The following is a 72,089-nucleotide window of genomic DNA, read 5'->3' as shown; positions in this document are numbered from 1 at the left end:
TGGCATAGAAATCGCTGACTATTTCATAACTTTGCTAAGATTTGGGACCAGTCAATGACTCGGCAATGAGGAATGATGAATGAGTGAGAGCCACCAGGCCCTAGAAGCCTAGGCTCACATCCCACAGAGGGATAGAGAATATAGATCCAGAAACTTGGATCACTCCTGCAGGCAGTGGCAGGCTGCTAGGTGTCCCAATGGGACACCTCAGCTAGAACATAATGCATCCATTGCACACACCAGCCCAGGCAAAGCCTTCGGGGATTCAGTTATTAAATGACAGAGGGATGCTTTGTTCAAGCTGCTGGCTGATACTTAGTACTCTCTGAGGGCTTGTCCCAACCGGCCCAGGTTGGGGCGGCTGGGCATGGGCAACCTGCTGAATGCCCATCATCCATACATCATCCATCCATACACAGAGACATGGAGTTACTGTTCCCTTTTGTTGAGGGGGGTTACAGTTGTGGGGTTTAACTATGAGCCTAGCTCCTTTTGCTCAGGGGAAGCACTCTGCAACTTGAGCTACAGCCCCACTCATGGAGTTATTTTTTTTCATGTGATCTCTTAGAAATAAGAGTGTTGCCAACTTTCCTGCCCTGGCTGAATTCAAATTGGCATTCACTACATCTCAGCTTCCTGAGGAGCTAGGATTACAGACAGAAGCCGCTGACACCTGGGTTTCTTTTCTTCTTGTTCTTTTTTTAATCATGACAATCTGAAATCTTCAAGGTGTCATTCCAATGGTTTGCATTCGAAGTAAACTACCTAGTCCTGGAGATCAAATGCTAGGACTGCTACCCACAAATGGAGGGAGATCCTGACAAACTCATTCCTATTTTTGTGAATGCTAATGGAATGTTATAAAAGAAATAATTAAATTTGCAGTTAATGCATGATTCTATTTTAGAATGCCACGCAAATATTATTGGATTTATGTCTTCCATTCTAGCACCATAATATGATTCCCGAAATGGAAGGATATTGACTAATTTTTAATTAATGTTTTTATAAGTATTCTACCATGATACTTCATTAAATAGTGGCATAATGTAATAACTAATTATTGGTAATAATATACATAATTGAATATCCTCACATTCCCTCTTTCTCTCTCTCTTTCTCTCTCTCTCTCTCTACACACACACACACACACACACACACACACATACATATTTATTCATGAAGAAGCCAATTTGACAAATTTTTGTCTTTGCTGTGAAAGTACGATGTATAATCCATATGCAAATATAATCTACATGAAATGATGTAATAAATGAAGTGTTATATGTATAATACATAAGGGTATTAATAATAAGGGTAATAATAAATAAGGGTAATAAACTTTATACACATTAAACCCATGTATGTAAATAGATCTCATATAAGAATATTATGCTGAGGCTTTAATTCAAACCCTGGGAACTGGTCTGAATTTCTTGTCTTTAAAGTCAGTGAGCTTCCCCTTTACCCACAATGCTACAGAGTTACCCAGACACTGAGTTCAATCCCAGGCCTGCCGGAACAATGATGCAAATTGCACGCCAGAGCCTTATTATTTATTTATTTACTTACTTACTTATTTGCCAAGCACGGGGCTTGAACTTAGGTCTTGGCACCTCTTCCACAGCCAACCCTGGGTTCCTAGGACCAGAGTTCAAATCTCAGAGCTGGCCAAAATAATAAGGAAAAGGATAAAATTGAGAAGTTCAAGAAGGTGGTTTTACTCTTTTTTCCTTTGAATTGTAACCATCCTGGGTCTAAATGACAAGGCCCAGAAAGTACACATGATCTTGGACTGGGGATTTGCATTAATGATGTGGAGAATGAAGGAAGGAGAATGGACTGGAAGAAGTAGAAGAAGGGCCTTCAAATCTGACAGAGAGTCAAAAACCTACTCCCTAAGACCAGAGAGTAGGGTTTTTCTACTCTGTTCCGCCCCTCTCCCCCATGAAACTGGCTCTCTATTCTTAACGTAAAGATACACTGAGTCTCCCTTCACCTGAGGGAAAAAGGTTAATTAGTCATCGTTTGAAGAGGCTGAGAAAAGCCTGACCCTGTTGTAACTCTAGCAAATGTTTGAGGTTTCCTTTTGCAGGCTATGCCTGGAATGAATAAAGTGGTTTTGCAGCTCACTTCACTGTTGAGTGTGTACATTCTGCCTCCTAATCCTGCAGGCCTAGGTCTCTTCACCTAGCCTGGCTTTTGAAATTGTTTTCTGTCCTTCAAATTCAGTGTTACACTGGAGTTCTTCCTGCTAACAGGGCTAAGGCTTGGATCCTGAGAACTTCATTTGAACCCAGGATGGGAAAATAATGTTTCTTTCCTGTTTCTATAGCTTGAGAACTCTAAGAACATTTAGAGTGCAAGTAACTTCTCATCACCAAGGGAAACACAGGAAGCTCTTGAACATCTGACCTTTCAGAAGTGGAAGTCAGAGTGTCGTAGACTTTCCTGCCCTGGCTGGCTTCACCCTGTGATCCTGAGACCTCAGTCTCCTGAGCTAGAGTGATTGGCCTGAGCTACTGGTGCTGTGCTAGCTTCAGAACTGTAATGACATTGACAATATAAGTCAAGTGCTTATCACAAAGGGCTTGGGGAGCATATTATGCCTTTCAACATTGGACCTTTCAGAACCCAGTAGGACACAAGGTTATAATGTTAGAGTCTGAGAGGCTGGGCATATGGATCTTCTATACTTGAACCTTGAGCCCTGACTCCAACTCTGGTGTATATCAATGTTCATTTTCCAGAAAATCTTCTCAGAGTTAGCAAATAGAAAAAGTACTTTGATTATCCCTCACTCTTTTTCCAGTTGTTTTTTTCATACTGAAGCCTGGGTGCTCTCCCTGCACCCTTCAGCTCAAGGCAAACACTCTACCACTTGAGCCACAGTGCCATGTGAGGTCTTTCGGTGATTCATTGGAGATAAGAATCTAACAGGCTTTCCTTGTGTAGGCTGTCTTGGAACTGTGGTCTGAGAAGCTAGGGTTTCAAGAATTCCCCACTAGCAACTGGCCTATTGTTTTTGCCAGTCCTGTGGCTTGATCTAAGGACCTGGGTACTGTCTCTGATCTTCTTTTTCTCAAGGCTAGCACTCTACCACTTGAGCCACTCCACAGCTTCTGGGTTTTTCTGAGTATGTGGCACTGAGGATTCAAACCCTGGCATTCATGCATGCTCAGCAAGCTCTATACCACTAAGCCACATCCACAGCCCCACCCTTACAATTTTATCCCACAACTTGCCTATCCTCAAGAAAAGGCTTCTGAGTATAAATCATCTAAAGGAATCCCTATAGTAAGTTGTCAAAAGATAATTAAGACAAAGCTCATACTTGGGAGAGACTCTAAACATGTGATGACAGTGACTAATGCCTCCATTTAATTATTTATCATGTTTCAACATTTAATAAAGTATTAATGAATAACAAATCAATGACCTGATTTATTGTGTATAATTTTATACTAGATGTACAAAACATAATAAATATTATGTGTATAATAATACTAAATACAATAAACTATACAATGAATAAAATACATACAAAATCAATAATTATAATAATCAATATATAATATGCATGCATATGTACATATATATCATATTTTACACGTGTATAGAAATATTTTTTAAATTGAAGGGCCTCAATGCAGGCCCTGGGTACTCTAGCTTGAATTTCTTTTCCTCAAGGACAGTGAGCTTCCCCTTCACCAATAGAGTAAAGAGTTACCCAGACGATGAGCTCAAATCCCTTCAATGCCAGAAATACTGGCTCCAAGTCCAAGACAGTAACTTAAAATTTTTAATGGAAGCACTTATGTTTATTCAGTTCCATACTGAACATTAAAAAAAAACCAATGTAGAATTTTGTACAGTTATTCAGATATCCTTCCCTTACCCCCAAAGTGCTTCTTTGAGCACTACATTATTTATGTATGTTTTTTATTGTAAAAATGTTGTACAGAGGGGTTACAGTTACATTAACAAAGTAATGAGTACATTTCCTATTGAGCATTGTTGCTTCCTCCTTTGTTCTCCTCCTACCTGTTTGATTTTCATCTGTCCCGCGGAAGATGGATGGGGTCCGTGGAAAGGTAAGTGTCCTGCTGGCCCATTCACCAGCCTCCTGTAGTCCCGGAGACAGTCAGATGCAGCAGGGAGTCAAGTCAAGCAGGAACTCGTTTATCACCATGTAGCAAGCAATTTTTAAAGCAAAAAACCGTGTGGCATGGAAGGGGAAGAAAAGGAACCAACCAATCACTGTAGAGGTCACCCTATCATGCACCTAAGCTTTCTATACTTTCCCTGCTGTCTTTCGAGCTATTTAAGTACAGACGTCACTTTGCCTGGTTGTGGTACACAGTCAGATTTTAACATAAACAATTCCGACTCTGCCCACTCAACTGCCTCTCAGCGCCACCTTTGCTCTCCATGTACCCTACAGATTCCTCCTTTTTGTTTTAATGGCAAACCCACCTCTTGCTGAGGTTCAGGTCAGGGCACCTCTTATGAGGTTCGCCCAATTGGCACCTCCTCTTTCCGTGGTTCACCTAAAGTATGGAGTAATCTTCAGCACTGAGCTTATCATGATAGACATGCAGAGCCATGCGTTGGATATCTTGGGCTCCATCCTTTTTGATATAACCGCAAGGCCCACATCCTGCTCATCTCCCAGTTAGTTAGTTAGTTATCCTTTTTCCCTCCTCAGTAAAGTTAATAAACGTCAGCCCCACCACAGTTAGAAATGTCTGAAGCAGTTCGATTACTTCTGGGACATATATAAAGTCACTATCTTATAAGGTTGACCTCTTTAAAGCATGGGAACAGCCTGGATATTGGGGGTACCACACATGAGGCACAGTTCATCCTCGTGGGCCCCCACACTCAGGCCATCCTTGGTAAAGGGGTCTCAATCTCCAACATCCCAGGATCCTCTAGCCAGGTCAAAGATGTCAAAATGAAGCTCAGGCCACCAGGTCGAAGGGACAGCTTCTCTTTTGGTGCTGTTGATTTCTCCATTTGATCACTGCCCAGGTCACGCATTGAGGTTGATGTGGATTCAGTAGGGCCATTGCCAGGACTAGGAGGGTCAGGACAGCCAACAGCTGGAGTATCACCATCTGTAATTGTTAAAGAACGCAAGAGCTTCTCAAGGGCTGATTGCCCTTGGGGATGGATAGTAATTATCTTTTTAGCTTTCCCTCTTTTAAACACAAGCCTCGACCAGCATAGCCGTTTTACTTTCCTTGTTGGTTAGTTTATCATTGGGCTTCTTCCTGTATAGAAGAAATGGGTAAAACTTAAAGTTCCTGGCTGGGATCCAAATGGGGGCTGTCTCCCCTATGGGAAAAACATATCTGAATCCCCTGCCCATGGTAACTAGGGGGTCCGGTCTGCTCCATTGTTGTGTCAGGGGGGTCCTTCCACCTGACTTTCACTTGGGGCTTAGGATTTAGTTGTCCCCAGTGCTTCTGAAACCTGGATTCAATTGCCCCTTTTGAAAAATTTAAAGTGTTAATGGTAAACAAAGCTATCTGTAACTATATATGGGGGTTAACTCCCATTTCTTTCTATAATTGCTTGGCCTTGGAGATTATAAGGATTTCCTGTATGAGTAACATGCCATCTGTCAAAGAACTCTGACATTGCTTTACTAACAAAACAATGTCCATTATAGCTTTAACTTGTGCTAGTAGACCCAAGGTGGCAAAGCATTGAAGAAAATGTGCTTCTGAATGTTTAGTTCTTTCTCCTGCATGTGCTGTAGCCCAACATGCTCCTGAATAGGTATCTATAGAAACAAATATATATTTAAGCTTACCAAAGGCTGGAAAATGAGTCACATCAGTTTTCCAGAGGACATTGGGTTTGAGGCCTCTGGAATTTACCCCTGGTGGTTGTAGCGGGGATACTTTTAAGAAGGGCTGGCATGTTTTACGGGTATGTACTATCCTTTTGAGGTCCTCTACAGGAATCTGAGGAAATCTATGTTGAAAACCACTCCAATTATTGTGGGTTAAATCATGTAAACGGGTGGCCTCTTGTAACATTAAAGCTTGTGGACCAGTAGCTAACTGGTCTGTCCAATTATTGCCCATGGATAAAAACCCAGGAAGTTTTGAATGCCCTCTCAAGTATTGAATATGAATAGGGGCTCCCCATCCATCTAATAGGCCCTTAAGGGTGTCCAAAATGGGAAAATAGGATTTCCATCCAGCTTAATATGTGCCTGGGGAATATGAGGGAGCAAGTTAATCATATAAACTATCAGAATACAAATTAAGGGGTTTTTGAATGTCCCAAAGGACCATAATTACGGCAAACATTTCTTTTTATTGTGCTGACCCTTGACAAGGTTGAAATCTTTGTTGGCTTGGGGTCTTTTTTTGCTCCTCAAAGGCTGCATACGCAGAGCCTGTTTTACCTCCATCAGTAAAAACAGAGAAAGCACCAGGCATAGGTGTAGGAGAAAATAGAGAAGGCATTATGAGGGAAAGTCACCATAACCTGACGGTCCATTTAGATGACCCATAATGGCAGTCAATTTGACCTAGAAACCCTTCCAGGGAGAGAGCAAGTTGAGCATTGGCTCAAGTGAGCACTCAAGGTCTGCCATCTGAAAAGGAAAAACAATGGAGTGAGGGTCAAGGCCATAAGGCCTTTGGAATTGGGTCCTTCCCTTGACAATAGCAATCGGCAAGTTGGTCTGCCTGAGAGTACACCTGAGATGTGCCCCCCAGGGGAGTGTGAATCCACTCTAATGGCTCCCCTCCTTTGACTTAAAACTGCAGAAATCAATGTAACACCTGCAAACAACGAGAGGGAAATGGGCTTAAGAATAGAATACCTTTTCAGGGAAAGTTCATCCAGGGATCTTTGGAACTGTAAAAATATTGCCTGATGGCTGCTTGTAATTATAATAACTTCTTGGGGTGTCCTGTCTTTTAGTCCGGTGAATAAGGGCACAAGACTATTTTAGGGATGGTAACCCATGGAAATAGCCAATTGATTTCCCATAAAAGACTTTGAAGTTGGGTTAGGGACAGAGATGCTGGAATATCCAGCAAAGGCTTAAGGGGGCTGGCCTGAGTCAAGGTAAAGTGGGATCAGAACACCTTAAAAGGAGGTACCATTTGAATTTTATTTAGGGCTATGTTAAAACCCCCCTTTTTTAATATGGTGAGAACCTGGGCTAGAAGTCCCTCCAGGCGGCCCAGGTCTTGGTGCCCCAGAATTATGTCATCCATGTAGGCATAAGCAAGGGAGGTGTCTGAACCCAGCACAGGCCCTGAAAGTGTGGCCAAGTATTGTTAGCAAAAGGCCAGGCTATTGGCCATTCCCTGTGGCAGCAACGTCCATTCAAACCCCCGATCAGGATGGGAAAAAATTTAGAGAAGGGATGGAGAAGGCAAATTTCTTGCAGTCATCCAGATGCAAGGGGATTGAAAAAAAACTATCTTTAATATCAATTACAACCAAGGTATATTCTGAAGCGGGAGTCCAGGGCATTCCTCTTAGGGAATTCCCACTAGCTCTATCCTTTCAGTTACCTTATGTAGATCTTGGAGCATAAACCAAGCCCGGATGCTTTTTGGATAACAAATACAGGTGTGTTCCAAGGACTCACAGAAGGGAGTATGTGCCCAAGTTTTATCTGTTCCTCCAACAAAAGGTGGCATGCTACAAGTTTAGGTTTGGTCAATGGCCACTGCTCCACCCAAATAGGGCTTCTCAGTTCCCACCTAATGGGAGGTACTTGGAGGACAATTGCCTTTAGGATTGGGGGTGCACCCAAGTGGGTCCCTTATGTTCTTCTCTGTACTTATGAAAGTTAAAAAATTCTTTTTCTTAACTCCCTCTAGATCCTGTTTAAGTCTTTGTGATTCTACTCCATCCAGGATATCATCATAGGATGTTCGATGATCTGTAGTGACCACAGCATCCATTTGTCTTAGCATGTCTTGCCAAGTAAATTGGTGGTGAGGATTTTTGTCAGTAAAGGGCATATCTTTCCCTGCTCACCATATAGGCTAGTCCATTTCATAAGGGCGACCGGCACTTTGGACTGGGTTTTGCCCCCTACCCCCAATATCGGGGGCCCGTGTGCAAGCTTCCAGTCCTAGGGAACTTCCTCCTCCCTGAGTATGGTTCAATCTGCCCTCATGTCAATTAGGCAGTGAAACTGCTTTACACCTATGAAAATACTCATTTTAGGGCGGAGTTCTCCCTCAGGGGGATGGTCCAATGAGCCTGGGTCGTCTTGCCATGAGGCTGCCTGGGTCTTACAGCAGAGGGGGTTCTTCCTTGAGCTAACGGGACTGGAGGATGCCCTTCCCCTAGTTTAAAGGCTTCCCATCTAAATCAAATTTGGATCGACAATGGTATCCCTTCCGGCACCTGCGGCAGGGTGTAGGGAGTGGTTTGGACCCCCCGGGCTGGTTGGCAGGGGTGGAGGGCAGGGGGGATTGTTTTGAACAGTCCCGCTTAAAGGGGACCTCCTGGCTGCATTTAAAACAAGTCCCTCTCCCTGATGGCCATGGGGTTCCTTGGCCCTGGGCTGCCAGAGCCTGGGTAAAAGCCTGCAGATGTCTGAGCCTGTAAAGGTAAATATAGTGATTGGGCCTGGGGCTTTGTGTTCCACATCCTGGGAGGCCACCACCCATGTGCTCAGGGAACACTCTCTCAATCCCACGCAGGCTGTGTGGTGGTCTGCATTCATCCCTTCCTAAACCAGTAGCTTTACAAAATGATCTCGGAGGTCCCCTGCTGGCGACTTGCGGTGAACACTGTTGGACTCGGTCTAAAATATCAGGTAGAAGCTCACCCAGGTTTTGTCTCACTCCTGGGGGACTCCTATGGGGGACTTTGTGGGTCCTTCATCCAATTAGTACCACTTGGCAAGTCTGGCCTGCCTCACGTGGTCGCAGTACGGGCCAGTTATTGAGTGATGTCTGTATCTTATTTTTATATATTATATTATTACCAATTATTTGTTATAAAATTATACCTCCATTAATTAATCACATTAAGAGACTTAATAAAGTATTAATTAATCAATGACCTATATTTATTGCTTACAATCATATACTGGAACGACTAGCTAATTAGTAATTTAATTAGTACATTTCAAACATTGTATTTGTATTCCTATAGATAGGAACAAGTTTCCTAGATCTTCAGCCGTGTGCAGTCCCGGGATAGAACTTAGGGACTAGGTGTCTGGGTTGGACTCAGGCTTCACTGACAGCCTCTAGCCTTCGACCATGCAAGGTCATGTACAATTTTCAAGCCAAGTAATTGAGATCCAGGAGGGTCACAGTACTAAGGAAACAAAGGTAAAACTGTTGTATAAAACTTCCTGGTTTGTTCCTCCTCCATTTTTGTTGTTTTGATGGTTTTTTTTGTTTTTTTGTTTTTGTTTTTTTTGCAATAGCTGGGAGTTGAACTTGGGTCCTAGGATCCCTGAATCATCTGTGGGGGTAAAAGCTGCACCCAGCCTAGGATAATCATGGTTTAAGACACAATAAAATGCTTCCTTGAGCAAAAGGAGCTCAGGGAAAATGTCTAGGCTCACAGTTCAAGCCTCAGGAATTGTCACAAAAAAAGAGCCAGTAGCTCCATGTGTCTGTGAATGTTTTTGTATCCGGGAACATCCAGAGTCTCGATGAAGAAAGGCACACAGATAGGAAATTTGCTTTGAATAGAAAGATTTCATAGCACAGAGAGTACTTCAAGATGGTGCATGTTTCCTCGCTCTGCTAAATGTTCCCATTATAGCCTGAGGGGTTCTTCATACCCCAGGCTGCTGGAGAAAGTCTGTCTCATTGTTAGAACAGACAGAGAAAAAGCCTCACTCCTGTACAGCTGTGTAACAAACAATTCATGCGGGGCAATTAGGGAGGATGTGTGTGGGCAGGCTCTGAAGATCATGAGAAAAAGGCCTCTTTGTACCCCAAGATTGGGTCTTCGTCTGTCCCACAAAAGACAGAAGGGGTCCTAGGAATAGTAAGTGAGGCGCTCGCCCATTCCCCAGCCTCCCTCAGCCCGGGAGACAATCAGACATAGCGGGGAGCTAAATCCAGCAGGTAGATAAACTCTTTTATTCCATCCTGTAAGGTTTTCAGAGTGTCTGCTTTGACTTCGAGGTCTTTGATCCATTTTGGAGTTTATTATGGTGCAGGGTGATATATAAGGATCTAGCTTTAGTTTTCTACAAGTAGTTAACCAATTTTGCCAGCATCATTTACTGAAGAGACTGTCTTTCTTCCATTCTATTGTTTTAGCTCCCTTATCGAAGATTAGATGGCTATAGGTCTGTAGGTTCATTTCTGGGTTTTCAATTCTATTCCTTTGGTCCTGAGGTCTGTTCTTATGCCAATACCAAGCTGTTTTGATTAGTATGGCTTTATAGTAGAGTTTGAAATTTGGTATTGATATTCTTCCAGCAGTGTTCTTTCCGTTGAGGAGCGTTTTTGCTATTCGGGGTCTTTTATTGTTCCATATGAATTTTTGGATTGCCTCTTCTATTTCCTTGAAGAATGAGGTTGGAATTTTGAGAAGTATTGCGTTTAATTTGTAGATAGCCTTGGGAAATATGGCCATTTCCACGATGTTAATCTTTCCAATCCAGGAGCATGGGAGGTTTTGACATTTTCTAAGTTCTGTTTTGATTTCCTTTTTCAAGATTTTAAATTTTCATCATAGAGGTCCTTCACTTCTTTGGTTAATTCCTAGGTATTTTATTTTTTGTGGGGTTATTACAAATGGAGTTGCTTTCCTAATTTCAGCCACACTTTTCTCATTGTTGGCATACAGAAAAGCCATTGATTTTGGGGGGTTAATTTTTTACCCTGCTACTTTGCCAAAGTTTTGAATCAGCTTGAGTAATTTGGGAGTGGAGTCTATGGGATTCTTTAAATACAAGATCATGTCATCTGCAAAGAGGTTTTGCTGAATAGAGAATCAGAAACCCAACAAATCAAAGAAAGGTTGGAAAAATGGGATTGCATGAAGTTGCAGAGCTTCTGCATGGCAACGGACATAGCTAGCAAGATCAATAGAAAGCCCACAGATTGGGAGAAGATCTTCACTAGCCATACAACAGACAACGGTCTCATATCTAAAATATATTCGGAACTCAAAAAATTAAATCCCCCAACAACAAATCCTCAAAGAAACAACTGCCCAATAAATAAGTGGGCGAAAGACTTGAAGAGAAACATGTCTGAAGAAGAAAGAAAGATGGCCAATAGACAAATGAAGAAATGCTCAATATCCCTAGCCATAAAAGAAATGCAAATCAAAACACCATTGAGATACCCCCTCCTCCAGTTAGAATGGCAAAAATCAAGAACTCTAACAACAACAGATGCTGGAGGGGATGTGGACAGAAAGGAACCTTACTTCATTGTTGGTGGTAATGTAAACTTGTTCAACCACTTTGGAAAGCAGTATGGAAGTTCCTCAAATGTCTTCACATAAAGCTCCCATATGACCCAGCAATCCCACTTTCGGGCATTTACCCAAATGTTTACAAACAAGGCCAAACTAAAGCTACCAGCACAACTATGTTTATTGCAGCATTATTTACCGTAGCTGAGATATAGAACCAACCCAGATGCCCCTCAGTAGATGAATGGATCAAGAAAATGTGGTATATATACACAATGGAATTCTATGCCTCCATCTGAAAGAATGACTTTGCCCCATTTGTTAGGAAATGGAAAAACTTGGAAAAAATTATATTAAGTGAAGTAAGCCAGGCCCACAGAAACATAGGTCCCATGCTTTCCCTTATTTGCAATATCTAGTACATGTATGAGTCAAGCAGAAAAGGTCAGATAATATGATGTTAGGAAAATGAATCCTTAGAGATATATTTTAATGTTTTTTTCTTTCATGCATGTGTTTCTAACACATTTATAAGATTATCTCTTTGTTCCTTTGTATGTCCCACCCCCACAGTATAACCCCTGTTTTCACTATATTTGATGTCAGTATAACTTGTGGAGGAGATGGGAAAAACAAGTATTTTAAATATACAGGTGGACCTGTTGCAACAATGAGAAGTACAAGTTGTCACATCGAAAACTAGCTATACAACGTTGGTGCATAATTTTATAATATAATCATACACTACAAATTTAATTGTTACTTTACAACATTCCATTCATATGGATGTGTATCGGAATGTATTTCTTAGGATCTCCCACCATTTGTAGGTGGCAGTCCTGAGATTCGCACCCCGGGCCTAGGTTGCTGGTTTTGGCTATGGCTTCCATGATAGTCCACCAAACTTCAGTAGTACAAGGTCATGTACATTTTTTGGGCCCTGTCATTTAGACCCAGGATGGTTGCAATGCAAAGGAATAAACTATGTAAAACTGCCTTCTGGAACTTCTCAGTTGTATCCTTCTCCTTTCCCCCCACCCCCCCCGCGCTCTTTGTTCTTCTTTTTTTTTCGGTATTGGGCCCAGAAATCTGAATCTGGGTGCTGTCCATCAACCATTCAGCTCATGACTATCACTCTACCACTTGAGCCATAGCACTACCTTTTCTTTTTTTCTGCTTATGTGGTGCTGAGGAATCAAACCCAGGGCCTTGTGCATGCAAGCTAAGTACTCTATTACTGACCCACATTCCCAGCACTTCTCCTTTTTTTTTTTGCGAGTCCCAAGATTTGAACTCGGGTCATAGGATCTTAGGATGGGCTGTTGGCTCAGAGGCTGCACCCCAGCCTAGGATGATAGAAGTTGAGGCAGAGTTGCCACGAGCTGAGTTCAAGCTCCAGGCCTAGCCAAAAAAAATTAAGGCCCTGGCTTGGAATTTGCACCATTTTTCTGGAAGGCCTGGAATTTGAACTCAGGGCCTGGGCAATTCTGTGTCACTGTGGGGCAGAGGAAGCTCACTATCATTGAATACAACAATTTCAGCCCAGTTTCCAGGGCCCGAATTCAAGCCCCAGCACTGATAAATAATATTTATATATGAGATCTATTTACATACATGGGTTTATTCCCTATGACATTTATTAACTTTATTTTTTATTTTATTTAGTATTATTACATATATAACATTTATTTCATTTATTACATCTTATCACATGGATACATTTACATATGGGTTATACTATACATCATATTGAGAGCCAGGACTTTCACAGAGAAGGAAAAAATGTGTCAAAATGTACTTCTGACTCCACATATAAAATTTTGGCCATGCTTGGACTTGAATTCACAGCCCACAATGCCCAATTCATGAAAAGGTCAGTGTAAAAAATAAGCCCTTTGCAAACTGAGCTGCCAGCCAGTTCTGAGGACCTGAGAACAAGCCATAGTAGTGGTTGATAGATATAGATATAGATATAGATATAGAGATTGAGATTGATATAAAGATAGATAGATGTGTAGTTTGCTATATATGAGAGAGAGACTATGTGAGGATATTAAATTATATATATTATGAATTATTATTAAATTATACCTCCATTTAATGAAGTATCATGGTTGAATACTTATTGAAGCATTAATGTAAATGTAGTCAGTATTCCTTAATTGGGACTATCACACCGTGGTGCTAGAATGGAAGACATAATCCAATACATTTTCTGTGGCATTGTATAAGAGAATCATGAATTAACTGCAAATATAATTATTACTTTTATAACACTCCATTAAATCTTCACATGAATAGTGAAGATTTTCTCAAGATCTCCCTCCATTTGTAGGAGGCAGTCCTGGCATTCGAACTCCAGGCCTGGGTAGTTTACTTCAAAATGCAAACCATTAGAATGACACTGTGAAGATTTCAGTTTGTCACAATGAAAAAAGAACAAGGAGAAAAGAAAGCCAGGTGTCATTTGTGCCTGCCTATAATCCTAGATCTTCAGAACTCTGACAGGTAGAGAATGCCAGTTTGAATTCAGCCAGTACAGGAAAGTTGACAGCACTGTTATTTCTGTGGGATCCCAGAAATAAAAAAAATGCCATGGGTGTGGCTGTGGCTCAAGGACAGAGCGATACCTTTGAGCAAAATAGCTCAGGGAATGTGCTTAGGCTAATAATACAACCCTTGAACCTGCCAAAAAAAAGTAACTCCCTGTCTCCCAATATATGTATGCATGTATTTCTATCAGTGAAGGTCCAGAATCCCTAAGATGAAAGGCACCAAGCTAGGAAAATTGCTTTGAATAAAATGATTTCATAGCACAGACAATGCTTTCAAGACAGTGCATGTCCCGCGGCTCCCCGATACCAGTGTAGTCTGAGGTTTTCATGACACCAGGTACTGCTGGAGGAAGTCTGCCTCATTGTTGGAACAAGCAGACAAAATCCTCACACCTGTAAAACTGTGTAACAAACAACTCCATCTGGGCCAATTAGTGAGCAGGAGTGTGGGTGGGCTCTGAAGCCTAGGAGAAAAAAGGCCCCTTTGAATCTCAAGCTATCTCTCTCCTCAGCGCTATTTTGACAGGAAGCCTCCGTTTGTGCCTCCTCCTGTGGAGGGCCAAGTTCCCTGCACTTATCCTGTCTTTGTTAGACTATGTTCCAGTATTGAAATAACTTGCTACAATAAATTCAAGGGTCCTTCTGGCAGACAACAAGGGAGCTGAACCTTATAAAATGATTCATGATTGGCAACGGTACCTTCCTAGTTTCTGTAAGCTTGCTAAATCTAAGAATATGTGTAATATCACAATCCTTCTTTTCATCTAGAGCTGGTGAAGCTCATCAAGTTTTAAAACTTTTGACCTCTCCTAGTTGGTCCCTGGGTGGCTAGGTTTTGGGGTTGAACACAGGGCTTGGGTGCTGACCATGAGCTCAGAACAGAAGCTCAATGATTTACCATTTGGTGTCACAACATCACTTCTGGTATCTGTGTGTGTGTGTGTGTGTGTGTGTGTGTGTGTGTGTGTGTGTGTGTGTGTGTGTGTGCGTGCATGAATGTGTGTGTGCATACACTTGTCCTGGAGCTTGAACTCAGGACCTGAACACTGTACCTGAGCTTCTCCTGTACAAAGATAGCACTCTACCACTTTAGCCACAGAGCCACTTCAGGCTTTATTCTAGTGATGTGGTACTAAATAATCAAGCCCAGGGATTCATACATGCAAAGCACTCTACCCTAAGACACATTCCCAGCAATCCACTTCAGGTTTCTTTCTTTCTTTCCTTGTAAGTCAGAAGAATTGAAGTCTAGGCCTGGGTGCTGTCCTTGCGCTCTTCAGCTAAATACAAGTGCTCTACCACTTGAGCTACAGCACCCCTGCAGGTTTTTGTTAATTCACTGGAGAGAAGCCTCTCAAGGAATTTCATGCCAAGGCTGGCTTTGGAAAGTGATCCTCACCTCTCAGGCTTCTGAGTAGCTAGGATGATGATGCGAGTTGTTGGCACCCAGCTTCCACTTCAAGTTTCTAAGTGGTGAATAGGAGATAATAGTCTCATGGGACCTTTTGTGTCTGGGATAGTTTGGAACTGAGGTCGTCAAATATCAGCTTCCTGAGTAGGTAGGATGACAGACATCAGCTACAGATGCCTAGACTGTAACACTCTGTTGCAAAACGGTTCTTGGCTCCCCATGGTGGGGTGTTGGCCATGAGCCCAACAGAGAAAGTTCAGTGGCTAGGTCCTGAGTTCAAGGTTCAAGACCAAGAAAAATAAACCAAAACAATTGTCTTCAGGAGACAACTCACTAGAGTTAGGTACATACACAATTGGTACTGACATTGGGACATATCTGAGCCTCAAGATTCTCATCTGCACAATCATCTGACTTCTGGAGCCCTTACAAGGACCAAGTGAAAGAATTTACCTCTTGAAGGACTCAGCACATAACACCTCATGAGGGACTCATCACATAGCTGTATCCCACAAGCTGTCAGTGTTAGGGTGCTTTCCTCAGTACCACCATTCTTTCAGAAACATAACAAACCACATAAAGTTCACATCTAATGATAAAGAGGGATGGGTTTTGGGGGGGGAGGTGGAGTCAACCATGGGAATTTCAGTGAAAGTTTGGGGGTACTGTCCTATGATCTTTTGCTCAAGGCTGGAACTCTACCACTGTGTGCCACAGCTCAGAATTTCACCGACTTCCTATCAGGGCTGGGTTTTAAACCCACCAGTGTCAGATGTCAGCCCCCGAGTATCTTGCATGACAAAGGTGATGGAGCCAGCACTATCTGGTTCTGTGGAGCTGGGTTGCAGCCATTTACCTCTGGCTAAGTCAGGTTAGATGGTAGCTGTCAGCATCAGACTTCTGGTTTGATCTGTGATGAGGTATTTGCAGTGCTATCGTTATATAGTTGCAGTCAGAACATTCTATCTTTTTTTGGTGCCATTTCTTGATGTTGAGTAAGTGTCTAGACACAGTCCGTAAGCTTTTATGCTCAAAGCTAGTGCTCCTTTGCTTGAGCGACAGCACAACTTCTGGATTTTTCTATGCACATTGTAGTGAGGATTGAACCCAAGGCTTTGTATGTACTAGGCAAGCACTCTACCACTGAGCCCCAGTAGTGCCAGTAGTGACAAGAGTATAAACAGATCAATTGTGTAGATTGGTAGATAGATAGATAGATAGGTAGATAGATAGATAGATAGATAGATAGATAGATAGATAGATAGATTGATTGATTGATTGATTGATTGATAGATAGATCGATAGATAGATAGATAGATGTGTAGATATGTATATATGCATAAAGAGAGAGGGAATGTGAGGATATTTAATTATATACATTATTACCGATTATTAGTTATGAAATTATGCCTCCATTTAATAAAGTATCCTGGTTGAATACTTATAGAAGCATTAATTAAAAATTATTCAATATCCTTCCATTAGGGGAAATCACACCATGGTGCTAGAATGGCAGATATAAATCCAATAATTTTTGCGTGGCATTCTAAAATAGAATCATGAATTAAGTGCAAATTTAATTATTACTTTTATAACATTCCATTAGCATTCACATGAATAGAAATGAGTTTGTCAGGATCTCCTTCCATTTGTGGGTGGCAGTCCTGGCATTCGAAATCCAAGCCTGGGTAGTTTTCTTCGAATGCAAACCATTGGAATAACACCGTGAAGATTTTCAGATTGTCATGATTATAAAAAGAACAACAAGAAGAAAAGAATCCCAGGTGTCAGCGGCTCCTGCCTGTAATCCTAGCTCCTCAGGAGGCTGAGATGTAGAAAATGCCAATTTGAATTCAACCGGGGCAGGAAAGTCTGCGACCCTCTTATTTCTAAGAGATTATAGGAAAAAAAATATGAATGGGGCTGTGGCTCAAGGGCAGAGCAATACCCTTGAGCAAAAGGAGCTCAGGGACAGGGCCTAGGCTGATAGTACAACACGGAACTGTCCCCCCCCCAAAGGAGGCAATAACTCCATGTCTCTGTATATGGATGGATGATGTATGGATGATGGGCATTCAGCAGGTTGCCAATGTCCAGCCCCCCAATCTGGGCGAGCTGAGACAAGCCCTGAAGAGTACTAAGTGTGAACCAGCAACTTGAAAAAAGCATCCTTGTATGTCATTTAATAACTGAAGCTTGATGTTCTGGCTGAGGTGTCCTATCGGGACAACTAGAAGCTGGCCACTGCCTCCAGGGAGACAATAGTTCCTAGACTGTAGTAGTTGTCAAAGTTTCTGGCACCATATTCTCTATCCCTCTGTAGGATGTGAGCCTAGACCTCTGGTGCCTAGTGGCTATCACTCATTTATCATTCCTCATTGCCTAGTCACAGGCTGCTCCCAAATCTTGGTAAAGATATGAAATAGCGATTTCTATGCCGAAAGAGGTATGCCAATAAATCCCACCCTCATAACTCCCGTTAGAAGTGAGCCTTGGGCTGTGAATGTGGCTTAGTTGTAGAGTGCTTGCCTAGCAGCATGCACTAAATCCTCTGTTCGATTTCTGAGTACCACAGAAACAGCAAAAGCCAAAAGTCACATAGTGGCTTAAGTGATACCCTTGAGCAAAAGAAGCTCAGGAACTTGCCCAGACCCTGATTTCAAGCCACAAGACTGGCACAAAAAGATGTGAACCTGGTGAGACATATTTTTTCTGGGACTCAGAGGAAGGCCGAGGTTATATGTAAGAGGTAGGGTAGAAAGCAGGTGCTGATTGCTCACCCTTGGAAGCTACTCAGGAGGCTGAGTTCTAAGGATCCCAATTGCAGGCAAGAAAGTCTATATGAGAACATTTTCTCCAATTAAACACCCCCAAAGCCAGAAATAGAACTGTGGTTCAAGTAGTAAAGTGCTAGCCTTGAGCACAAAAGCGTAGGGATAGGATAGCATCCAGGCCATTAATTCAAACCCAGGAGAGGCACACACACACACACACACACACACACACACACACACACACACACACACACACACACACACTCACACACTCACACCAAGAGAGAGCATTTGCCAGTCAGCCTGCAAAAATTCCATCTCTACCAACTCAATATAACAAAAGAGGTAGAAGGGAAGCAAAGACTTGTTCCAGGAGGTGATATATCCAGTGCCAAAATTCTACAGGAGTTCTAAGATGTGGATACACGAAAGAGAGCCTCAGGCATTAGGTACAGCATGGACAAAGGTCCTAAGGTGTGTTGTAGAGCAGGTGGTGTTTTTGGAATGAAGGCTCTGTGGCTTCAGAAAAGTCTGGTAGGACATTCAAGGCTGGGTCAAGGTTTGTACTTGAGTCACAGGGCAGAGGGTGGGGTCCTAGAATGGGGCCCAGGGGGAAGATTAGCTTGGCTTTACACCAGGGACCCCAGCCATTTCCTGTGGCTGGTAGCCTATTTTACACAGCTCCTAACCCTCAGGCATCCATTGCATGGAGGAGTCAGGGCAAGCGCAGGGAAGAACTCTTGCTTAAGAAAAGCTTCTAGCCCAATGCCACCAGTGGCTCAAACCCTGTAAATCCTAGCTACTCAGTAGACTGAGATAGAGATCGAGGGTCAAGCCAGATCAGGAGAGGAAAGTTAGTGAGACTCTTCTTGCAAATGAACTACAAAAAACCAGAAATCGAACTGGGGCTCAAGTGGTAGAGTGCTAACCTTGAGGGAAAAAGTTAAGAGACCAGAGACCAGACCCTGAGTTCAAGCCCAATACTGGCACAGAAAAATAAATAATAGCTTTCAGGAGCTCCTAGTCTACTCTGGTGAAAGGCTAGATCAGTTGGGCACCGGTGGCTCATACCTGTCCTCCTACCTCCTCAGGAGGTTGAGATGTGAGGATCGGAGTTCAATTCCAGCCTAGGCAGGAACGTCCGGGAGACTCTGATCTCCAAGGAACCTCCAGAGGACCGGACGTAGTTCTGTAGCTCAAGTGGTAAGTTTAAGAGCTGGGACAGAGCCCAGGTCCAGAGTTCAAGCCCCGTGACCAACACTTGGTCTGATTGGACCTCACTCTGTGGCTCTAGGCAAAGTAGTTTCCAGTTGGGCCCCTGAGGTTCTCCCAATGTGTAGGTGTTCTACAAGTCTTGAGTGGAGCCTGTTTGGAGGCCATCTCCTACAGAGGGGGCCACAGTACCAGAGAAAGATTGAGCCTTGGGGCTTGGAGATCATCAGAATTGCATGTGTCATGGGTGCAATGTGGATCTGAGCAGTAAATCGCCATCTCAGACCAGGATTCTGGGCCAGGAGGGGCAGGAGGTGCAAGATGTCACACCAAGTAACGTCCACTCATCCGGGTATCACAAGTGTGTGAATTTGTCAGGCACACTTTGGGCAGGTGTTGAGTTGGGCTCATGAAAGCCTTGTAGGCTTAGGAATTCACAACAACTGGATGCTGCTTGTAGCAGTCGCTATCCCAGGACTCCCAGCGCTCGGAGTCCTGCTTTCCTCACCAGTGCTTGGGTGCAGATTAAGATCTGCAATCGTGGGCCGACTACAAACGATCATCCCTAGTGTCCTTCCCTTGGTCCTATGGCCCCATGCACAGAAGGAGGGGTAGGTTCTATGGAACTTACTGATATGGCCGAGACCCCTCAGCCCAAGAAAGACTTAGTGAGAAACCACTTGATTTGGCTTGAGAGTTTACTGTGACTATGCCTCAGGACTGCCCCCAGTTCTAGCTCAGCTCATCATTACTACCTTCCTCTGTATGTGTGTGTATGTGTGTGCGTTTGTGTGTGTGTGGTGTGTGTTTGTGTGTGGATGAGCAAGTATGCATCTTGGTACTAAGGCTTGAACTCAGGGCCCAGGCTCTGTCCCTCACTTTTTTCATTCAGGTCTAGCTCTCTACCACTTGAGCCACATCTTTTCTTCCAGCTTTCAGGTGGTTCTTGGGAGAGGAGAGTCTCACAGACATTTCTTGCTGCGCTTCCTCTGAATGGCAATCCTCAGATTTCAGACTCCCAAGAGCTAGGAATATGAGACATGAGCTATTAGCATTTGGCCACACTTACCTTCTTGGCTAAAACAGACTACCTCTCTCCCAGCTAAGCACCTATCTACAGCCAGGCTTCAGACGAAACATAACCTCCTCCCCTGAGGACAAAGAAATGGGATCAGTTTGACCTTTGTGGTCTCCACACAATCAGGGGCTGGTGGGAGCCGTTATGGAGGTCAGAGATCTTGGCCAGGGCAAGTAGACAGCTGTTACAATAGAAGAGAGTATGAAAAGATATCCTTGCAGCTGGATGCCAGTGGCTATAATCCTGGCTACTCAAGGCTGAAACCGGAGGATCAATCAAGATTAAAAGCTAGCCTGGGTAGACTCTTATCTCCAATAAATCACCAAAAAGATGGGAAGTGAGCTACTGTAGTTCAAGTGGTACAGCACCAACCTTGTGCAAACAAGCTAAAGGATAGCACCTAGGCTCTGAGTTTAAGCCTTGGGAAACACACACACACACACACACACACACACACACACACACACACACACACCACCTTAGCAGGTGCCCGTGGCTCATACCAGCAATCCTATCTACTTAAGGGGCTGAGCTCTTAGGGTGGCAACTTAAAGCCATCCCAGGCAGGAAAATATGTGAGAAACTTCTGTCTACTAAACTACTAAAAAAGATGAAAGGTGAGTTGTGGTTCAAGTGTTAGAGTTTTAGCTTTGAGCAAAGGAAGCTCAGGGACAGTGCCAAGCTCTGAGTTCCAGCTCTAAGATTTTTTTTAAGACACCCCCCACCCCAATCCGGCCATAAATCCAGATTTTGGTCATCCTAGATCTCATTTCTGATCCTGCCACTTCCACAGCAGAAGTAACTGGTGTGTGGCCATGGGCTAAGAAGTGAACTTACATAAGTAGGGCATAGCCAGGTCACGGTTAATGCCCCCAGTACATTGAGGTACTGGTAGATACCAGTCCCTTATCCCACAGTTACCTGGTCCTGGAATCTAAAGTCTGTGCCTCTGTATTCTGGGCATCCGAAATTGTCTAGAAGGACCTGAGAGGCCCAGCTGGGCCCAGAAGATAGACGTGCCTGTGATAAGGTACCTTGACTTTTCCTTGATACTGACCAACACTTCCAAGCCACCTTGGCTTCACCTCTCATGTAGCCCCAGATCATCCTTGCTTGGGCAGCCTTCAGTAAGCTATCAAGCTCAATCTGGCCAGAGCCACTGGAAACCAACCTTCTCCCACTCCACTGCCAGCCTGCTGGGAGTGGGACATGCAGCCAGAGGAAAAGGACAGAACAACGCATGACTGACCCTGCCACCCCAGAGGCAGGGGAGAACATATGCCAGCTGACGCAGCTGATTCAGAATCCCCTGGAGGCGGCCAAAGATATGGACAGCCAGACTTGGGCCCCAAAGAAAAGCTGGTATATGCAAGTGTCTGGCAATTTAGGACTCATTGTAGACCCTGATATGGGGCTAAATGCAAGGTTGCCATGGAGGAGGGGCACCATCCGAGTTCAGGAAGAGGCAGATAGGCACCCTGGAAATGGACAGAGATGAGGGAAATACACACACACACACACACAAACACACACACTCACACACACAAACACACACACACACACACACACACACACACACACACACAAGGGTAAGGCAAGGCCTCAGCAGTCCCTGATCACCTGAACATCCTAACCCCCAGAAAGACGGCTCTACAGTCCTCATATCAAATGTAGACAAAACTCAGAGTCTCTCACACATCTGGAATGGCTCATAACTTAGCATGGCACTTCCTACTGTACACACTGCTATGAAGAAAAGTCAGCCACCTTATTTTTGGTTGTCGGTCATGGGGTTTGAACTTTGGGCCTGTGTGTAGTCCCTCAGCTCTTCAGCTGAAGGTGTGCACTCTACCACTGGAGCCATAGCATCACTTCCGGTTTTCTGGTGGTTCACTGGAGATAAAGTCTCTCAGACTTTCCTGCCCAAGCTGGCTTTGAACTGTCATCCTCAGATCTCAGCCTCCTGAGTAGCTAGGATGTCATTTGTGAGCCACGGGCAGCGCCTGGCTTCAGCCACCTTCTTAGACCCAGGGGAAACCCAACTTGTCAGGCCACAAAGCACATGCAACCCTTCACTTCAGACTTTGGCACCAGCATCCAAAACCATTCTTCCTTGGATAGAGAGAATAAAATTGACACTACCCTCCCACCCCTGCTCTCATTCGTCCACTCCTTACGTAAGATAGGACACAACCTCTGGAGTTCTTGGTAAGGCAATGCACACCCTGCTGTGACTTCACACTGGGGCAAACCTGGGGAATTCTTAGAAATGTCTGTACAGTGAGGCCAGCACCTGTTCTTCCAACCACAGCAACCGCACCCCTTCACCATCTCTTGCAAGCAAGGGGTGCGTTCTTTTTTTTGTTTGTTTGTTTGAGGGGCTTGAAATCATGGCTTGGGTACTGTCCCCGATGATGATTTTTGCTCAAGGTCAGTGCTCTGCCACTTGAGACATGGCACCACTTTTGGTTGGAGATTGGAGATGAGACTCTCATGGGACTTTCCTGCCTGGGCTGGGAAACAAGATCCTCTGGATCTCAGCCTCCCAAGTAGCCAGGATGACAGGTGTGAGCCACCAGAGTGGGACTTATGGTTTCTCATTCCTTAGAATTTCCAACTCATTCTCCTCTAAACACTATCACCTAGACACTCCTCTACCTCCTTCAGGCATGGCAAATGGAAGCTCAGAATTGGGGTAGGGTCATGGGTATTAAAGGTCCCCCTTCATATAACTACCCCTCTCTAAGATCCCGTCCACCTCCTCTGGATGGCCTGGTCTTCCGGGGCAGATCAGACCCACTAGGAGTTCGGCAGCCTGCCCTGTATCCCCCCGCAGAACCCAACAAGTACCTGAGAATTTCTGGGGCCAGCTGCTCCATATCCCAGTGGAAAATGTTGGGAGGGTTGCTGATAAGTGGGTCCAGGAGTGCTCAGGACAGAAGGAGACACAATGCATGGATTGATCTACTAAGAGCTACAGGGCATAGCCATCCACCTGTCACCCAGGTCCCGTGGAATGCTGTTTTATATTGACAGTCCTGGGGCTTGACCTCGTGGCCCAGGCGCTGTCCCCAAGTTACTTTTGCTCGAGGCCAGCGCTCTTCCACCTGAAGCAAGGTGCGACTTCTGGCTATATCTGTGTATGCGGAACCTAGGAATCAAAACTAGGGTTTCTTGTGTGCCACGCGAGCCCACTACTGCTAAGACACAATCCCAACCTTGGAAAGCTGTTCTTCTGTGACCCCTTGGACCTGTCTTGGCACAGTCTTGCACATATTTACCGAGTTTCTCACCAGCAGCCCTGGCTGGAAATGAACACACTGTGCTATGTTGTCCTTTATTTACTGCATCTTTGCTCTCTGTGCTTCTTGTCAGATCCTCCTTGTTAAGCAATACCCCATTTCAAGTGCTGTCTTTAAGAAGCCCACTCCAAAAACCCTGGCAGAGGAGGTCCTTTTCCACTCTGCCAGCTTCTGGTATTGTCATGCTCTGCCTTCCAGTTGATGTGGGTTGAGAGCGCACAAAAGGGAAGGCTTGGCTTCCACCATCCAATTTCTTTCTGAAGGACCGGTGCTGTATTTAACTCCGTGACAAGGCACTCGAGGCCCAGGCAATCTGGGGGCAACAAATGGGGCCATTTCATTGTGTGGGCTTGAACTGAGGGTCTGGGAGCTGTCTCTCTGAGTTTTTGTGCTCAAGGCTGGTACTCTATCCCTTGAGCCACAGCTCCACTTCTGGCTTTTTGGTGGTTCCATGGAGAGTAGAGTCTCACTGACTTTTCAGCTTATGGCTGGCTTCATTTTTGATCCTCAGATCTCTGCCTCTCGAGTAGCCAGGTTGTCAGGTGTGATCCTGAGCCCGTGGTGACAGGCACCAGGGCCTTTCTTTTGAGCTTTTGTTTATCTCATGTCAACTAGCTAGCCCTAGTTAAAATAATCATTTACAGGGGATCAAGTTCCTCTGCTAGGTCAGTTAATCCAAGGAGATAAAGTGCCTTTGGAAAAGGTTAGTCTGAGTTGGCTAGGTGAGTGTGTGTATGTGTTTGAGTATGAGTTTCGGGGATACCTACCTACATCAGTCTGCTGTTTCATTCTCCCAGTGGTGAGTACATCCAGGATCTCCACCCCAAGGAAGGTGGGTATAATAGGGTTCATAAGGTCACACCAAGTATGATGATCTGAATTCTATTCCACAACTGATGCCAGGAGAGATAATAGAGAGAAGGAGAGGTTTAGTGGAACATCAGGGGAAGCCCCTTACCTTTGGCTACAAGTACCAGAGAGAAGACTGAATCCACCCTTTTTGGTAGTAAGATAACAGGTGCCCACTATTCATGTATTTTTTTGTGAATCCTAGGTCTTGGATTCATGTAATGAGCTTCTTTGACTCAAGGCTGAGGCTCTAACCCTTGAGCGACAGCACCACATCTGCCTTTTTGTGGAGGGAGAGGTGGTTTATGGGAGATTAGAATCCCTCAGACTCTCCTGCTTGGGCTGGCTCTTAGTCATAACCATCAGTTCTCAGCCTTCCGAGTAGCCAGGATGACGGGTGAGAGCCACTGGCAACAGACCGCCACCATCCCCTACGGCCAGTGCTGGGCCACCTTCACTGCACCCACCTTGTTGTGGGTGGGAAGCAGACATGGGTGGGTTTGATATTTCAAAAGCCTACCTACCTTTTAGCATTGTTCTGGGTCAGTCTGATGGTGGCTTCTTCCTTATCCACAGCAATGACTTGGCTCTGTCACAAGAACAAATGTTCCCCAGGAGATGTTAGTTCTCAGGTCTTTCCTCTGCACACCGACCCCCCCTCCCCGAAACAACACACCCCAGCAAAGCGAAGTAGACAGAGTGAATTCATTTTCTTATGATCAGGGTCTGGCCAGATAGGTGGCAGTGAAGATCAGAGGCCTGGGATCGTGCTGTGCGGTTGGACAACGGAACACTTCCTCATCCACTTTCCTTTAAATGTCTTAGCAGAGGGTAGTGGGGAAGGTCTCACCAGACAGACTGACAAGGAATAACCATCACAGTCTATCCCGGGTACAGAGGGGCTTAGCTCAAGGAGCTAGTTCAACAGGCTGAGCGAGACAGCTCTTAAACCACAGCCCACCTCCAGAATGAGAGGGACACTGTGAGTCACAGCCACATGAGGAACCTGGGCCACCTCCTCCAACACCCATTCAACCAGTTCCTGTGAGAGAGTGAGAGAGAGAGAAAGTCAGAAATACACTTAAGCCAGCTGCCAATAGCACAGGCCTATAATGGTAACTACACAGGAGGCTGAGATATGAGGATCATGGTTCATAGCCAGCCCAGGCAGGAATGTCTGTGAGACTCTTATCTCCAAAGAACCACCAGAAAACCGGAAGTGGTGCTGTGGCTCAAGTGGTAGAGTGCTAGCCTTTATCTGAGGAGCTTGGAGACAGCGCCCAGGCCCAGAGTTCAAGCCCCACAACTGACAATAAGTGGATTTCCCACCACAAGAAGTGGACTGAATAGCACTCATTGTCCTAGGGAGCATGGCAGAGAAGTCAGGCTGAGCTTCCTGTCAGCTGGGGGTCATGAGTAGGTCACCAGTTTCTCTGTGCCTCATTTTCTCCAGCTACAAAACTCAACAGTGAAGGATCCCCTTCCTCATTGGATAGGGTAAGGATGAAAGAGATCCATGTTTTGTTTCATAATCCCATACTTGCTTTGCGATAAATAATAGGCCCCATCTGAGCCCTTTCCAGGTATCTTCCTGTCATATGCTCACATAATTGCCAAGAACTATATCTGATGACCACTCCCTCAATGCCTGGTTCTGCCCCATAGATCCCCCTGTATTGATCCCTTCTTTCCTCACAACTGTCCTGTGAGGAGACTGAGGTCAGATGGTTTAGGCACAATGTAGAGCTTCATCTGTGGTCAAGAATCAGCTGCCATGGATTAAGAGTTTGGGACAATCCATCTAACCATTGACTGAGCATAGCACTATATGTCTAGCATCTCAACTACAGAGGACCAGGCATGGTGACCAATTCCTGTCACAGGAGGACCGCAATCCAGCCCAGCCTGAGCATATATTGAGTCTCTGTCTCAGGAATGACCAACACAGAAAGGCTTGGCTCCTGTGGTAGAAGACCTGACTGGAAAGCCTAAGGCCTTGAGTTCAAACCCTAACATACCGAAAATAATCAGAGGCCCGGTGCCAGAGGCTCATGCCTATAATCCTAGATACTCAGGAGGCTGAGATCTGAAGATCACAGGTCACTATTTAAAATAGTGTTGGCCTATCCCATCAGACATCATGATGAGAAGACCCAGCGTCTGACCCATGCCAATATGCTCCATACTAACGGGGCTCACATCCATACTAAGAGCTGGCCACGTTCCTTGTTGCCCTGGAGAGCCACCCCCTGTGGGCACCACCCCCAGGTCCTCCCAATGTCCCTCTGTCACCAACCAGGCCCAAGGGAGTGAACAATTCCAGGGCACACAAATCCCTTCATCTTATAATTTAGCGGTCCTGACTCCCCTTCAAGTCTCACCCTTCCAGGCCCCCAGACCTCAGCCATAAAGCCCATTCATCCCCCAAAGACAGCGGTTAGAAGTTATCAAAGATTCAGGTGCTCCTTTTTACAACCCACTTCTAAACACACACACACACACACACACACACACACACACACACACACACACACACACACACACACACACACACACACACAAAGCCAGCTCAAGTGGCTCCTGTCTGTCATCCTAGTTACTTAGGAGGCTGACATCTGAGGATCACTGTTCAAAGCCAGCTCATGCAGGAAAGTCTGTGAGGCTCTTATCTACAGTGAACCACCAAATAGCCAGAGGTGGAGCTGTGGCTCAAGAGTCAGAGCACTAGCTTTGAGCACAGAACTCAGGAACAGTACCTAGGCCCTGAGTTCAAGGCCAATTTTTCTACCTCCAAACACACACAGACGCAGACACAGACAGACAGACACACACAGACACAGACACACACACACACACACACAAACACACACACACACACACACACACGTATATGCCAAGGCTTCAGAAGTCCCTGAGAACGGAACCATGAACTCCCTCCATTAGGGTCACATCCTATCCTCAAGAAGCTGGCACTCCCGACTTCAGACCCACTGTAGACAAAACAATGAGCCTCTCATGTATCTGAAATGTCTCGCAACCCAGCATAGAATTTCCTACCATACACACTGCTATAAAGAAAACTTAGTCACCTCTTATTTTGTTGTTGGTCATGGGGTTTGACCTCTAGGCCATGGTACTGTCCCTCAGCTATTCAGCTGAAGATGAGTACTCCCCAATTGAGCCACAGCACTACTTCCTGTTCTCTGGTGGTCCATTGGCCATCGAATCTCACAGACTTTCCTGCCCAAGCTGGCTTTGAACCATGGTCTTTACAGCTTTATGAGTAGCTAGGATGACAGTTGTGAGCACCTGCGGCGCGCGGGTTCAGCCACCTTTATATACCCAGAGGAATCCCAATTCGTCAGGCTACAAACTTCTTGCAAAACTTCACTTCAGACTCTGACACCGAACAACCAAATCCATCCTTCAATGGAGAGAATACAGACACAACAATCCCACCCCTGCACCCATTCACCCAATCCCTGCCTGCTACAGGCCACGTCCTCCTGAAGCTGTGGCTTCAAACTGGGGCAAAATTGGGGAGTTCATAGAAATGTCTGTACAGTGATGCCAGCACCCAGTGTCCCAACCACAGCATCCGACTACCTGCCCCCACCTCCCACACCCTTTGCAGGCAAAGATGTCTTACTTTCTTCCATTTTTTCTGTTGTTGGGCTTGAACTCTGGGCCTGGGTGCTGTTCCTGATCTCTTCAGCTCAAAGCAAGCACTCAACTACTAGAGCCACAGCACCACTTCCTATTTTCTGTCAGTTCCTTGATGACAAGAGTCTCAGGGTCTTTCCAGACCCGGCTGGCTTTGACATATGGTCCTCAGATCTCAGCTCCTGAGTACCTAGGATGACAGCCATTAGCTACTGGCATCCAGTGAAAGATATTTTCCATGTTGTCATCCTATCCCCTCAGGAGACTGAGATCTGAGGACTGTAGTTACATGCCACCCTTGGCAGCAAAGTACATGAGAACACTTTATCTCCAATTAAACACCCCAAAAAAGTTGGAAGTGGAGCTGTGGCTTAAATGGTAGTGTGCTAGCTTTCAGCATCAAAGCCAAGGGATAGGACCCAGTTCCTAGATTCATGCTTTTTCTTTTTTTATTATTTAAATTTTATTTTATTTTATTTGAGAACATACTGTACAGAGGGGTTACAATTACATTGGCAGGATAATGCATACATTTCTTACCAAGCATTACAGCATCCTCCTTTGTTTACCGTTCACCTCCCTTCCCAGCCTCCCCCCTCGCCCCCACCAAATCATACCCCCCTCCCCCACACACCGACATTGTAAAGCTTGCTTTGACATGACATTTTGTAATTCTCCTTGTTGCAACAGGTCCACCTGAATCCTTAAACGACTTGTTTGTACCCATCTTATCCACATGTTATACTGACATCAAATAAAGTGAAAGCAAGGGTTACACTGTGGGGGAGGGACATACAAAGCAACAAAGAAATAATCTTATAAATGTGTTAGAAACACATGCATGAAAGAAACGAAAACATTAAAATACATATTTAAGGGTTCGTTTTCCTAACATCACATAATCTGACCTTTTCCGCTTGACTCATACCTATACTAGATATTGCAAATAAGGGAAACCATGGGACCTATGTTTCTTTGGGCCTGGATTACTTCACTTAATATAAATTTTTCCAAGCCTTTCCATTTCCTAACAAATGGGGAAATGTCATTCTTTCTGATGGAGGCATAGAATTCCATTGTGTACATATACCACATTTTCTTGATCCATTCATCTACTGAGGGGCATCTGGGTTGGTTCCATATCTTAGCTATGGTAAATAATGCTGCAATAAACATAGTTGTGCTGGTAGCTTTAGTGTGGTCTTGTTTGTTATACATTTGGGTAAATGCCCAAAAGTGCGATCGCTGGATCATAGGGGAGATCTATGTGAAGTCTTTTGAGGAATCTCCATACTACTTTCCAAAGTGGTTGAACAAGTTTACATTCCCACCAACAATGAAGTAAGGTTCCTTTCTGTCCACATCCCCTCCAGCATCTGTTGTTGTTAGAGTTCTTGATTTTTGCTGTTCTAACTGGAGTGAGGTGATATCTCAATGTTGTTTTGATTTGCATTTCTTTTATGGCTAGCGATGTTGAACATTTCTTCATGTGTCTATTGGCTATCCTTCTTTCTTCTTCAGAGAAGGTTCTCTTTAAGTCTTTCGCCCACTTATTTATTGGGCAGTTGTTTCTTTGAGGATTTGTTGTTGGGGGGTTTAATTTTTTGAGTTCCAAGTATATTTTAGATATGAGACCCTTGTCCGTTGTATGGCTAGTAAAGATCTTCTCCCAATCGGTGGGCTTTCCATTGATCTTGCTAGCTATGTCATTTGCCCTGCAGAAGCTCTGCAACCTTATGCAATCCCATTTGTCCAACCTTTCTTTGATTTGTTGTGTTTCCGGGTCTCTATTCAGAAAATTTCGGCCTGTGCCAAGGAGACCTAGGGTTTCTCCTATTCCATCCTGTAATGTTTTCAGAGTATCTGCTTTGAGTTCAAGGTCTTTGATCCATTTGGAGTTGATTCTGGTGCAGGGTGATATATAAGGATCTAGCTTTAGTTTTCTACATGTAGATAACCAATTTTGCCAGCACCATTTACTGAAGAGGCTGTCTTTCTTCCATTCTATTGTTTTAGCTTCCTTATCAAAGATTAGATGGCTATAGGTCTGTAGGTTCATTTCTGGGTTTTCAATTCTATTCCATTGGTCCTGAGGTCTGTTCTTATGCCAATACCAAGCTGTTTTGATTACTAGGGCTTTAGAGTAGAGTTTGAAATTTGGTATTGATATTCCTCCAGCAGTGTTCTTTCCGTTGAGAAGTGTTTTTGCTATTCGGGGTCTTTTATTGCTCCATATGAATTTTTAGATTGCCTCTTCTATTTCCTTGAAGAATGAGGGTGGAATTTTGATAGGTGTTGCGTTGAATTTGTAGATAGCCTTGGGAAGTATTGCCATTTTCACGATGTTAATCTTGCCAATCCAGGAGCATGGGAGGTTTTGCCATTTTTTAAGTTCTGTGTTGATTTCCTTTTTCAAGATTTTAAAGTTTTCATCACAGAGGTCCTTCACTTCTTTAGTTAAGTTAATTCCTAGGTATTTTATTTTTTGTGGTACTATTACAAATGGAGTTGCTTTCCTAATTTCAGCCACACTTTTCTCATTGTTGGCATAAAGAAAAGCCATTGATTTTTGGGGGTCAATTTTATAACCTGCTACTTTGCCAAAGTTTTGAATCAGCTTGAGTAATTTGGGAGTGGAGTCTATGGGATTCTTTAAATACAAGATCATGTCATCTGCAAAGAGGGAGAGTTTTATTTCTTCTTTCCCTATTTGGATCCCCTTTATGTCTGCATCTTGTCTTATTGCTGTAGCTAGGCATTCTAATACTAGATTGAAGAGAAGTGGAGAGAGTGGACATCCTTGTCTTGTTCCTGAGTTAAGAGGAAATGGCTTTAGTTTTTCACCATTGAGTATAATGCTGGCTGTAGGTTTGTCATATACAGCCTTTATTGTATTGAGGAATGTTCCATGGATTCCTAATTTTTCCAAAACCTTCATCATAAAGGGGTGTTGGATCTTGTCGAATGCTTTTTCTGCGTCTATTGAGATAACCATGTGGTTCTTGTTCTTGCTCCTGTTGATGTGATGAATAATATTAATTGATTTGCGTATATTGAACCAGCTTGGCATCCTTGAAATAAATCTTGTTTTATCGTGGTGTATGATTTTTTGGATGAATTGTTGAAGTCGATTGGACAAAATTTTGGTGAGAAGTTTTGCATCAATGTTCATCAAAGAAATGGGTCTATAGTTCTCTTTCTTTGATGAGTCCCTGCCTGGTTTTGGGATGAGGGTTATGATGGCTTCATAGAATGTGTTCGGTAGTGAGCTTTCTCTTTCAATTTCATTGAAGAGTTGGAGGAGAATTGGTGTGAGCTCTCCTTTGAAGGCCTTGTAAAATTCCGCTGTAAAACCATCTGCTCCTGGACTTTTCTTACCTGGGAGGTCTCTTATTGCTGTTTCTATTTCAATGCTTGATATGGGCCAGTTAAGATAGTTTAACTCATCTTGGTTTAGTTTTGGCATGTCAATATTTGCTAGGAAGAGGTCCATTTCTGTCAAGTTGTCGAACTTATTAGCATAAAGTTTTGAGAAGTATTCCCTTATCATGTTCTGAATCTTGGTTGTTTATTTAGTATGTAGCGACCTTCTTTATCTCTTCTCACGAATTTTAATTTGAAGTCTATTTTATCTGATATTAGGATTGCAACTCCTGTCTGTTTGTGGGGGCCGTTTGCTTGGTAGATTTTTCTCCAGCATTTAACATTGAAATTGTTTTTGTTTTTATGGGCAAGATGTGACTCCTGAAAGCAGCAGATAGAAGGATCTTGTTTTTAATCAAACTAGACAGTCTATGACGCTTAATTGGAGAGTTAAGTCCGTTAATGTTAAGATATAAGACTGTGAGGTATTTGGGAGTTCCTGCCATGTTATCCACCTTCTTGGGCGTTGCAAAAACTGGCTTCTTCCTATGGTTCTTGGATTCAGAATTCCTTTGTGGTCTCCCTGACTTCCTTCAGCTCTTTGTTAATGGGTTCCATGAATGTCTTTAGTGATCTTTGTGTATTCTCTTCCTGCTCTCTCAATTCCTGTATTACTCTTTGATTAGCTTCCTCCTGTTCATACCTTTCTTATAGTTCTCTTTGAGTGTTGTTAGACTGTTCACTCCATTCCTGCCTTTCTCTTTGAGTATTCTCAAGGTGCTCACGCAAATCCTGTATCACTTTTTGAGTAGGTTCCTCTCGCTCATGTTATTCCTGTATAAACCTTTGGATTGCCTCCTCTCTGTAGCACGCTCATACAGAAATCTTTTGTGGGTTTTCAATCTTTTCCTGAATTGACGTATTGTTTTTCTCCTCTCTCCCTATCACGCTCATACAGAGTTCTTCGTATGTTTTCAATGTTTTCATTTATCATGTTTGTCAGCAGTGTTTGTAGAGCTATTTGGGAACTCTCCTCTGGATTATTCATTATCTGTTCTGTCCCCTGATTATCATGAGTGGGAGTGGAGATACCCGTACTTGCCATTTTTCTTGTGGTTTTCCAGCTTACTCTGCCCATTTGGGATGAAAATAACACCAGTTTTGTGCTAGAACACTAACTTAAGGCAAGCATCAACCAAAGGATGAATTTGCACAATCAATAGTCTGCAGATACAATCTAGTTCAACAGGTACCTCTATTCAACATCAAACAACTGTATATTAATGGGCTATGAACCGCAAAGAATTTGGTAAACCAGAAATTATTAGGTTTAGGGAGAATTGTGGGTAAAAAATAGGAATAGTGTTATGTGGAGAAGGTACAAGGAGAGTTAACTAAGTCCTAGTCTCAAAGCAGGAAATTGGTTGGATAGGATGAAAGTAGAGAGAGAGAAAACAAGAAGAAAGGGAAAGGAATAAAACAGAGACCAGAAAAAATAGAAAAATAAAAGTTAATAATATGCAGAATTGAGAACCAATTATTCAAAGAGCATGAATATAATGAGAGAAAGGGAGGGATATAAAGGAGATGTGAAAAACTTAAAAATAAAAATACTTAAAATATTATATAGGTATAAAGAGGTAGTACTGCTATTAAGGAATTTAAGTCTAAGAGGTTTTGAATTGAGTAATAAATTTTTGGATTAAGTGTGTACACAATGTGGGATAGGGTCTAAGAGTCAACTACAGGTTTATGTGAGGATGTGCAGAACAACAATAAAGTCCCATAAAGAAGAACAAAAGAGAGAAAAAGGTGAGAATGATAAGGAAGAAAGAAAAAAAGACCAGAAGTTCAGTCGAGCTAAGCAAAAAACAAAAAGAAAAAAAAATTTGTAAAAACAGAGAAAAAAGAAAGAAAAACGCACACACACATGTATCAGTAAAATAAAGATTATAAGGGGAAAAATGTTTCTAGAAAACAATTTTTTTCAAAAAAGGTAAAAATTAAAAAAAATTTTAGAGAAGAAAAACAATTTTTGTAAAAGGTATAAAAAAGAAGAAGAAAAAAAAAGTTCTTTGATTTTTTTGGGAGGGTTGTGAAAAATCCTGTATCTCCCTTGTGTCTGTAATCAGCCTCTGGTTGCAGTCTCTGGTCTGCTTGTGGTGCTGCGGCTTGGTTGGTTTCTTAAGTCAGTTTGTTTGGACAGGCAGAAAAATGCTCTGCTTTACCCAGGATTTTGCTATCCTCCTCCCAGGTTTGTTCAATGGGAGGGGGTCTGTTTTCATTATCACAAAAGAGGGAGATGGCTTTTTCCTCAAGTTTGGAGATGCTGTGATGAGGCTTGGTTCTGGCCTTTCAGCAAACAGAAGCTTTTCCCGGGGGCTAGTTTGTGAGAAACTCACAGAGCCCAGCCTGGAGCCACTCTCAGAGTTTCTGTTTACTGATATCGAGGCTGCTAAAGGTAGGTGGAGCCTCTGGCTCTGATTACCCAGTGAAGAAAGCCACTCCTAGGGTGGCAACCGAACTGGGTGACTTTTCCCTGGGTGGAGCTGAGTCTGGCAGTTCACGCCGTTAAGTTCTTGTGACCTGCTAAATGACTCCTTTTATTCCAAGGCCTGAGTTGCAGCTAGCAGCTCCAAATTGGTATCCAAGATGGAGATCTCCTGTACTGGGGGGGGGGGAAGGGGTGGCCTTCCCTCCTCTGCTCTCGGCCAAGAAGTGAAGACGTCAGGCTTCTACTCACACAGAGTCGTGTTTCCCGGGTCGTGTCTGGTCTGCGAACTACAGGATGAAGATGGCTGCTCCTTATCGGTTCTTGCTGGTGTTGAGTGGAATCCGCTCGCCGGCCACATCTGGCTCTTTCATCCCGGACTGTCTCTCTTTCAGGTATGGCGGTAGGGCCACCGCCACAGCGGAAGCAGCGGCCACTGCTGGCAAGAGCTCAGATCTGTCTCCTTGCCTGGATTTTCCCTCTCTGGCCTAACTCTCTGTCCTGTGAAGGCACACTTGGTGTGATTCTCTGGCTTAGGACTGTTCACTGGTACTCTAAAACTGCTTTCTATGCGAGAGCTTGTTGAGCCTCGAGCTTCTCCTCTGCCATCTTCCAGGAACTCCTTTGAATGCCAGTTTCTGTTACCTGCTGTTGCTGTAGGCTGTCTAGAAGGAAAAGGGGAGAGCTGACTTTGGAACCCTTTGATTGGGACAAATTAAATACCATGTTCTCCAGGGTTTTATCTTGAAGCTGGCAATTTCCACTAACACCTGGGATTATGGGTCAAATTAGACGGACCATTTCAGCCACCAACAATGACGTTCAATGCACCACAGGCAGAGTTCCCTAGCCAGATGGTCTCCTGCTATGAACATCATGCCTTGACTGCCTTTCTCTGGCAGCTGTTGATTCTATTCTTGCTCTCTCTAGGGTGACCACCACAGTTGAGGACATCGGGGGGAGCAGAGATTGTGATCTCACCATCCCCAGCCTGCCAACTGTGACCAGAGATGATTCCCAGCATCTGCACTGGACTCTTCGAGATTCAGAAACCCGGGATCCTTTCTCTGCAACAAGAATCTTGAGGGCTGGATATGATAGAACATCCTGGCTAGCCACAGGGGGAGAAGAGGAGGCCCCTTCAACCAGGCCTTCAGCTCAAGGCAACCTCGTTCACACCTGTGTGGGGTATTGAGTGCCACAGAGATGGTCAGCCGCTGGACAGAGATCTTTGAGAAGATAGGCATCCCAGAGGCCCCGGAATCCAGCAAGTACATCATGGCTCACTTCCTCGGAGCCAAAACAGTTAAGTGCAGTGGCACCAGGAGGGTGGGAAGAGGGAGGACAGAGAACTGTGGGAGAGCTAAATCAGGCTTCCCCCCCAGGATGCTTACCTGTATCAGATGGGACTTTTCTGTAGTATTGTCGTAGGAAGATGCTCATTTGTTTATCCAAAAAACAGTTACAGTGTGATCCAGGCTCCGGGGGGTCCATAGACAATGAAAGTTCCAGTGCTGGTTCCACAGTACATGAAGAAACCTTGGTTTGAGCTGGATGCTGATGCTTCATACCTGTCATCCTAGCTACTAAGAGGCTGAGATGGGAGGATAGAGGCTTAAGCCTGGGGCAGGAAAGCCTGTAAGACTGTTATGTCCAACTAACTAACAAAATGAAAACAGCAGAAGTGAATGTGTGGCTGAAGCTGTAGTCTGTTGGACTTGAGTAAAAAGGCTCAGGCACATCACCCAGGTTCTGAGTTCAAGGCCCAGGAGTGAGAGAAAGAAAGGAAAGAGAGAGAGGAGGGAATTACAGAGAGAGAAAAGGAATAAAGGAAGGAAGATGGAAGAACATGCCAGCCTTGGTTTGGAGTACCTGGATCAAGGAGCCAACCATTCACATCTCTTTGGGGAAAGTTTCAGAGCATAAAGGCAGTATGTAGGAACAAGCCACAGACCCCTCAGCAACTTCATGACATCCAGAAGCCTGATGGTCACTGACTGCAGAGAGAAGCAGCCTCGAGTAGACCCTTGGGCTCAGGGTTGGTCATCAGGTTTCAATCATCTCCGGCCCCAAGGAGTTTATTTTCTGGTCAGATAAGAAGGAAATGTCTAAGGGCTAGGGAGGTGTTGGGGTGATGGAGTGTCAAGAGGGGGGAGCAAGGGATAAAAAGGAAGATGAAGAGGGAGGATGATCCCTGTTCAGGTGTGTCAGGACCTCGCCTGTCAACCTAGACCATCACTGATAGAGCTTTTAACCCAGCCACATTGCAATTAAATGTCCTGGTGCTCGTTGACCACCTGGCTATCATCCACCGCAGGATGTCTGTGCAGTACGACTTTGGGGACTGGGATTTCCACGCTCAATCTGAAGGTCAGATCCCTGGTGTTCATTTCTTGACCACAGAAAGAGCTAAGCATGCCTCTGGCACAGGACAGACAGGGAATGAGGGCGTGAGTCGGGTTCAGTGGTGCCCCAAGTCTTCCTCGAGTGGGCGTTAGGACCCTGTGATTGCCATTCTCAGATGCAGAGGTGGGTGTCTATGCTGGCTCAGCCTTTAGTCTAGATGGCATATCTGGGACTCAGAGAGGGCCAACTGAAGGTGGGGAAAGGTTGGGTAGAGGCTGGTGGGAAAACTAGAGGCACTAGGCTCTGAGCATTGTTGTTTCTTTGAGGATACTCACCACCTAGGAATATTCCTGGGATGGATAAGCCCTTTGCTCCTTTCCAAGAGAGGGACCCTTGGCCCAGAAATACTTTCGTTCCCACATCTTGTGGTTGGATAACTAGAAATCACCTCACTGCTCAGTATTGAGGCAGTACAGTGAGAGATCCTAAGTCTTTGAGAAGGTCAGGGGATCCTCAGTATGAGATGGTACTTGAATGTCCTAACTAGGTGCATGGTCAGTCCCATCTAAGACTGTCATGATGTAGGACATAGAATCTAAAGAATCAGAGCATGATGGGGCCTGTTCTGGGGTCTTGAGTATTATACGTTAACTTCGAGCTCCCATGTTCCCAAATGCTTCTCTTTCTTGGGTGGGTAGAAAAAGCATGAATGGACCGCAGCCAGGGGCCATACCTGAGCGCTCACACAGAGAGTCCGGGACGAAGGAGCCAGACGCAGCGGACGAGTGGATTCTACTCAACACCAGCAAGAACCAACAAAGAGCAGACATCTTCATCCTGCAGCTTGCAGACCAGAGACGACCCAGGATCCAAGACTCGGCGTGAGTAGAAGCCCGACATCCTCACTCCTTCTCAGGGAGCAGAGGAGGGAAGGCCACCCCTCCCCCCCCAGCACCGGTGATCTCCATCTTGGATACCGACAAAGCTCGGAGGAGCTGCCAGCTCCAACCCAGGCCTTGGAACAAAACGAGTCATTTAGCAGGTCACAAGAACTTAACGGCAAAGTGACCTGCCAGACTCGGCTCCATCCAGGGAAAAGTCACCCAGCTCAGGCCCCAGCCATTGGAGTGGCTTCCCTCACTGGGTAACCAGAACCAGAGGCTGCCCCTCCCTCTAGCAGCCTCAAAAATCAATTGAAAAATAGAATCCCTGAGAACGGCTCCAGGCTGGGCTCTAGGAGATTTTTTTTTTTGCACAAAACAGCCGCAGGAAAAAGCTACTGATTGTTGAAAGGCCTCAACTCTACCCAGAACCTAGCCTCACCACTGCATCCCCCTCTTTTGTGATTCTCAAAGCAGATCACCCTCCTAGAAAACTAACCTGGGAGGGGGATCTCAAAATCTTGGGTAAAGCAGAGCATTTTTCTGCCTCTTCCAACAAATCGACTTAAGAAACCAATCAAGCCACAGGACCTCAAGCTGACCAGAGACTCCAACAAAAGGCTGGTTACAGACAAAAGGGAGATACAGGATTCTTCCCACCCCTACCCCCCCCCCAAAAAAAATCAAAGGACATTTTTTTCTTTTTTTTTCTTTTTTTTCTTCTTCTATTCTTTTTCTTGTTTGTTTTTGTTTTTTATTACCCTATATATCTATAAATATTTTTTTCTCTTTTAAAACTTTTATTAATCTTTAATTTTTGCCTCTTCTGAAAAAATAATTGATTTCCAGTAACTTTTTTTTCTCCTCTTATAATTTTTATTTTAGGAATATGTGAATGAGCGTTTTCCTTTCTTTTCTTATATTCTTTCTCGTTTTCTTTCTTTCATAATTATCTTTTTGTTTTTTGTCTAGCTCTACTGAACTTCTGATCTTTTCTTCTCCCTTTCCCATCCTTAAAGTTTTTCACATCTCCTTTATGTCCCTCCCTTTCTCACAACATATTCACATTTCTCTCTAAATAGATGGTGTTTTAATCTCTACAATAAAATTAATTTTTATGTTTCTATTTTTTTCTGGTCTCTTTTCATTCCCCTATCCCTCTCTTGTTTTTCTCTCTCTCTCTACTTGCATCCTACCCAACCCATTTCCTGCATCGTGATTAGGACATAGTTAACTCTCCCTGTGCCTCCCCACACCAATCTATTCCTATTTTTTACCCACATCTCTCCCTAATCCTAATAATTTCTGGTTTTCCAAATTCTTTTCTGCGGTTCGAAATCCTTTAAAATATAGTTGTTTGATGTTGAATAGATGTATCTGTTGAACTAGATTGTATCTGTAGACTATTGACTGTACAAATGCAAACTTTGGTTGATGGTTGCCTTAAGATAGTGTTCTAGAACAAAAATGGTGCTATCTTCATCTCAAATGGACAGAGTAAGCCGGAAAAACACAAGAAAAATGGCAAATTCGGGTATCTCAATTCCCAATCTTGATAATCAGGGGTCAAATCAGATAATGAACAATCCAGAGGAGAGTTCCCAAATAGCTCTACAAACACTGGTGGCAAACATGATAAATGAGAATTTTGACAACTTACAAAGGACTCTGTATGAGCGTGATAGGGAGAGAGAGGAAGCATCCCAGAAGTTTATACAGGAATATCATAAACGTGAGGAAGCTACTCAAAAACTGATACAGGACATGCGTGAACAACTTGACGTGAGCAGGCTGAGAACACTCAAAGAGAACTGCAGAAATCCTTCGAACGTGAAGAAGCTAAACAAAGAGTAATACAGGAATTGAGAGACCAGGTAGAGAACACACAAAGATCACTAAAGGCATCCATAGAATCCATTAACAAAGAGCTGAAGGAAGTCAGGGAGACCACAAAGGGAATGCTGAATGGAACCCAACAGAAGGAATGGGAGTCCAAAGAAACCATATCCAATCAACTAAGTGATTTGAGGACAAACACTGAACACCAAATTAAGGAAGTAAAGAGATTCATACAAGACCTAAAACAGAGCTTCAACAAAGAACTTGAAGCCGTCAAAGCTGACCAATTAGAAGGAAAAGAGATTAAAAACAAAGTAGAGAGTCTTGACAGCAGGTTAGACCATGCAGAAGATCGAATCTCAGGGATTGAAGACAGCCTAGATATTATAGAGAAAAAAACATACAACTATCCAAGACAAGTCCAAGAAATATGATAGATCTATCCACCACCTGGAAGACACCATCAGAAGGCCTAACTTAAGGATAATGGGTCTAGAGGAGCACCTAGAAACAGCAGTTAATGGTCTAGAAAATTTGTTTAACAGGATCCTAGCAGAGAACTTCCCAAACATGCAAAAAGATAGGCCTATTCAGATACAAGAAGCCTTTAGAACCCCAAATAGACCAGACCAGAATAGGACATCCCACCGTCACATTATAATCCACACAGTATCAACTCAGAACAAGGAAAAGACCCTTAAAGCTGTCAGGGAGAAAAGGGTAATCACCTATAAAGGGAAACCAATTAGAATCACCTCAGATTTCTCAGCAGAGACAATCAAAGCAAGAAGACCCTGGAATGACCTATGCCATGCCTTAAAAACAAACAACTATCAACCAAGAATACTGTACCCAGCTAAACTCTCCTTCATAACTGAAGGCCAAATAAAAACCTTCCATAGCAAAGAAAAATTGAAACAATATATCTCCACCAAACCAGCCCTACAAAAGATTCTTAAACATGTCCTACACATAGAAAACCAACAAGACCACAATAAAGGCCAACAAACTGCACCCAAACTGAGAATCCAAGAACCATAGGAAGAACCCAGTTTTCGCAGCCCCCAAGAAGGTAGATAACATGGCAGGAACTCCCAAATACCTCCCAGTCCTATCTCTTAACGTTAACGGACTGAACTCTCCAATTAAGCGACATAGACTGTCTAGTTGGATTAAAAAACAAGACCCTTCTATCTGCTGCCTGTAGGAGTCACATCTTGCCCGTAAAAACAAACACAGTTTCAATGTTAAAGGCTGGAACAAAATCTAACAAGCAAAGGACCCTCATAAACAGGCGGGAGTTGCAATCCTAATATCAGATAAAATAGACTTCAAATTAAAAATCGTGAGAAGAGACAAAGAAGATCGCTACATACTAATTAAAGGATCTCTCCTTCAGGAGGATATTACAATTCTAAATATCTATTCGCCAAACAATGGAGCACCCAAATTTATCCAAGAAACACTACTTTCCCTCAAATCCCACATAGATCCAAAGACATTAATTGTTGGGGATTTTAACACACCACTCTCCCCCACTAGATAGATCAACTTGGCAAAAACTCAACTGAGAAAAAGCCGATCTAAACACCTGCAAAGATCAACTAGATTTAACAGACATCTACGGAATATTTCACCCACCAACATCATAATACACATTTTTCTCAGCATCACATGGAACATTTTCTAAAATACACCACATTTTAGGCCACAAAGCAAACTTGTCCAAATTCAGAAACATTGAAGGTATACCTAGCATTCTCTCTGACCACAAGGGAATAAAATTAGAACTCAACACCAAAAGCCACCAAAGAAAGTCTGGTAACAAATGGAGGCTGAACAACACACTGCTGAATCAGGAGTGGGTCATGGAAGAGATTAGAAAGGAAATTCAAATGTTCATGCTATTCAACAAAAATGAGCACACAAATTACCAGCTCCTCTGGGACATAGCAAAGGAAGTACTCAGAGGCAAGTTTATAGCTCTGAGCTCCTACATCAACAAATTGGAGAGATATGAAACCAACAATTTAATGACACATCTGAAACTCCTTAAAAAAGAGCAGCAAGATAAACCCCAATCCAGTAGATGGAAAGAAATAATCAAAATTAAATCAGAATTAAATGAATTAGAATCCACAAAAACTACAGAAAGAATCAACAAAACAAAGAGTTGGTAGTTCGAAAAAATTAACAAAATTAACAGACCCTTAGCAAATCTTATCAGAAAAAGAAGAGAACACACCCAAATTAATAAACTCATAGATGAGAATGGAAACATCACCATGAAAACAACCAAGATTCAGAACATTTTAAGGGAATACTTCTCAAAACTTTATGCTAATTAGTTTGAGAACTTGACAGAAATGGACATTTTCCTAGCAAATATTGACATGCCAAAACTAAACCAAGATGAGTTAAACCATCTTAACAGGCCAATAACAAGCATTCAAATAGAAACAGCAATAAGAGACCTAACAGCTAAGAAAAGTTCAGGAACAGATGGTTTTATAGCGGAATTCTACAAGGCCTTCAAATAGAGCTCACACCAATACTACTCCAACACTTCAATAAAATTGAAAGAGAAAGTTCACTACCACACACATTCTATGAAGCTATCATAACCCTCATCAAAAAACCAGGCAGGGACTCATCAAAGAAAGAGAACTATAGACCCATTTCTTTGATTAATATTGATGCAAAATTTCTCAACAAAATTTTGGCCAATCGACTCCAACATTTCATCCAAAAACTCATACACCACGATCAAACAGGATTCATTTCAGGGATGCACAGCTGGTTCAATATACACAAATCAATTAATATTATTCAACATATCAACAGGAGCAAGGATAAGAACCACATGCTTATCTCAATAGATAAAGAAAATGCATTCCACAAGATCCAAAACCCCTTTATGATGAAAGTATTGGAAAAATTAGGAATCCATGGAACATTCCTCAATACAATAAAGGCTGTATAAGACAAACCTACAGCCAGCATTATACTTAATGGTGAAAAACTAAAGCCATTTCCTTTTAACTCAGAAACAAGACAAGGATGTCCACTCTTTCCACTTCTCTTCAATTTAGTATTAGAATGACTACCTACAGCAATAAGACAAGATGCAAACATAAAGGGGATCCAAAGAGGGAAAGAAGAAATAAAACTCACCCTTTTTTGCAGATGACATGATCTTGTATTTAAAGAACCCCATAGACACCACTCCAAAATTACTCAACCTGATTCAAAACTTTGGCAAAGTAGCAGGGTATAAAATTAACCCCCCAAAACCAATGGCTTTTCTGTAGGCCGACAATGAGAAAAGTGTGGCTGAAATTAGGAAAGTAACTCCATTTGTAATAGCCCCTCAAAAAATAAAATACCAAGGAATTAACTTAACCAAAGAAGTGAAGGACCTCTATGATGAAAACTTTACAATCTTGAAAAAGGAAATCAACACAGAACTTAGAAAATGGCAAAATCTCCCATGCTCCTGGATTGGAAAGATTAACATCGTGAAAATGGCAATACTTCCCAAGGCTATCTACAAATTAAATGCAATACCTATCAAAATTCCAACCTCATTCTTAAAGGAAATAGAAGGGGCAATCCAAAAATTCATTTGGAAAAATAAACGACCCAGAATAGCAAAAATGCTCCTCAACGCAAAGAACACCGCTGGTGTAATATCAATACCAAATTTCAAAATCTACTATAAAGCCATAATAATCAAAACAGCTTGGTACTGGCATGAGAACAGACCTCAGGAGCAATGGAATAGAATTGAAAACCTAGAAATGAACCTACAGACCTATAGCCAACTAATCTTCGATAAGGGAGCTAAAATAATAGAATGGAAGAATGACAGCCTCTTCAGTAAATGGTGCTTGCAAAATTGGTTAACTACATGTAGAAAACTAAAGCTAGATCTTTATATATCACCCTGCACCAGAATCAACTCCAAGTGGATCAAAGACCTCGGAGTCAAAGCAGACACTCTGAAAACATTACAGGATGGAATAGAAGAAACTCTAGGTCTCCTTGGCTCAGGCCAAAATTTTCTTAATAGAGACCCGGAAACAGAACAAATGAAAGAAATTTCAGACAAATGGGATTGCATGAAGTTGCAGAGCTTCTGCAAGGCAAAGGACATAGCTAACAAGATCAATAGAAATCCCACAGATAGGGAGAAGATCTTCACTATCTACACAACGGACAAGGGTCTCATTTCTATAATATACTTGGAACTCAAAAAATTAAATCCCCCAACAACAAATCCTCAAAGAAACAACTGCTCAATATATAAGTGGGCTAAAGACTTTAAGAGAATCTTCTCTGAAGAAGAAAGAAGGATAGCCAATAGACACAGGAAGAAATGCTCAACCTCCCTCGCCATAAAAGAAATGCAAATCAAAACAACATTGAGATATCACCTCACACCAGTTAGAATGGCAAAAATCAAGAACTCTAACAACAACAAATGCTGGAGGGGATGTGGACAGAAGGGCACCTTACTGCATTGTTGGTGGGAATGTAAACTTGTTCAACTACTTTGGAAAGCAGTATGGGCGTTCCTCAAAAGACTTCACAAAAGCTCCCCTATGACCCAGCAATCCCACTTTTGGGCATTTACCCAAATGTTTACAAACAAGACCACACTAAAGCTACCAACACAACTATGTTTATTGTAGCATATTTACCATAGCTAAGATATGGAACCAACCTAGATGCCCCTCAGTAGATGAATGGATCAAGAAAATATGGTATATATACACAATGGAATTCTATATATCCATCAGGAAGAATGACATTTCTCCATTTGTTATGAAATGGAAAGGCTTGGAAAAAATTATATTAAGTGAAGTAAGGAAAGCCTAAAGAAACATAGGTCCCATGGTTTCCCTTATTTGCAATATCTAGTACATGTATGAGTCAAGCAGAAAAGGTCAGATAATGTGATGTTAGGAAAATGAACCCTTAGATATGTATTTTAATGTTTTTTTTTCTTTCGTGCCTTTGTTTCTAACTCATTTATAAATTTATTTTTTGTTGCTTTGTGTGTCCCTCCCCCACAGTATAACCCCTGCTTTCACTATATTTGAGGTCGGTGCAATTTGTCGAGGAGTTGGAGAAAAACAAGTCGTTAAAGGATACAGGTGGACCCGTTGCAACTATGAGAAGTAGAAGTTGTCATGTCGAAAACGAACTTTACAACTTTGGTGCGGGAGCCGGGGGGTTGGTTGGAGGGGTAGGATGAGGCTGGGAACTGATTTGAAGGTTAAAGAAAGGAGGAGGCTGCAATGCTTGATAAGAAATATTCTCATTATCTTGCCTATGTAATGGTAACCCCTCTGTACAGTATGTACACAAAAAATAAAAATTAAAATAAAAAGAAAAGGAACTGGCATTCAGAGAGCCCTTGCTAACTTCCACGGCCTGATACCGAGCAGGCTCCACAGGGGGAATGCAAGTGCCTACCACTACCCAGCTGGAAATCGCCCAGGTGGGACACAAATTGAAGTTTGCAGGAACCCATAGATGATTGACCACTGGTACAATGCCCCGGGAGGGAATCCATGTCACCAGTGGGAGCCCAGAGCACCCTGCCCAGATTCCCACGGACACAGTCAATGCCCTGGGTAAGGTTGCCTTCTCTTCCATGGTCGTGGTGAACCATGTGCCATATCACACCGTTTACCACTCTCCAGACCCTGCTAGCCTCACAGCCCCTGACCTCCTCCCCCTCCCCGCATTTACTTCCTTAATTATGTTTGGCAGACACATTCCCAACCCTTGAATTAGCTCCCAATATACACACGAGAGCAGACTGTCTGGCTAGAAGAGTATGGCTGCATTCACACTTGCCTTATGAGCCTTCTGGCTGAAGACAGAATGACAGGTGTCCACTCTGGTCTGCAATTCACACAGGCCTCCTAGGGGAGACCCACACAGGCCCAGCAGCTACTGTGGGCTATAGGAAATAGGGAAGAGATAGGTGGAAAGGATCGTCTAGTGAAAATTTCTCCAAAGGAGCCATGAAACGTTCAAGCAGAAAACAAAAATTATGGCTGGACTCATACTTGGCATTGATGAAAAATTAGAATACACACATACATATAAAATGCTTTTGCTCTTTTTAGACACATTGACTTAAATGTTTTCATTGTTCTCCCTGTTCTCCGAACACACACACACACACACACACACACACACACACACACACACACACACACAGGCACACACACAGGCACACACACATAAATCCAGACCTGTGACAGAAGACTCCTCCATGCAGCACCTGTAATTTGCCAACTGATCACTCAACCTGAGTACAGACAGGTATAAGGAGAAAGATGATCTCTCTCTGCTTCTCTCTCTCCCTCTCTCTCTCCCTCTCTGTCTCTCCCTCTCCCTCCATCCCGCTCTCTCTCTCTCTCTCATGCATACGCACACACACACACAGACGAACACACAAATAGACCCAGCAGTGTCTCTCCTGAGTTTGTTGGTTCCTCCTCTGGGACAAGATACAAGCTGGAGCACAGTGATTCCCTTGTCAAACTAGTGGCTCCCACCCAAAGGACCACCGCTCTAATAACGCAGAACCACTCTGCCTCTCCCTTTCTCAAGGGCCAGACACTTTCCCTTGGGAAAAACCAGCATTTACTCACCATTCACCAAAATCCCAGGCCAGGATTCTGTGTGAAGGTGTCCTGAGATAGGTGGATCCTCAGAGCCAGGACTAAAAGCAAGCAGGGTGGTCACAGTGTCCCAGAGAGGTTTCTGATCTGAGGTAGGGGCAGTGTTGGGAAATGCATGGGGTCCTAAAGGCTACATACATGGACAGACTCCCTACTTCCAGCCTAGATGCTTCTGGGTGACTTGGGGGATTCTTGTGAAGGACTAGGAGAGCAGATGAACTGTGAGCCAGCAGATGCTGGGAGAGCTCTGAAATGTGATCACCCTGTGAGAACTGTTGACAGCTGATGTGGGGGGCACAAGTCAGGTATATGTGTGTCAGAGGGGGTGTGTTCTTCCCAGATATTCACCTTCTATCTGACTCCAAGTGCCCTCACATAACTAGTGGGCTTTTCCGGGACCCTCCTCAGGTGAAAGGGTGACCGAGCACAGAAGACAAGGGCTCACACAGCAAGGAGGGCCTATCTTTTGCATCCAACACCCACCACCCCCAGCAAAAAGCAAAAGACCCAAGAAGGCAGGTGTGGAGGTGCTGCTCCCCACCTCTGACTAAAGCCACCATGTTCCCACCAGGGAGAGGAAGGGTGCAGATGAGCAGCTGTGTGGCTCCCACTGTTCCAGGCCAACCCCTGGCCCTCCTCACCCATTCCTGCATTACCCCATTTCCTGGTACACCGGTTACTAGTGTGGGGGTGGGATCCCGGGGTCAACACCCACTCCCACTCTCCAACCCTGGGGTACATTTGTGGCAGGGACATGATAGGCTGTGGGGCGTGGGGCACACAATAGCAGGACAGGAGACGGGAGGAAGGATGGGTGGGTCCATGTCAGCAGGAGATGGCCTTTTGGCAGGAGGGTTCGCAGGGTGCAGGCCCATGGGGCAGCCACTCATGTGTGCTACCGGGAGAAGCTTTAGGCAGAGGCTCCAGAGGCATGCAGGCCCAGAGTCCAACGACCTGGATCTGAGACCTACTAGGGTCTGCAAGCAAGCCAGGGGCGTGCCATCTCTGCTGGGCGACTTCAAGAGGCACCATCGGTCTGAGCCAAAAACACCATGTTTGAAACGCGATGCTGCAGGGAGTGGGCAGGCTCGCGTCTGCGAAGCATGGAGGGGGCTGCACATGGCCTCTGCTCCTCCTCATCAGCCAACACTGCCCCCGCCTCAGCCACCTCCAGCACCATACTCCCTGGGCAGGGACCTCAGACTCAGGCCTGCCATGGCCACCACACCTCCGAGTAGCTGCCTGTGGCAATGTCCTGCTGCACAGGCTCCACATGCTCTGTGCTTCCCGCCAGGACCTGCGCTAAGATTTGAGATGTCGCCAGCCCATAAAGCTGCTTGCCTTTGTGTGTGTGCTCTCTTCGATCTCCTCTCTCTCTCTCTGTCTCTGTCTCTGTCTCTGTCTCTGTCTCTGTCTCTGTCTCTGTCTCTGTCTCTGTCTCTGTCTCTGTCTCTGTCTCTGTCTCTGTCTCTCTCTCTCTCTCTCTCTCTCTCTCTCTGCCCTCACGCCTCTCCTGGGTTTCCTTGCTTGCCCCCACGGAGTGCACTCGCCCCCCGCTGTGAACACAGTGTGCCCTGGGTCCTACCCCTCCTCCCCTTGCCATGCTCCCTTCCCCTTTGCCCCCGCCCCCAACCCTGCTGCAAGCCCAGCCCTGACTGGGCCCTAAGGCTTCCAGGCCACGCAATTGTAGCCTCACATCAGCTCATCACTCCTCCCTAAACCCAGTACCTGCCCGGGGGATCGAATCTCCCCTCAGCCCCACCACGGGAGGAGACTCTCTTCCTTCCCCCCTCCACTCTACACACCAAGCAGGTGTACAGTGACCCATGTGTGTGTGTGTGTGTGTGTGTGTGTGTGTGTGTGTGTGTGTGTGTGTGTGTGTGTGTGTGTGTGTGTGTGTGTGTGTGCTTGTTGGGGATAACTGCCTCTCAAGGAATCAGAACATAACACCCTTTTAGTTGACTTAGCACACAGCACACTTCAAAAGACAGCCCAAAGCACCCTGTGTAAAGGACTCAGTACAAAGCTCCCTTTGAATGACTCAGTATATAGTATACTGTCTAGAGTACTCAGCACACAGCATCCTTTGAATGAGGGAATCCATAGCCCACAGTGTAAAGGACTCAGCACATGGCATGCTTTGAAAAACTCAAGCACACAGCACTGTTTCCCAGGGACTCAATACATAGCATCCTGTGTTAAGACACACACAGCCCCCTTTGAAGGACTGAGTACATTGCACCCTGTGTAAAGCACTCAGTGCATAGCACCCTTCAAAAAACTTAGCAGATAGCACAATTTTGAAAGACTCAGCACATGCCACAGTGTGGAAGGACTCAGTACATACCACACTGTCAAAGGTCTCAGCCCAGAGCACTATTTGCAGGACAGTACAGAGCACCCTATTTTAAGGTCTTGGCACAAAGCACTTGAAAAATTCACCTCCTCCCTCACTTCTCAAAGGCTCAGCACATAGCAGCACCCTTTGGGGTGAATTAGCACACTGCACCCTTTGAAGGACTCAGCATATAGTACGTTGTGTAAGGGACTCAGCACACAGCACCCTTTGAAAAATCCAGCATGGCCCACTCTTCTCAGGGACTCAGCACATAGCACCCTTTGGGATGACTCAGAAAACAGCACCTTTTTGAGGACTCAGCACAAAACTCCATGTGGGAAGGCCCCAGCAAACAGCACCTTGTGAAGGACTCAGCACATAGCTGTATGTCACAATTTCAGCTGTCATTAAAATTAGGGTGATTTCTTTAGTATCACCATTCTTCAGAAACACTTCACAAATCCTACAACTTTACTTTAGCCAACCTGTGTTTTATGGGGGAGGGTCAGCTGGGGGTCTTGAACTCAAAGCTTGGGGGCTCTGTCCCTGATCTCTTTGGATCGATGCTAGAGCTCTAGCACTTTTACCCACAGCTCCAATTTTGTTTTTTGGGGGTTGTTCTTTGACCGGTCTTATGGTGATCAGGAAGGCCAAGTTGGGGTGTCTGTGGACAAAGGCTCTTAGCTCAGCCTGGAGCTGACCTCTCCCTTCCTTGTGCCCCTGGGATCCGGGACTCCTGGCGCTCTCTTAGCCTAGGGTGGAACAGACCTGCTCTGGCATCAGCACCCATGGTGAGCAAAAGTCAGCTTGGCCATGGTCACTTCCCCCAACTGAAATCTAGAGGACAATGTCACGGCCTCTCATGTTCCACGTCTGGCAAGCAGGGGGCAGGAGTTTCCCACCATGGGGATTGTACCTGTGAGTTGTGTTTACTCTTGATCCAAGCCACCTTGGACAGGAAAGTCCTTGAGACTCCTACCTACAATAAACCATCATAAAGCAAGTAGGACTGTGGCTCAAGTGGCAGAGTACTAGGCTTGACCAAGAAAACTCAGGGATAGAACCTAGGCCCTGAGTTCACACACACACACACACACACACACACACACACACACACACACACACACACACACACACACACACACACACCACATGCATGCAAAATCAGAGATTTCTACACTGCAATCTTTGGGTATTCTCTACCTATTCCCCACTAAGCCTGATGGCTGTTGGCCTAGGTATTTGATGCATACAACACCAACTGGCATCTTTAATTTTGGAGAACAGAATGGCTAGAAGATGAGCCTTCCCCCATCCCAGCTCCTTGATTTGGTCATGGTCTATCCAGGCCCTTTGGGACTCCTTTCACAGACTTGACAAAATGCCTTCAAAAGTCATCACAAGCTGGGCACTGGGGGCTCAATCCTGTCATCCTAGATACTCAGGAAGCTGCGATCTGGAGGATCATGGTGCCAAGCCAGCTTGGGCAGGTAAGTGTGTGAGACTCTTATCTTCGATGAACTATCAGAAAACACTCAACTGGTAGACTGCCAGCTTTAACCAAAAAGAGCTCAGGGACAGTGGCCAGGCCCTGAGTTCAAGCCAGAGGACTGGAAAAACAAATCTTTGTTGGAGGCTTTTCTTTCCTTTGAAAACAATTTATTGTTTGAGATAAGCATAATGTGGGTCTCTTCCCTGGCCACCAATGGGCTATTAGATGTTCCTTGAATTTGGGCCACTTCCCGGCAGCCTCTGCCCTACCTGACCTTCAGTTTACCCTTCCCATCACACGGCAGATGGAGGCCTGAGCAAAGGCTGCCTGGCCACTTATTTCTGGTGGCTGACGTGGCTTTTGATAATCAGTATGTCACATAGAGTCATCATCCACATCAGTCTACAGAAGAAAGAAAGGGAACGCTCCTTGACCAAGCCTGCCAGCTGTAGGTGGCTCCGGATGTGGGGCATCTGCTGCAGGATGTGATCCATAGGGGAGTCATCTACAGGGTCGGGAACCCAGACTTTGCCTATGGCAGTTTCCAAGCTGTCTTGAAGTTGCAATTCTTCAAAACCTTTCTGCTCCTCCCTCATTTTGCCCACCCCAGAGCCTGAGGCATCTGAAGCAGCTGCAGTGGTGGGGGCTCATCCTGTGCCGGCATCTGGAGCCTTTTATCCACTCCTTCCCCTGTAAGAAGGGACAGCAGCTCCCCCAGCTCTCTTTTCTCCATCTTCTCCTGGGAGAGCCAGCACACGCGCTTGGCTTTCTCCAGACACAGTTCATCCAGGATGAACATCTGCTCTTTACACGCCATGAGGGACTCCAAGACAGTGCAGATGTGTGCCAACAGCTGGCTGCATCAATGGTGGTGCTCATCCGCTGGACTATGGAAGTCCACATCATCATGCAGGTCATGGATGAAGCAGATTTTGTTCTCAGATGCCCTCTGTCCCACTTCCCATCCCCACGCCTGCTCTGGTGGCAGCTAATGGGGCAGGAGGCCTGTGGTTCCAGCTCTGTCTGCCACTGAGCTGCTGTGTGGTGATCCCTGCAAAGGGGTCATGTCTCCTTCCTCTGAGATGCTCAATTTGTGGAGGTGTCACCTCCTCAACTTTTGCTTCTCCAGGCCTCACAACCTATGTTGTCAGGCAGGACAATCTCTTCCACAATAACCCGCCATTAAAAAAATTAGCCCCCTGGTTTGCAATTCGTGCCATTTTTTCTGCCAGGCCTGGTATTTGAACTCAAGTCCTGGGTAAATATGCAGCACTGTGAGAGAAAGGAATCTGACCATGCTTGAAGACAAGCAATTCAGGCCTGTTCCCTATGTCTGAATTCAAGCTTCAGGCTGGGAAAACATACTCTTTATATCCATTTTAAAAACAGGAATTATACTTCCTTACAGATATTCAGTACATATTGTGTTTGGTGTAGTTATTCATTTTATTTCTGGTTTTATTCATTTATTTAGCAATTATTTTATTGACTCTGATGACACCACTACCATTTATTACATTGTTTACATCCTATCACAGCATCCAGATTTGTAGATATGATATCCATCATGCCTGACACTCAGGACTCTCCCAGAAAAGGAAAACATGTGTCATACTCGGCTTCTTACTCCAAGATTATATTTTTGGCAGTGCTTGGATCTCAAGTCAGGGCCTAGCAGGCCCAATTCATGAATGGATGAGTGTGAGCACAGCAGCCTCTAGCCAATGAAGCTGTCAGGGTTTCCCAAGTGCTGAGATCCAGCCCCAGTTTTGGCCAAAACAGTGATACATGGATAGGCAGATTGTGGTATACAAATAAATACATATTGGAAAGGAGCACCAGATCTGTTTGTCTATGATTGAATCAAACCTACTATGTTCCTACCAACTCTTAGGCATTTATTATACTGTCACTGATGGAATATTATTCTTTTCATGTTCAATAAACTATTAATTAAGATCAATCCATATGATAGGATTATTGCATCCATTTTTAGACTACACTGAAGCATGAAGTACTCTTTCAATAGGTATTCCTATGCACAGGAATTAGTCTCTTGTGATCTCCTGCCATTGGTAGGTGTCAGGACCGGGATTTGAACCCAGGGCCTATGTTGACAGGTAGGCCTATGGTTTCCCTGATAGCTCACCAGCCTTCAGCAATGGCTGGTCAGGTCCAATTGCAGCTGTGTCATTCAGAACCAGGATGGTTATCATGTAAAGATAAAAAATGTAAACCCCCAGCCCTATGCAGCTCGCCACTTTTTGTGGTATCCTACTTTTTTTTTTCTTCATGCAAGCCCTCTGGGCCTAGGATCCCAAGATTGGCTATGGGTCCAGAGGTTGTACTCCAGCCTAGGACAATCGAAGCTGAGGCAGAGTTGCACGACCTGAGTTCAACCCCTGTGTTGGCAAAATAAAGATTAAATTAAATAATTAATTAATCATTTAACTAAATAAAAAATAAAGCTCCCTGGTTTGGAATTTCTGCGAGTTTTCTTTCCTAGCCTGGAATTTGAACTCAGGGTCTTGGTAAACGTGTCGCAATGTGAGGAAAAGATCAGAGTTGCTGCCACATACTCAGAAAAACCTAGAAGCTGTGGAGTGGTTCAAGTGGTAGAGCGCTAGCCTTGAGAAAAAGAAGCTCAGAGACAGTACCCATACCCTAAGTTCAAGCCCCAGGACTGTGAGAAACAATAGGCCAGATGCTGGTGGCTCACAACTGGATACCTAGCTTCTCAGGAGGCTGAGATCTGAAGACCACAGTTCAAATACAGCCTAGGCAAGGAAAGCCTATTAGAATCTTATCTCCAATTAACCACAAAAAGACCACATGTGGCACTATGACTCAAGTGGTAGAATGTTCACCTTGAACTGAAGGGCTCAGGGACAGTGCCCAGGTTTGAGTTCGAGACACACAACTGGAAAAAAGTGAGGGTCAATCAACTTACTTTTCCTATTTGCTGATTAGGAGAGCATTCTCTGGAAATGAATGCTGATGTACACCAGAATTGGAGTCAGAGCTCCAGGTTCAAGTGTAGCAAATCCATATGCCCACACTTTCAGACTCTAGCATTACAACATTGTGTCCTACAGGGTTCTGAAAGGTCCATTGTTGAAAGGCTTAATATGCTCCCCAAACCCTTTGTGATAATCCCTGACTTGTATTGTCAATGTCATTACAGTTATGAACCTAGCAGAGCACCAGTACTTCACACATGTCATCCTAGCAGAGGTCTCAGGATCACAGGGTGAAGCCAGCCAGGGCAGGAAAATCTATGACACTCGGACTTCCACTGCTGAAATATCAGAAATTCAAGAATTTCCTGTGTTTCTGTTGGTGATAAGTACTTGCACTCTAAATGTTCTTAGAGTTCTCCAGCTATAGAAGCAGGAAAGAAACATTATTGACCCATCCTGGGTTCAAATGAAGTTCTCAGGATCTGAGCCCTAGCCTTGTTAGCAGGAAGAACTCCAGGGTAACACTGTATTTGAAGGTAGAAAACAGTTACGAAAGCCCTTCTTTCCTCCTGACATCCAAAACCAGATTCATCTATCATCTTTCTATGTATCTATCTATGTATCTATGTATCTATGTATCTATGTATCTATGTTTCTATGTGTCTATGTATCTACCTACCTACCTACGTACCTATCTACATAGCTATCTCTTTGCCAGTTCTTGGGTTGAACACAAGGCCTTGGCACTCTCTGTAGCTCTATACTACTGGAGCCACAGAACCAATTCTGGCTTTTTCTGTGTATGTGCTACTGAGGAATCGAACCCAGGACTTCTTGCATGGTAGGCAATAACTCTCAGGAATCCACATTCCCATCCCCTTCATCATTTTTTGTAATGGTAGTTTTTACATAAGTATGCTACCATTTTATGTTCCCAAGTTTAATTTTCTGAGTATTGATTACTTCTAAGAAACCTCATCTTCTCTTTCCCTGCCTGGTTTGTGCTCGTTCCTGCATTGGCCTCAGTATAAAATGTAAATAAAGGCTGCTGAGGGTGACCTGCTTTAGCTGGATGGCTGCACAGATTGTTCTGTATGTCTGTTTGTTGCCAGTCCCAGATCTTGAATTAAGGATCTGGGCACAGTCGATCAGCTGCTTTTGCTTAAGGCTAGCCCTCTACAACTGGAGCCATACGGCCTGAATTCTGGTTTGTTGGCATTGAAGTAGGAAAGGGGGCTCAATGACTTTTCTGCCTAGGGTGACTTTGACCATGATCCTCCTATCACAGCCTTATAAGTTTCAAGGAGGAATGCTGAGAGACACTTGTGTCTGCCTTATCACTGGTCTTGCTGATGTTCTTGGACAGACAGGTGAGTTCCCTATCCTCAGGTTTAAGTGGTGGGAGCTGAAGCCCACAGTTCGAATCCTGATCCTGCCACCTTCAAATGGCAGGAGAGCCTAAGAAACTCATTCCTATCCATATGAATACCAATGGAATGTGATGTTTGTCCTGATTGAATGGGCACTCCTTGAATCATTCTAGGATAAAATCATACACAATTATATTATAGGACACTGATCGATTTTAATTAATAAATTATGAAGGATTTAAACAATCACATTCATTAAATGGAGGCAGGATGAAATACCTAAGAATTGGGCATCACATATTATAGAGATGCCACTTTTTTTCTGAATGTAGTTTAGTATATGAAACTAGGATATATTATATCTGACCAGAAAATCAATTATTTAAACATTTTTTATCAGAAATGCTTAAAGCGAATTGTAGCGGTACATCCAAATTATGTATATTTGAAGGCAATGCTTGGTTAGTTCTCTTCTCACATTCCCCATTCCTTTCAAGAGAATAATACACATTTCAAGTAAATACTTAGAATGTTTTGGAGAAATAGGTTGACTTTAAACCAGTGAGTTACTCTATGATGCATAATGTTATTTTATATCAAGAAAAGCTAAATTCTTACTTTATCATTTTCCTTAGGCTTTATATTCAGACTTAATCTCTGATAGGTGACAAAGATATAAACATTTTTAAACAGTGGCTAAATTTAGGCTGAGGAATCTAGGTACAATGATACTCATGCAGATAGGCCTCATCAGTCATGAGACCCTGATATCCAAATGTTAACCAATGCTTATGGTGTCATGCTTATGAGATTTTGTGTATTATAAACAGTAGCTATTAGAATTTTTTTGTAATCAACATCATTTCACGGGTTAGGAACTGGAGTGAGACATTACACTCAGAACAAAAGCATCCAAAATTAGTTACCAATTTATACATCATTTAACACAATGTCTTAAAAATAGCAAACTAAAGGTAATAATTAATTAAAAAATCAACATTTACAATAAATACAGAATCAGTATGACTGATTTATCTTTTTTATTGTGAAAATACTATACAGAGGGGTTACAATTACATGGGCAAATAATGAATGCATTTCTTATCAAACATTGTAGCCTCCTCCTTTGTTTAACCTTCCTATCCCTTCCCATCCTCCTCCCACATCCCATTCATCCTCCCCCCACCAAATTTGTAAAGTTCATTTTCGACAAAACGACTTTTACATCTCATTGTTGAAATGGGTCCACCTGTATCCCTATTTAAACGATTTATTTTTTCCCTTCCCCTCCACAAATTATACCTACATCAAATACTGTGAAAGCAGGGGTTATACAGTGGCGAGGGACATACAAAGCAACAGAGAAATCATCTTATAAATGTGTTAAAAAACAATCGCATGAAAGAAAAAAAAACATTTGAATATATATCTTAGGGTTCATTTCCCTAACATCAACTAATCTGACCTTTTCTGCTTGACTCAGACATATACTAGTTATCGCAAATAAGGGAAACTATAGGACATATGTTTCTTTGGGCCTGACTTACTTCACTTGCTATCATTTTTTCCAAGTTTTTCCATTTCCTAACAAATATGCAATGCCATTCTTTCTGATGGAGGCATAAAATTCCATTGTGTATATATACCACATTTTCTTGATCCGTTCATCTACTGAGGGACATCTGTGTTGGTTCCATATCCTAGCTATGGTAAATAAGGCTGCAATGAACATAGTCGTGCCGGTCGGTAGCTTTAGTGTGGTCTTGTTTGTGAACATTTGGGTAAATGCCCAAAAGTGGAATTGCTGGGTTATAGGGGAGCTCTATGTGGAGTCTTTTGAGGACCCTCCATACTGCTTTCCAAAGTGGTTGAACAAGTTTACACTACCACCAACAATGTAGTAAGTTTCCCTTGTGTCCACATCCCGTCCAGCATCTGTTGTTACTAGAGTTCTTGATTATAGCCATTCTAATTGGGGTGAAGTGGTATCTCAATTTTACCCCAGTTGCAATACGGCTTACATGATGCCTTTTCTGGTTATATGTTTAGTTAGGTCTTGATATTTAGTTGTAGAAGTTATGTTCTTTCATATATTTATTTGTCAGATCAAAAAGAAAATGAATTCCTTGCCAGAGTCAGCATCCATAGAAATGTTACAGATGTATCCTGCTACTTTGCCAAAGTTTCAAATCAGCTCAAGTAACTTGGGTCTTTTTCTGGATCTAACTAAATATGTGTGCAATTTTTTCAGTACTAGAAAATTTTGACCACCTTTTATTAAACTAGTATTTTCCAGTAACTACTTCTCTCTTTTCATGAGATTTTTAATTCATTTATATCATGTGTTGAAGTTTTCCTTTACATAACCCACATTCAGTCTTCTACAAAGTGTAATTTGGAGTAGTTTAAAATTATGTAGACTCATGTACACTGCTCAGATTATATAGTTGAATATTTTTTTCTTGTTAAATCAGTAGGAATCAGTTTTCAATATGGATATTATTGGACTTATTCATTGCATTTCTGAATTTTTAAAATGTCATGATTTTGTTATTTTATTCTTTTAATTTTGTGCAGATCTCAATTCTCATACAGTCACATTTGTTTTAAACAATTTTATCCATTCAAGAGATTTGCTATATTAGGTTCATCTAGATGAATTTAATTACAAATAACACAACCGTATTTTTGAGACACAGTTATCTTTTTGGCTCTACTCCAAGTTAACATGTATTTGAGTTATTTGTGCTTTCAAAAAAACTGGACACAACATGTTTTTGTTCCTGGGGGAGTTCTACTTTTTTCGTTGTTTTTTCAGTTGTGGTGACTTCAACATATGTGTGCATTGTATATAAATTGTTTTAGTGTCTATATTTTGTTTCATATAACAGAAAGTACAAAAAGAATCAGTGATTGAGAACTTTTCCAAATAGAATTCTAAGAGAGACACTTGAAGCTTTGTGACAACTGGGAATTGGCAGGTCATCAAAGAGGAGGGGTTAGCAGAATAACGGAGACATTGTTTGACATGATTTTAATTCTTCCTCCTCTTGCCTCACTATTTCTAATAGTGTTACTTCAAAGTCTTTAGTGGAAAGAAAATAATTTTGTCTGTATGAACTCAGAATTTTAGGTTCAGTTGGGACACACTACACATTCATATTTCATTTTAACATGAACAATTTTCATTCCTTCGTTTAAAATCACAGATGTGAATTTATAATGCTAAAATAACATCTACTAATTTATATGAAATGGTTCACTTTCCACTATATGTAATATACACTCTAACAATAATAGTGAGTAATATAGTATGTAATAATTGAGTGGATTTTTGTGAGATACTTAGTTATAATAAAACTTATATTTGATTCTATTGAAAAACTCACAGTTACATCTAAAAGTAACTCATAGTTATGAACTAATGCTGATAAAGTAAGATTGTTTCTTGGAAAAAGCCAGAAGTTTCAATAAGCTTGCTTTTTAAAAATTGTCTTGGATCTGCGCTTTGTTGACTCATGCCTGTAATCCTAGCTACACAAAAGTCTGAGATCTGAGGATAGTGGTTCAAAGTCAGCCTGGGCAGAAAAGTCTGTGAGACTCTTATCTCCAATATAACTCTTGAAAACTAGAAATGGTACTGTGGCTCAAGTCGTATAGTGGTATCCTTGAATTGAAAAGCTGTGGGACAGTGCCAAGGCTCAGAGTTCAAGCCCCATGACCGACAAAAAAAAAGTGACATGGATTTTTACTTTATAATTTCATGATTTTTATTGTAAAAATACACACAGAGGGTTTACAATTACATGAATAAGGTAATGATTACATTTCTTATCAATCATTGTTGCCTCCTCCTTTGTTTCCCCTTCCTATCCCTTCCCATTTCCCACTTTGCACCTCCCCACCCCACGCCCAAGTTATAAAGTTTGGTTTTCGACATAATGTCTTGTACATGTCATTGTTGCAATGGGTCACCCTGTATCCCTATTTGTTTTTCCCTTCCCCTCCCAAAATTATACCAACATCAAATATACTGAAAACAGGGGTTAAACCGTGGAGTAGGAACATAAAAAACAACAGAGAAATCATCTTATAAATACACTAGAAAAAAGAAAAGAAAAACAATTTGAGTCCTTACCAAGGGGTTCATTTCGCCTAACAACATATGTGACCGTTTCTGCTTGTCTCGGACATAAATTAGTTATTGCAAATAAGGGAAAACATGGGACCTATATTTCTTTGGGTCTGGCTTACTTCACTTAATTTTTTCCAAGTCTTTCCATTTCCTAAAAAAATGGGGAAATGCCATTCTTTCTGATGGAGGCATAGAATTTCTTTGTGTACATATACCAGATTTTCTTGATCCATTCATCTACTGAGGGGCATCTGGGTTGGTTCCATATCTTAGCTATGGTAAATAATGCTGCAATGAACATAGTTTTGCTGGTAGTTTTAGTATATTCTTGTCTGTGATCACTTGGGTAAATGTCAAAAGTGGGATTGCTGGGTCATCAAAGAGCTGTATGTAGAGTCTTTTGAGGAACCTCCATACTACTTTCCAAAGTGGTGGAACAAGTTTACAATCTCACCAACATCCCGTCCAGGATCTGTTATTATTAGAGTTCTTGATTATAGTCATTCTAACTACAGTGATACTGTATTTCAGTGTTGTTTGGGTTTGCATTTCTTTTATGTCTAGGGAGGCTGAGCATTTCTTCGTGTGTCTATTGGCGATCCTACTTTCCTCTTCGGAGAAGATTCTCTGTAAGTCTTTAGCCCACTTATTTATTGGCCAGTGGTTTCTTTGAGGATTTGTTGTTGGGAGATTTAATTTTTTGAGTTCCAGGTATATTTTAGATATGAGACCCTTGTCCCTTTTATGGCTAGTGAAGATCTTCTCCTAATCCAATGGCTTTCTATTGATCTTGCGAGCTTTGTCCCTTGACATGAAGAAGCTCTGCAATTTCATGCAATCCCATTTGTCCAACCTTTCTTTGATTTGTTGTGTTTATGGGTCTCTATTAAGAAAATTTAGTCCTGTTCCAAGGATATCCAAAGTATCTCCTATTGTGTCCTGTAATGTTTTTAGGGTGTCTGATTTGACTCTGAGGTCTTTTATCCATTTGGAATTGATTCTGGTGCAGGGTGATATATAAGGATGTAACTTTAGTTTTCTACAAGTGATTAACCAAATTTGCCAACACAATCTACTAAAGAGGCTGTCTTTCTTCCATTCCATTTTTAGATCCTTTCTCCACGATTAGGTGGCTATAGGTCTGTGTGTTCATTTTCTGGGTGTTCAATTCTATTCCATTGCTCCTGAGGTCTGTTTTTGTGCAAGTACCAAGCTATTTTGATTACTATGGTTTTGTAGTACAGTTTGAAATTTGGTATTGATATTCCTTCAGCACTGTTGTTTCTGTTGAGGATTGTTTTTGCTATTCGGGGTCTTTTATTGTTCCATATGAATTTTTGGATTGCTTCTTCTATTTCCTTGAAGAATGAGTTTGGAATATTGATAGGTATCACATTGAATTTGTAGGTAGCCTTGGGAAGTATTACCATTTTCATGATGATCTTTCTAATCCAGGAGCATGGGAGTTTTTTTTTAACACTTTTTAAGTTCTGATTTGATTTCCTTTTAAAGTTTTCATCATAAAGATCCTTCACTTCTTTGATTAAGTTAAATCCTAGGTAATTTATTTTTTGTGGGGTATTATGAATGGAGTTGCTTTTCTAATTTCAGCCACGCTTTTCTCATTGTTGGCATACAGAAAAGTCATTGATTTCTGAGAGTTAATTTTGTACCCTGCTACTTTGCCAAAGTTTTGAATCATCATGAGTAATTTCTGAGTGGGTCCATGGGATTCTTTAAATACAAGATCATGTCATCTCAAAGAGGGAGAATTTTACTTCATCTTTCCCTATTTGGATCCCTTTTTTATTTGCATCTTTTCTTATTGCTGTAGATAGTCATTCTAATACTAGATTGAAGAGAAGCGGACAGAGTGGACATCCTTGTCTCCTTCCTAAGTTAAGAGAAAATGGCTTCAGTTTTTCACCATTAAGTATAATGCTGGCTGTAGGTTTTTCATATACTGCCTTTATTGTATTGAGGAATGTTCCCTGGATTCATAGTTTTCCCAGAGCCTTCATTATAAAGGGGTGTTGGATCTTTTCAAATGCTTTTCCTGCATCTATTGAGATAACAATGTGGTTCTTATTCTTGCTCCTATTGATGTGATGAGTTACATTAATTGATTTGCATATATTGAACCAGCTTTTCATCACTGAAATAAATACTGATTGATTGTTGTGTGTGAGTTTTTGGATGAAATGTTGATGTCGATTGGCCAAAATTTTGTTGAGGTGTGTTACATCAATGTTCATCAAAGAAATGGGTTTATAGTTCTCTTTCTTTGATGAGTCCCTGCCTCGCTTTGGGATGAGGATTATGATGGCTTAATAGAAAGATTTCTGTAGTGAACTTTCTCTGTCAATTTCATTGAAGATTTTTTGGAGTATTCGTGTGAGCTCTGGTTTGAAGGCCTTGTATTATTCCTTTTTAAATCCATCTGATCCTGGCCTTTTCTTAAATGGGAGGTTTCTTATTGCTCTTTCTATTTCTATGCTTTGTATGGTCATGTTACTTGATTTATCTCATCTTGTTTGAGTTTCTGCAAGTCGATATTAGCTAGGAAAATGTCCATTTCTGCCAGGTTCTCAAACTTATTAGCATAAAGGTTTGAGAAGTATTCCCTTATAATGTTCTGAATGTTGGTTGTTTCTGTGGTGATGTTTCCATTCTCATCTTTGAGCTTATTTTGTTGTCTTGTCTTCTTTGTCTGGTAAGAATTGCTAAGGGTCTATCAATTTTGTTAAATTTTTTGAAGAACCAATTCTTTGTTTTGTTGATTCTTTATATGGTGTTTTTGGATTCTAATTCATTTAATTCTGATTTAACTTTCATTATTTCTTTCCATTTCTTGGATTGGGGTTTATTTTTGCTGCTTTTTTTAAGGAGGTTCAGATGTCTTATTAAATTGTTGGTTTCAGATCTCTCTAATTTATTGATATAGGAAATCACAGCTATAAACTTGCCTGTCTGTACTGCCTTTGCTGTGTCCCAGAGGAGCTGGTAATTTGTGTGTTTATTTTTGTTGAATATCATGAACATTTGTATTTCCTTTCTAATTTCTTCCATGACCCATTTGTGATTCAACAGTGTGTTGTTCAACCTCCATGTGTTACAGGAATTCATTTGTGGCTTTTGGTGTTGAGTTCTAATTTTATTCCCTTGAATGCAGTTTCTCACCCTTTACTGTGGTCTTGTTCATTTTCTATGCGTAGAACATCTTTAAATATCTTTTGTACAGCTGGTTTGGTGGAGATTTATTGTTGCAAGTTTTCTTTGCAATGGACTCTTTTTATTTGACCTTTGGTTATGAAGGAGGGTTTAGCTGGGAACAGTATTCTTGGCTGATACTTACTTATCTTTAGGGCATGACATACATCATGCCAGGCTCTTGCTTTATTCATCTCTGCTGAGAAATCTGAGGTTATTCTAATTCTTTTCCTTTTAGAGGAGACTGATCTGTTCTCCTTGACAGATTTAAGGATCCTTTCCTTGGTCTGAATTGATCCTGTGCAGATTACAATGTGACGGTGGGATGTTCTGTTCTGGTCTGGTCTATATGGGGTTCTAATAGCTTCTTGTATCTGAATAGGCCTATATTTTTGCATGTTTGGGAAGTTCTCTGCTAGGATTCTGTTAAATAAATTTCCTAGACCATTAACTTCTGTCTCTAGGTGCTCCTCTACTCCCAGTATCCTCACATTCGCTTTCTGATGGTGTCTTCCAAGTGTTGAATAGATCATATTTCTAGGATTTGTCTTGGATAATTGTATGTTCTTTCTCTAAAATATTCAGGCTGTCTTCAATCCCCGAGATTCGATATTCTGCATGGTGTAACTTACTGTCAAGTCTTTCTACTTTGTTTTTTATTTCTTTTCCTTCTAATTGGTCAGCTTTGATGGCTTCAAATTCTTTGTTGGAGATTTTTTTTAGATATTGTTTCAATTTACTTCCTTAATTTGGTGTTTAGTGTTTATTTTCAAATCACTTAGTTGATTGGTTATGGTTGCCTTGGACTCCCCTTCCTTCTGTTGGGCTCCATTCATCACTCCTTTTGTGGTCTCTCTGAATTGTTTCAGCTGTCTGTTTATTAATTCCATGAATGCTTGTATTGATCTTCGTCTATTCTCATCCCACTCTCTCAATTCCTGTATTACACTTTGATAAGTTTCCTCACATTCACACAATTCCTCTAACTCTCTATGACTGTTTTCAGCATTCTCATGTTATCCCTGTATTTCTCTTTAACTGATCTCAACCGGCTTATGCAATTCCTGTTTTAATCTTTAAGTAGATCCCTAATGCTCACAAGATTTCTGTATTAATTTTTGTTTGCCTCCTCTTGCTCTCTATCATACTCACACTGAGTCCTTTGCAAGTTTTCAATTATTTCATTCACCATGTTTACCAGCAGTGTTTGTAGAGCTTTTGATAACTCCCCTCTGAATTATTCATTAACTGTTCTGTCACCTGATTATCATGAGTGGGAGTTCAGACACCTGGTCTTGCCATTTTTGTTGTGTTCTTCCAGCTTATTCTGCCAATTTGGTATGAAAGTAACACCAATTTTGTGCCAGAATACTATTTTAAGGTAAGCATCAACCAGAGCCCTGTAGTCGCACAATCAAAATGGCTTCAAATACAATATAGTTCAACAAATACAAGCTATTCAACATCAAACAACCATGGATTAATGGGTTGCAAACAGCAAAGAAGGATTTGCAAACCAGAAATTATTAGCTTTAGGGAGAAATGTGGGGGGAAATAGGACTAGCGGGATGTGGATAGATTAAAGGAGAGTAAATTTAACCAAGTCCGAATCTCTGAGAGGGAAATGGATTGGGCAGAATGATAGGAGAGATATTTTAAAGAAAAAATGGAAAAACAAAAATTCAAATTTAAGAAGTGAAACACAATTTATGTAAGTTTAAAGAAATGATATTGAGAGAAGAAAAGAATAGGACGAGAAGAGGCGAGGAGAGAAAGGAGACATGAAAAATTAAAAAATATTTTTTATATTGGTTACTAGAAAATTATGTAGGTATAAAGAAATAAAACTCCTCGTAAAGAATTTAAGCCTAAGAGGTTGTGAATTGAGTAATAAATTTCTGTATTAATTATGTACAAAATGGGGGATAAGGTGTAATAATTGACAACAGGTATATATCTTGGGATGAGCAGAATAGCAATTAAGTCATGCAAAAAAGAAAGAGAAAATATGAAAACAATAAAAAGGACCTCTTGGTCCTTTTTATTAAACACACATACACACATACACCAAAAAAAAATATGAGGAAAATATTTACAGAAAACCCTTTAAAAATTAAAATTAAAAAAAATCATAAAAGAGTTCTTTGGTTTTTTGAGTTTTTTTAGGGGGGCAGGGAATGGGAAGAACCTGTATCTCCCCTGTGTCCATAACCAGTCTATTGGTCGAGTCTCTGGTCTGTTTGTGGTGTTTGGTTTTCCTATGGCTTGATTGGTTTCTTAAGTAAGTTTGTTTGGACAGAAAATGCTCTGTGTTAGGCAGGATTTTGTGATCCTCTTCCCAGGCTAGTTCAATGGGAGGGAGATCTGTTTTGAGTATCCCAAAAGAGGGAAATGGCAATTTCCTCTAGTTTGGAGAAGCTGTGATTAGGCTAGGTTCTGGATAGATTTGAGGCCTTTCAGCAAACAGTAGCTTTCCCCTGAGGGGCTAGCTCCTGAGACATAGAGTCCAGCTTTGAGCCATTCTCAGGATTTATGTTTACTGAATTTCAATTGTTTGTCTAGGCTTCTGTACGGAGGGACAGACTCTGGCTCTGTTTACATGGTGAAGAAAGTCACTTCTCTGGGGACAGAGCTCTCTCTGCCTGGGCGGGGTGACTTTCCTGGGTGGAACTGAGCCTGGCAGGTCCCTTCTAGTTCCTGTGACTTGCAAAATGACTCTTTTGTTTTCTTCCAAGGCCTGAGTTGGAGCTACCTGCTCAGCCTGACCTTTGTCAGTGTCAAAGATGGAGATCTCCAGTGGTGGTAGGGGAGAAGGCTGGCATTCCCACCTCTGCTCCCTGAGAAGGAGTGAGGATTTCAGGGTTCTACTCATGTCAGAATCTTAGTACCTGGGCACTCTCTGGTCTGCAATCTGAAGGATGAAGGTATCTGCTCCTTCTCAGTTCTTGCTGGTGTTGAGTTGAGTCCCCTGTCCGCTGTGTCTGGCACCTATGTCCTGGGATCTCTCTGTTGTAGGGATGATGGCTATGGCCGCCGCTGCTGCTGCTGCAGCCACAGCAGCCATGGCTACTAGCAAGTGCTCAGATCTGTCTCCTTGACTGGATTTTCCCTTTCTGGACACACTCTCTGTACTGTGATGGCACATTTGGTGTGATTCTCTACCCTAGGACTGTTCACTGGAACACTAAAACTGCTATCTATGAGAAAGCTTGTTTAGCTTCCAGCTTCTCCTCCACCATCTTCCTCAGAACTTCCTTAACACTTTATTATGACATGATATTGTGACATCATATTGACATTGTGATATTACTCTACCATTCTGTTTTCACACACCTATTATGACATCACATGCTAGAAACCTCGTGGGTTTTAGGACTTCTATCTCCTTCCTTGAATTCTTTTCCTCTTTGTAAACTAGTAGCAATTGAAATCAGACATGTGATTGTAATATTATAAACTCATAATGACATCACTATTCCATGGGTGACCTCATGACCACAGTGATATCACAAACCTATTGCATCATCACATTACCATTGTGACATCACCATCACATTGTGACGTTTTAATCAGTTATGACCTCTTAGCACCTTTGAAACAGCATATGGCCTTTGTGACAAAAAAATTCAGTTGTTTACCCATATATTCATTGTGGTCTAACAATTGAGATCAATTATACCATTGTAATATTACAAACCCTTCGAAGCAGAATCACCAGTGTGAAATCATTAACTGGTCCTCCCCTCATAACTTTGACATGATACCCTTGTGATACATAAGCCCTTTTTGATCTGATAATCTGTTTTTTACTTATTTCAGGTATGACATGTGATATTAGAAATGCACTCTGATATCATGAAAATTATGTCATCACTTTGTCAGATATCATGCACATTGTAATCCATTGTGACATTACATACTTATTGGGAGTTCATAACGTTTGGGCCAGTGCATAACTTTGTAGATATAACAATCCCATTCTGGATTTATATTCTCATTTGAAGTTAAGGAAGATTGAAGTCTAGCATGCCATTGTGACATCATCAATCCATTGTGACATCATAAACCTATTGTGACCTCATCACCATTATCGCATCACCAACTAATTATGACATCAAAATATTATTATGACTTGATATTGTGACATCATATTGCCATTGTGATATCATTGTCCCATTGGGTATTGCAAACCTATTATGACCTCATAACATTTTACAAAATTCGAGGCCTTTGACACTATTAACTTGTAAACTCGTATACTTATGTTGCATAAAACACAAGACAATCTAATAAGGCACATTGAGGATAACTTTATTTATGCTAGTAATGGGCCTGCATTTACCTTGTCCTGGGCTGTACACTCATTGACAAGCCAGCCCCAAACACCAAATCTCAGACCTCCAATGGGCAGCCCTGCACATAGTTAATTAGTGTGCAAACCACCATCCCCCCAAATTATCATCTCGAAACTCCATACTTCAATAGGTAAGGCTTTTTCCTTTTCTCTTGCTCCCTCTTTCTTTATAGACATGTCCTTCATTTTCCTTTTTCCCTTCCATCACTTCCTTCTTCTCTTTAGTCCTCTCCACTATCCACAGGCCTACACTTCTCTGGCCTGGTGGCCAATTGGCATCCTTCTCCTCCTGCACTCCCTCAAATTCCTCTTCTCCCAAGTCTTTCCCCTCCTGCTATCTCACCACTTCCTTCCTTCAAGGTCTTCACTTGATTTTCTCCAATTCCATTGCGCTCACCATGCAGCCTATATATAGGTTGAACCCCTCCCAGACCCAGTGGGTCTCTTGCCTAACAGTTTTCAATCATCACTTCATGAACTGCGCATTCCTCAATAACTTCTTCACAGCTCATTTGAGGATGAAATCCTACCCCTCTAGCAGCATGCCCTGTCCCCTTTTGTGGCATGACCCATGCACTCCTGTGGGCCAGGACATGGGGCTACATTGATTAGTGGGTCATGCTGATTATTAGGGCTTTGCTGCTTTATACATCCCCCACTGGTTTTCATGTCAAATCAAATCCTTGATTCCTTCTTACCAAATCCTAAAAATTCCCATCTCTCCACCTAATGAACAGGCTTAAAATGTAAATTTAATTGTAATCAAGTAAATTATAAAAACACACTAGTTATTACTAATTAACACTTAGTAAGTCTTATCCTTAAGGGACCCTCTGAGTGTCTGCACAGTCCATCTTGTAGCCTTTTCTGTATATGGGTCCACTGCCTATTTCACTAGAGACTGATGGATCTAATGCTGTTTTTCGTCCTAATATAATAGGCAACAGTGAAATTAGCACGACCAAGTAAGGTCCTTGCCACTTCGGTTCCAATTCAGGGGCATGATGCAGTTTTACAAACACCAGCTGTCCAGGCAAGGAAGAGTGGGTGGAGTTTCTTTTTTTTTCTTTTTTCAACTCAATTTCTTAGTTTATTTCATTTACTTTAGGTCTAGCTTTTGAATTTAATGCTGAAGTGAGACTTGCTATAGAATACACTACATTACTCTCCCCAAAGAAATTTTCCTTCCAACTGGATTTATTTTATATTTAAACTTTTTTATCGTCATCCTAATGTTTATTTATTTTTAAACAGTTTTTATTATAATTATCTTTAAGTAGTTTTACAAAGAAGTTCCCATCCTACAAAACAGTACATGAATACAAGGTGTCTGGCAACATTGTCACTCATTCCTCATAAACCTTCCCTTCTCAGACGTTTTGAAAAAATTGAGATAGGTGATTGCATATATTTCACATATTTCACAGTATTGTGGAATTGTGATACTTAGTAAAGTCACAAACACTTTTTAACCTTGACAAGGCAAATTATTGTTATCATGGTCTAAAGTTTGTTAATTCTATGAGCTTTGACAATCCAAATTATTTTTCCCACCTCAGATGATGTTTACATTTTTTCCTTTTGCTTAGTGTAGGCTATTCCCTCTTTCCCTCTTTCCCACTCATTCCTCCCTTCCCATCACTGTGTTTGGGTTGCTTAGTTATTTTTCTTCTATATCCAGTGCAGCTGATGGGCCACTTTGTTGTATGTTGTTCCATTTTCCACTTATTGTGTTCCTCCTCCTGGCTTCCCTCCATTGCGTGCATATTTCTACCATCTACATGGTCAAGAACATGGAGTCATTAATGGTGATACAACAAAATGAGTGGCTGTCCTTTGTTTCTCGAGTCCTGTTTACTTTGTCATACCTTCTTGCATTTTGGCTTTAGAATCCACATATCAGGTAGACCCTGTGCCGTTTGTCTTGTTGTTCTTGGCTTACCTCACTCAAATAATTTTGTCTAGTTCCATTCATTTCCCTGCAAATGCCATCATTTGGTCTTTTTTAAAGGCTGCATAGTATTCCATTGTATATAGGTACCACAATTTTTGGATCCACTTATCAGTAGTGGCTCATCTGGGTTGTTTCCAAATCGTGGCTATTGTGAACAGTGCTGCAATAATCATTGAGGTGTGTGTCTTTGTATACTGGTTCCTGTTGTTCATAGTAGATGCCTAGGAATGGTATGACCAGTTCATAGTAGATGTCGATATTTAGCTTTCTGAGGTACCTCCAGACTGCTTTCCAAAGTGATTGTATTAATATACATTACCGCCAGCAATGAAGTAATGTTTCTCTTTCTTTGCATCCTTTCCAGCATTTGTCATTGGCTAAATTTAGGATGTGGGCCATTCTGAAAGAGTAAGTTGGTATCTCAGATTTGTTTTTATTTGCATTTCTTTTACAACCAGGGATTATGAACATTTCCTCATGTGTTTCATTGCTGTTTTTTATCTCTTCTTCTGAGAAGTATCTCTTTAGCTCCCTTGACCATTTTAAGATTGGTTTGTTAGAATTATGAAGAGTTAGTTTCTTAAGTTCATCATATATAATGGCTATTAGACCGTGTCTAATATATTGCTGGCAAATATTTATTTTATTTTGTTTTAATTGTGAAAAAACTGTACAGAGAGTTTACAATTACATGGGCAAGATAATTGCTGGTAAATATTTTTCCACAATTATTTGGCTTTCTTTCTAGTTTGGTTCCTATTTTTTATTGCAATATTTTTATTTTATTTTATTTTATTTGAGAACATACTGTACAGAGGGGTTACAATTACATGGGCAGGATAATGCATACATTTCTTACCAAGCATTGCAGCCTCCTCCTTTGTTTACCCTTCACCTCCCTTCCCAGCCTCCCCCATCCCCCCACCCAATCATACCCCCCTCCCCAACCACACCGACATTGTAAAGCTGGTTTTGACATGACATTTTGTACTTTTCATTGTTGCAACAGGTCCACCTGAATCCTTAAACGACTTGTTTGTCCCCATCTCCTCCACATGTTATACTGACATCAAATATAGTGAAATCGGGGGTTACACTGTGGGGGAGGGACATCCAAAGCAACAAAGAAATAATCTTGTAAATGCGTTAGAAACACATGCATGAAAGAAACGAGAACATTAAAATACATATTTAAGGGTTCATTTTCCTAACATCACATTATCTGACCTTTTCCGCTTGACTCATACCTATACTAGATATTGCAAATAAGGGAAACCATGGGACCTATGTTTCTTTGGGCCTGGCTTACTTCACTTAATATAATTTTATCCAAGCCTTTCCATTTCCTAACAAATGGGGCAATGTCATTCTTTCTGATGGAGGCATAGAATTCCATTGTGTATATATACCACATTTTCTTGATCCATTCATCTACTGAGGGGCATCTGGGTTGGTTCCATATCTTAGCTATGGTAAATAATGCTGCAATAAACATAGTTGTGCTGGTAGCTTTAGTGTGGTCTTGTTTTAAACATTTGGGTAAATGCCCAAAAGAGGGATTGCTGGATCATAGGGGAGATCTATGTGAAGTCTTTTGAGGAACCTCCATACTGCTTTCCAAAGTGGTTGAACAAGTTTACATTCCCACCAACAATGAAGTAAGGTTCCTTTCTGTCCACATCCCCTCCAGTATCTGTTGTTGTTAGAGTTCTTGATTTTTTCTGTTCTAACTGGAGTGAGGTGATATCTCAATGGTGTTTTGATTTGCATTTCTTTTATGGCTAGGGATGTTGAACATTTCTTCATGTGTCTATTGGCCATCCTTCTTTCTTCTTCAGAGAAGCTTCTCTTTAAGTCTTTCGCCCACTTATTTATTGGGCAGTTGTTTCTTTGAGGATTTGTTGTTGGGTGGTTTAATTTTTTTGGTTCCAAGTATATTTTAGATATGAGACCCTTGTCCGTTGTATGGCTAGTAAAGATCTTCTCCCAATCGTTGGGTTTTCTATTGATCTTGGTAGCTACCTCAATTGCTCTGCAGAAGCTCTGCAACCTTATGCAATCCCATTTGTCCAACCTTTCTTTGATTTTTGTGTTTCCGGGTCTCTATTCAGAAAATTTCGGCCTGAGCCAAGGAGACCTAGGGTTTCTCCTATTCCATCCTGTAATGTTTTCAGAGTGTCTGCTTTGAGTTCAAGGTCTTTGATCCATTTGGAGTTGATTCTGGTGCAGGGTGATATATAAGGATCTAGCTTTAGTTTTCTACATGTAGTCAACCAATTTTGCCAGCACCATTTACTGAAGAGGCTGTCTTTCTTCCATTTTATTGTTTTAGCTTCCTTATCGAAGATTAGATGGCTATAGGTCTATAGGTTCATTTCTGGGTTTTCAATTCTATTCCATTGGTCCTGAGGTCTGTTCTTATGCCAATACCAAGCTGTTTTGATTACTATGGCTTTATAGTAGAGTTTGAAATTTGGTATTGATATTCCTCCAGCAGTGTTCCTTCCGTTGAGGAGCGCTTTTGCTATTAGGGGTCTTTTATTGTTCCATATGAATTTTTGGATTGCCTCTGCTATTTCCTTGAAGAATGAGGGTGGAATTTTGATAGGTGTTGCGTTTAATTTGTAGATAGCCTTGGGAATATTGCCATTTTCACGATGTTAATCTTGCCAATCCAGGAGCATGGGAGGTTTTGCCATTTTTTAAGTTCTGTGTTGATTCGTTTTTCAAGATTTTAAAGATTTCATCATAGAGGTCCTTCACTTCTTTAGTTCAGTTAATTCCTAGGTATTTTATTTTTTGTGGGGCTATTACAAATGGAGTTGCTTTCCTAATTTCAGCCACACTTTTCTCATTGTTGGCATACAGAAAAGCCATTGATTTTTGGGGGTTAATTTTATAACCTGTTACTTTGACAAAGTTTTGAATCAGCTTGAGTAATTTGGGAGTGGAGTCTATGGGATTCTTTAAATACAAGATCATGTCATCTGCAAAGAGGGAGAGTTTTATTTCTTCTTTCCCTATTTGGATCCCCTTTATGTCTGCATCTTGTCTTATTGCTGTAGCTAGGCATTCTAATACTAGATTGAAGAGAAGTGGAGAGAGTGGGCATCCTTGTCTTGTTCCTGAGTTAAGAGGAAATGGCTTTAGTTTTTCACCATTGAGTATAATGCTGGCTGTAGGTTTCTCATATACAGCCGTTATTGTATTAAGGAATGTTCCACGGATTCCTAATTTTTCCAAAACCTTCATCATAAAGGGGTGTTGGATCTTGTCAAATGCTTTTTCTGCATCTATTGAGATTACCATGTGGTTCTTATTGTTGCTCCTGTTGATGTGATGAATAATATTAATTGATTTGCATACATTGAACCAACTTTTCATCCCTGAAATGAATCCTGTTTGATCATGGTGTATGATTTTTTGGATGAATTGTTGAAGTCGATTGGACAAAATTTTGTTGAGAAGTTTTGCATCAATGTTCATCAAAGAAATGGGTCTATAGTTCTCTTTCTTTGATGAGTCCCTGCCTGGTTTTGGGATGAGGGTTATGATGGCTTCATAGAATATGTTCGGTAGTGAGCTTTCTCTTTCAATTTCATTGAAGAGTTGGAGGAGAATTGGTGTTAGCTCTGCTTGAAGGCCTTGTAAAATTCCGCTCTAAAACCATCTGGTCCTGGACTTTTCTTACCTGGGAGGTCTCTTATTGCTGTTTCTATTTCAATGGTTGATATGGGCCTTTTAAGCTGGTTTAACTCATCTTGGTTTAGTTTTGGCATGTCAATATTTGCTAAGAAAAGGTCCATTTCTGTCAAGTTCTCAAACTTATTAGCATAAAATTTTGAGAAGTATTCCCTTAAAATGTTCTGAATCTTGGTTTTTTTCATGGTGATGTTTCCATTCTCATCTCTGAGCTTATTAATTTGGGTGTGTTCTCTCCTTTTTCTGATAAGGTTTGCTAAGGGTCTGTCAATTTTGTTAAGTTTTTCGAAGAACCAGCTCTTTGTTTTGTTGATTCTTTCTATAGTTTTTTTGGATTCTAATTCACTTAATTCTGATTTAATTTTGATTATTTCTTTCCGTCTGCTTGATTGGGGTTTATCTTGCTGCTCTTTTTCAAGGAGGTTTAGATGTGTCATTAAATTGTTAGTTTCAGATCTCTCCAATTTGTTGATGTAGGAGCTCAGAGCTATAAACTTGCCTCTGAGTACTGCTTTTGCTGTGTCCCAGAGGAGCTGGTAATTTATGTGTTCATTTTTGTTGAACTAGCATGAACATTTGAATTTCCTTTCTAATCTCTTCCATGACCCACTCATGATTCAGCAGTGTGTTGTTCAGCCTCCATGTGATACCGGACTTTCTTTGGTGGCTTTTGGTGTTGAGTTCTAATTTTATTCCCTTGTGGTGAGAGCGAATG

The sequence above is a fragment of the Dipodomys merriami genome, unplaced genomic scaffold, assembly GCF_024711535.1.
Source record: "Dipodomys merriami isolate MVZ:Mamm:240054 unplaced genomic scaffold, mDipMer1.0.p SCAF_47, whole genome shotgun sequence".
Classification (NCBI taxonomy): domain Eukaryota; kingdom Metazoa; phylum Chordata; class Mammalia; order Rodentia; family Heteromyidae; genus Dipodomys; species Dipodomys merriami.
The sequence above is the reverse complement of the archived record's forward strand: the minus strand, read 5'-3'. Positions refer to the sequence as shown.